At 39.0% G+C, this 64,201-nt stretch overlaps 7 protein-coding genes across 7 annotated transcripts; 1 reads left to right on the top strand and 6 right to left on the bottom strand.

Moving 5' to 3' along the window:
- Window positions 1-6,747: 6,747 nt before the first annotated feature.
- cnga1a (cyclic nucleotide gated channel subunit alpha 1a) lies at window positions 6,748-11,302 on the bottom strand. The gene is made up of 10 exons (XM_031754050.2): window positions 11,187-11,302; window positions 10,291-10,392; window positions 10,135-10,197; window positions 9,988-10,041; window positions 9,735-9,890; window positions 9,539-9,643; window positions 9,091-9,197; window positions 7,944-8,554; window positions 6,958-7,842; window positions 6,748-6,891 (listed from the first exon to the last, which is right to left on the bottom strand). Exons 2-10 carry the CDS (start codon window positions 10,368-10,370, stop codon window positions 6,808-6,810), a joined length of 2,145 nt encoding a protein of 714 aa, XP_031609910.2. The 5' UTR covers window positions 10,371-10,392; window positions 11,187-11,302; the 3' UTR covers window positions 6,748-6,807.
- An 833-nt stretch (window positions 11,303-12,135) lies between these two features.
- enam (enamelin) lies at window positions 12,136-14,619 on the bottom strand. Its single transcript, XM_039613860.1, has 8 exons — window positions 14,595-14,619; window positions 14,324-14,400; window positions 14,194-14,217; window positions 13,958-14,020; window positions 13,801-13,842; window positions 13,642-13,662; window positions 13,455-13,538; window positions 12,136-12,880 (listed from the first exon to the last, which is right to left on the bottom strand). Exons 2-8 carry the CDS (start codon window positions 14,375-14,377, stop codon window positions 12,470-12,472), a joined length of 699 nt encoding a protein of 232 aa, XP_039469794.1. The 5' UTR covers window positions 14,378-14,400; window positions 14,595-14,619; the 3' UTR covers window positions 12,136-12,469.
- Window positions 14,620-20,591: 5,972 nt separating this feature from the next.
- scpp5 (secretory calcium-binding phosphoprotein 5) lies at window positions 20,592-22,682 on the bottom strand. Its single transcript, XM_039614067.1, has 11 exons — window positions 22,601-22,682; window positions 22,425-22,485; window positions 22,284-22,337; window positions 22,083-22,148; window positions 21,901-21,951; window positions 21,728-21,796; window positions 21,574-21,603; window positions 21,417-21,464; window positions 21,269-21,319; window positions 21,063-21,146; window positions 20,592-20,948 (listed from the first exon to the last, which is right to left on the bottom strand). Exons 2-11 carry the CDS (start codon window positions 22,476-22,478, stop codon window positions 20,931-20,933), a joined length of 525 nt encoding a protein of 174 aa, XP_039470001.1. The 5' UTR covers window positions 22,479-22,485; window positions 22,601-22,682; the 3' UTR covers window positions 20,592-20,930.
- Window positions 22,683-23,248: 566 nt separating this feature from the next.
- On the bottom strand, window positions 23,249-25,594 carry scpp7 (secretory calcium-binding phosphoprotein 7). The gene is made up of 9 exons (XM_031754060.2): window positions 25,515-25,594; window positions 25,326-25,390; window positions 24,997-25,041; window positions 24,733-24,780; window positions 24,601-24,642; window positions 24,289-24,348; window positions 24,041-24,205; window positions 23,662-23,741; window positions 23,249-23,529 (listed from the first exon to the last, which is right to left on the bottom strand). The coding sequence occupies exons 2-8, from the start codon at window positions 25,377-25,379 to the stop codon at window positions 23,706-23,708; spliced, it is 450 nt and encodes a 149-aa protein (XP_031609920.1). The 5' UTR covers window positions 25,380-25,390; window positions 25,515-25,594; the 3' UTR covers window positions 23,249-23,529; window positions 23,662-23,705.
- Window positions 25,595-30,284: 4,690 nt separating this feature from the next.
- Window positions 30,285-42,352, bottom strand: LOC120440503. Its single transcript, XM_039613151.1, has 7 exons — window positions 42,285-42,352; window positions 31,509-31,781; window positions 31,357-31,413; window positions 30,988-31,161; window positions 30,868-30,903; window positions 30,721-30,759; window positions 30,285-30,592 (listed from the first exon to the last, which is right to left on the bottom strand). Exons 2-7 carry the CDS (start codon window positions 31,566-31,568, stop codon window positions 30,296-30,298), a joined length of 663 nt encoding a protein of 220 aa, XP_039469085.1. The 5' UTR covers window positions 31,569-31,781; window positions 42,285-42,352; the 3' UTR covers window positions 30,285-30,295.
- On the bottom strand, window positions 37,282-39,909 carry LOC120440502 (protein ANTAGONIST OF LIKE HETEROCHROMATIN PROTEIN 1). The gene is made up of 4 exons (XM_039613150.1): window positions 39,590-39,909; window positions 39,095-39,260; window positions 38,649-38,764; window positions 37,282-38,377 (listed from the first exon to the last, which is right to left on the bottom strand). The coding sequence occupies exons 1-4, from the start codon at window positions 39,740-39,742 to the stop codon at window positions 37,571-37,573; spliced, it is 1,242 nt and encodes a 413-aa protein (XP_039469084.1). The 5' UTR covers window positions 39,743-39,909; the 3' UTR covers window positions 37,282-37,570.
- A 5,565-nt stretch (window positions 42,353-47,917) lies between the features above and the next one.
- LOC120440750 lies at window positions 47,918-59,972 on the top strand. Its single transcript, XM_039613957.1, has 8 exons — window positions 47,918-48,202; window positions 48,451-48,558; window positions 48,651-48,731; window positions 57,579-57,673; window positions 58,047-58,173; window positions 59,116-59,233; window positions 59,480-59,556; window positions 59,654-59,972. Exons 1-8 carry the CDS (start codon window positions 48,056-48,058, stop codon window positions 59,762-59,764), a joined length of 864 nt encoding a protein of 287 aa, XP_039469891.1. The 5' UTR covers window positions 47,918-48,055; the 3' UTR covers window positions 59,765-59,972.
- The last annotated feature ends 4,229 nt before the right edge of the window (window positions 59,973-64,201 follow it).

The following is a 64,201-nucleotide window of genomic DNA, read 5'->3' as shown; positions in this document are numbered from 1 at the left end:
AGCTTTGGATATCATCCAGTATGACATACTATTAGAAATAAAGCGGTCAGCTGTCATGGACAGCGCCACATTCATTCCCCCTTCTGTGTGTTGCGGATTGGACAACAGTTGGGCTGATATCATGTTGCCTGAGCATGGCATAAGATCTAAAGTAAAAAGTTTGTTTCCCCAAACAAATGGCTTGAATGCCCAAATATAATGAGACAATATAGTGATGCATGTTCAGAGTCAAAGTCCTTAAAACAGACCAAGATCACACTGGATTCCAAGTCTGTAATCACTAGGAGAAGCTGTTGTGTTTAATAACAATACACCTCTTTTGCCTTCTGATAATTTTTTACATCCGTACAGGAGATATTTTGTTGCTTTTGTTGCATTTATTGTGATAAGTATAAACCCGTGCTCATCATGGTCAAAGCTTAAACTTATAGGTGGAAACTTGATTTTTGTTTTGGATCGAGTACTACAACATAAGGCTTGTGGGCCAGAATCAGCCTGGCAAAGACTCCAATCCGGCAAGCTGGACAGCTTTGGGAAATATAATGGAGAGCATAAATTTCTGGACCTTTAACTGCATTTTTGTACATTTTACAACATTTCTTCCTGATAAATACCTCCCTACAGACATTGATACTACACTAAAGTAGTTAAGTAATAGATAAAAATTTAAATGATAGAAACATTCCTGTACTTGATGTAAAATGAGTTTAAAATCCCTGGTGTAGATCAAACAAACACAAACCCGGTTCAAATCAGCTAAGTTCACTTTCAAAGCTTCTTTTTTTTCTTACAACCGTGTAATTGAGCCCACCATTACTGATTACTGTTGTTACAGTTTTGTGGCTTTGGAAACCATTTCTCAACCAGACAAACTCCATAGCTGATGCAGGGTTGATGAGAGAAGTAACAACACAGTCATATTTAGAGAAAATAAAATTCTCATTAAAATGACAGGAGGTTAAAATCTGCTAAATAGTGCTGCCTAAGAGTTTAATTCTGATCATTTATAATAACTCACAGACCGCTTCTGCATTTTTGTGCCTTTACATAAATTACCATCTGCCAGGGAAGCAACAAATGGGCTGGTCAGAAAGGGTTTTTGAGGTCAAAGTCCTCCCTGTGACATCTCCTTGGACAGAGGACCTCAGTTCACTTCCACCATCTGGAAAAGCTTCCACTCTGCCAGCTTTCTGATTACATCTTTAGAGTACTAGTAAAACAGAGAATGACAAAACAAAGAGTTGGAAACTATATCTACTCTCTGCCACCCTGTTCTTCTGTAACTCCAAACTCCCATGGGTTGGGTATGCTAGAACATCAGGCTGAGGTCTACAGGTAAATTAATTTTGTCTAAGTCATTATCAGGCTCCAGCTTTACCTTCGTAGGAGAAAGAGTCAGGCAGTCCCATAAAAAGTGGCTGAAATGGATGTAGCCATCGTGACATAATTGATTTGGTTTGGATTCTGCTTTTTTAAAGCTTTTAGTTGTTGTTGTATTTTTGTGGGGGGTTTGGGGGGTTTTTTGCTTATTTTTTTTGTTTTTTTAGTGAAGTTACTGGCTAATTGGTGCTGATTAGTAGACTAATAAATTTTATTTACTAGAATTTTTATCACTTTCTCCTTCTCTTCGCAAGGCCAGTCAAGATTCATGCCGCATTCTTTAATCTCACTGCACATCTCTTGTTCTCCTTTGCAGACACCTTTATGCAACCCTCCTCCTCCCCATCTCCACCTCTCATCACTCAGGCTCCATTCAAGCCACCATCTTCATCTCCACCAGTGTCTAAGCTCTGGGGGGTGCTGCTCTAATCCCTTTCACAGCTGGAGTACCGTTCTGCCGAGACCGGCAATCAGAGTCTAACCGCCAACACCTAGCAGGCCTAGCCAATGCAGATCCAGTTGCTTGTGTCAGGACTAGTGATTAAAAAAATGACTAATTAATCACGCGATTTTCTGTAATTAATCGCGATTAATCGCAATTACTTGATCAATAACCTGGTTGCAGCTACATTTTTTCAACTTTATATTTAAGCTTGTAACTGACATTTCTGGAATATAATGGAGTAAATGCAGAATAAACACAAAGAATGTGTGCTTCAATTCAAAGAGAATTTGAATAGTTTTCTTCAATCTTTTAAGACAGGTTCTTAAATTGTATTCCTGTGAAATACAATTTTTTTAAAAACCTATATACTAATAGGTAAGTATACACTAATATATCATATAAATTAGTGCTGTCAAACAATTAAAACATTTAATCAGATTCATCACAGGGTTACAGTGGATTAATTTTGATTAATCACAAATAAATATCATTTATTTTTATTCTATATTAATCGCATTTCATTTTGCATGAGCAAACAGACTCAAGAAAAAAGGGAAAATATACACACTACCTGATCAACTGCCCATTTGCGCATGTGCGAACATAACTCTACTTGCACAAACTGCCCAAAATGCATTGACAGAAACATTTCAGGGATTCTGAGTCATTCTGCACTCCAGATGTGTTAATTGCGTTAAAAATTTTAATCGCGCTGACCATGATGCCGGATTAATTTGCGTTAACGCATTAATTTTGACAGTCACTAGGACACTTGTTAGTCAAAGCAACTGTGTGCCTAACTTGGTTATCCAGTTGGATGAGTTATAAAAATATTCTTCCCACCATTCCCACTGCTGAGAGCTTCTAGACACTCACACCATTAGAGACCAGGTTTGGCCTAAACTAAACATTTGTCCTTACAGAACAATGTTTGGTATTTTGTAATGACCAAGATGAAGGCCACAAGCCGAAACACGTTGTTCTGCTAATGAAGTTGTTTCCTAGTTTTTCAAGTGTTGCTGCAGTCCTCACCTGACCAGATCCTTACAGAACAACACCAAAAAAACTGTCCCATAACCTAATATTTTTGCTGTGTTTTGTAGAAAAGCAAAAAATATTTAACTGGTTACCTGTTAAATTATCTGTTGTTCCTATATGCAAGAAAACCCATCTGCTCAACAGTAACTCAAATCCCCCAGCCTCTCACCTTGCCATCCAGCACTTAGCATTTCTCAGCCTAGCCAATAATGTTCATTAGCTCTTCCAGTTAAAAACAAAGACTTTCCTGTTATCTGCTTTTGAGTTCAACCTAAACCTTTAAAATTTTAATTTAGATCAGGACGGTAAATATTAATAAATCATGTTACCACTATCTTCATCAGTAGTTTTCTATCCAATTATGCTCATCTTCCCTCATTTTTAAACACATGGATAAAATAAACACACTGTGCCATTTCTTCTTCTGACTGTCATTTAATTGGTGGAAGAAAAGAATAATCAATAAAAAAAGAATAAAGTTGAAACACATTAATTGGGTTTTGGTGCTTTTGACACATTATAGAATCCAAAAGTGAATCTGGATAACAATAAAGATAGGCTTGACTTCATAAACCTTTGAATGCATATCTGTTTATTCTGTCTTATTGAGAGACGATATTTAGAAAATGGACTTTTAATTAAACACTAAATTGCTACCATCTGAAGTACAGTGCAATGAACCTGCTGTCGTCTCTTCATTAATCAGGACCAAGACGTTCTGCTCTCAGAATGTACCTTGTTAATTATAGAAGCGCCAACAAATTACAGTCCTCTGTCTTACTCATTCATCCTTGTGAGTTATCACAAGCTTTTCTTCTCGGTTTGGCTTTATCACTGATTTACACATGAGAGCTCACAAACTCTTTGCTGGTGCCATACGTTCATCAGCGCTGAGAGAACAGCACAAAGGATGATCAATAGTCACATGCCTGGCTGCTTTCACACTCTATTTGGGGACCGGAGTGTGTGGCATTTATTTTTGTTCTCTCAGATGTCTTACTTTGATCTAAAACGGTTCATTTATTTTCACAGGTGAAGTGCAATAGCAATAAAGTGCTGATGAGTGAAAAAGAATTAGGTGCTGTTGATGTGAAACACGAGATTTCTCAATGTTGTTTTTTGAAAAAAATCAGGGTTCACAAATGTCCCTTTACTCCTGGAGACAGCTATGTGATTTCATGCAAAGTACCTTCATTGTATGACTGAATGTAAAAATTTTTGTTACATTTTAGATTTTCATTTCCAGCTCTTCCTGTTTCACTTGAGGAGAAAAACAGACTACTAGGAATATCAATTTAGTGACACCACAGGCTCCACTTTTTGCAGTAATCTTCACTGCAAAATTAATATTTGAACACAATGACATGGAAAATAAGCTCAATTATTTACATAGTGTATGACTGACAAGCAAGTTTTCTTTAATTGTTAAATAATAACTGGCAGTTATCATAAGAATTATAAAGAACACTGTTGAAACAACAGTATGTGAAACCAAAAAGGAGGCGACTCTCACCCTTCTTGACTTCAATTTGACTCCATTATTTTAGACTTTATGTTCACTTGCTTCATGTGCTGTTTGGTTAGATTTAAGAACCAACACTACTTGGTTAAGGCTATCCCACATACTTAAATTAACCACCGGTCCAATTCATCCATACAAGAATTTCCACGTACCTATTCATAAAATACCTGAGGGTCTTTTATAATGAGCAGCTTATTGTTTACTTATATGAATGGCTGATACAGTAATCACTGTTTGCTATTGTTTTACTCGCTATGTGTTTACATCACTCTGCATTCAATCATTAGTAAATTAATATTATATATATATGACTTTCTTCTACCTGTATCTTGTCTTAACCCAGTATAATGGCCAAATATGTAATGTAACGTGCCAGTCCAGTGTGTGTATGTATCGCTTTGCCTCTCCAAAGTGTGAAATGGACCTGCATGCAGAAGTTCCAGTAAGCTACAGTACCAAAAGAGGGAGATATTTTATGTCGAAGAGACATTACTAACACATTTACATGTAAATACAAACAGACCACCTATCTTAATCATTTGTAAGAGGATCCTGCAATGTACTTCATACCTTCCTTGGTCACTACTAACTTCTTGGCTTTGAATATATTATCTCCTCCTGCTGGCAGTGCAGCTTCTGCATGTATGTTCATTTCAAGCTTTGGAAAGGCAAAGTGTGACATGTACACATTGAACTGGCCTGTCTGATATACTCTTTGCCATGATATTGGGTTGTTTGTCCTGTTTCCCTCCCCACAAGAAACAATGCATGTTGGCCATTATTAAACCATGATTCCTCTCTCTGCAAATAACAGTTTTAATTATCATTCCTAGTGCTATTAGCAAAGTCATATACCATTTCAGGTCACTGAATGATAGTTTTAAATTAGCCTCAAATCATTTATATGAAAGAGAGGTGGAGGCAACAACTGTAGCCACAGCTGCCCTGGGGCAGACTGACAGAAGCGAGGCTGCCATATCGCGCCATCGGCCCTTCTGGCCAACACCAGTAGGTGGTAGGTGAAGTGTCTTGCCCAAGGACACAACGACCGAGACTGTCCGAGCCGGGGCTCGAACCGGCAACCTTCCGATTACAAGGCGGACTCCAAACTCTTGAGCCACAATCGCCCTACTATGATTCATGTCGTCACTACTTGGAATTGTTAGACAGCTTGCCTATGAGTGGTGTCAGAGAATGTAGCCTATGGGTTTTATATTGTTAAATGGTAAATATAAGACAAGGTGTTTCATGTCAAGACAATAATTTACTAAATGTAACAAATTATTTTTGCCTGGAAGTAATTAAGTAAGTAATTAAGTGTACTTCATTACAGAAAAATGTTATGTGTAATATGTTTTTTTGAGTAATGACCCCAACATCGATCACAGCAAAGAGGGGAAATACCTCCAACATGCACAAACATTTGACCACACAGCACACAAATAATTTGGATCAATGTAATACCTTTGATATGCTGGTTTGTGATGGTGGTGACTCTCAATGCAGAGTCAATGGGAACCCAATGAGAATCAATAAGGAATTGAATCAATGATGCAATTGGAATCGTTAAATTCTTATCAGTTCCCATCCCCAAGCAAACAGATACACTCATCAGCCATTCTCTTGGGAAGAGCTGCTGAACAACTTGTTAAAGCAAATATTTCATCACCCATCAATGTGGCAAAAACACAAAACATTTAGGCATGTTGATATGGTCAAGATGACCAAAGATGAAGCTCAAACAGAGCTTTAGGATGGGGAAAAATAAAAGAAAATACCCAGTGAGCCGCAGTTCTCTGGGCAAATATATGTTGCCCCTGCTGCTTCAGGTTGATAGGAAGACAACAGTGACTAAAATAACCACTCATTAGAGTGAAGGTATGCAGATGAGCATCTGCTGTTTTAGCCCAAACCAGATGGGCTAAAACAGCAGAAGACCACACAAAGGTGCAACTCATGTCTGCTAAGAACAGGAACTGATGTTACAATTTACACAGCTCAACAAATTTGGACAATAGAAGATTGTAAAAATGTTTCCTGATCTAATATGTTTCAATATCTTCTTCAACATTTAGATGGTAGAGTCAAAATTTGACACTTTGTGCCCCTTAGCACCAAACAAGTGTCTTTTAGTGCTACAGCCTACCCGAATATTGTTGCTTATAGTGTGTTTGTCTGCCCAATGTTGAGAATATAAAAATAGGAAAAGATTTTGTATAATACGTTAATTTTATTACACATATAGAATAGCAACACCTTTTAAGGACAACTTAGAGTAGGTATTTCAGTCCATGTGTAGTGTTTCATATGTTGTCTTTTATATTATTACCGAATCATTAAAGTACAAAGTCCACTTCATTATGATAAGCATTCTATTGTAGCTACATAAAAAAAGAGCTTGGTACATTACATAAATTATTGTTTATTTTTTCTGTTCTTCCTTCTCTTCTTTGGTGTCTTCATCCTTTCTTTCTTCATCTCCTCCTTCATCTGTTTTTTCCTCTTCCTGCTTTTCTTCATCTTCTTTTGTCATCTCAATTTTTTCCCCTTCTTCCTTTTTCTCTTCTTCTACTTTTTCCTCTTCTTCCTTTTTCTCTTCTTCTACTTTTTCCTCTTCTTCCTTTTTCTCTTCTTCTACTTTTTCCTCTTCCTTTTTCTCCCCATCCCCCTCTTTCTCTTCCTTCTTATCTTCTCCTTCTTCCTCATCTTCTTCTACCTCCTCTCCAGTGAAGCGCTCAAGATCTATAATACGATGTTTTAGAGTTTTGTCTGCATTTTCGTAATTTCGTAAGATCTTCTTCAGCTTGACCTGCATCAGCTCCATGGTACCATACAATTTGTTTACCTTTTCCTCCAGCTCTTTTTGCTCAGGTTTGATGTTAGCTGGATCCAAGTCTATAAGACCATCTTTCATCAGGATCTGCCGACCCTTATCCTCAAGCATGCCTTTGGCATCTGGATACTCTGACAGTGATTCCATCAGGTCATCCTTGGAAAGGCAGAAGAGCTCTGAGTATCCAATGCTGCGAATGTTGGCAGTCCGCCTGTTACCCGCTTTGCTACCTTTAATATTAAGAATACTAATCTCACCAAAATAGCTGCCACTTCCGAGTACAACAAATTGTGTCACACCATCATCGGCAACGACTGCCAGTTTTCCATCTTTGATAATATACATCTCACGACCAATGTCGCCTTTCTTACAGATGTAATCTCCAGGGCTGAACACCTGTGGCCGGAGTTTGAGCACCAGCTCAATCAGAAGGCCTGCCTCACAGTCTGCAAAAATCCGAACTTTCTTTAGTGTCTCCATGTGGACTTGGATGGCTATTTCTGCTTTTAGCTTGTCTGGTAGATACCTCAGCACCTCTCTTTCATCCTGTGCCTTGCCATTATTCCACAGATAGTCAAACCACGTGATGACTCGCAACTCTAGGTCCTTACTAACCTTTCGAACCTGCAAATGAAAAGAAAACAAGAGGATTAAAATAATATTTAGAGACTAGATTATTTTACTACGTCTTTTGATCTAGACTTTTTTGATCAATGTTCATTTACCTGCATGTACTGCTTAATGTTGTCAATGCGGGCCTGGAACTGGGCTTGGGCTGCATTCATGTTGGAGATCATGGTGGCAATGTTTCCAACAATGGTGGCAAAGATTAGGACTCCAACTAAAAAGTCCACAACATGGAAGAGAAATTCTGAGTCCAAAGCTGGTGGTGGGGTTTCTCCAATAGTTGTCAGAGTCAGTGTGGACCAGTACAGGCTAAAAGCATACTTCCTCATGGGCTGTCCAAACTCAGGCTCCTCGGGATCATCCAGAGCAGGGTAAACCCAGTCATCGGCACCAAATCCAATAGATTTGGAAAAAGAGAAATACCAGCAGGCATTCCAGTGGATGATAATAAGGATGTACATGATAAGGTTTGCAATACGGAAGATGTTGGGGTAGTTGGTTTTAGTCTCTGTTTTGGTAAAGAACTCCATCATGCGCCCAATCCTCAGAAGCTTGTTTATGCGGATCTCTGGGTAGCTGATGCCAAGGACGAAGTAGAAGATGTCAGTGGGCAGCATGGAGAGAACATCGAGGCGAAACTGAAAGCTGCTGATGTATCGATCCAAAAGCAGCTTCTTATCTTTCACTAGTAGGCCTTGTTCAAGGTAACCTGCAGTTGAAAGACATAGTGTTTACCATTCACAGGGACATTATGTTTTTAAATACTATATGGAATTAAATGTTCCCTTCTACTGCTACAATCAACCTTTAATTGCACACAGGATCACAGTGCAAACTGTAATTATTAGCAGCTTTAAGATTTGTAGTTGGTGGTGTAAATAATGCTCTTGATATCTTATAGTAAAGCAGTTTCAACTAGTCTTTTTTTTTCTGTTGATCAGAGTCCAAAAATTATATCCAGAAAGGGAATTCATGTTAGAAAGGGATCTTTTCTAACGTGAATTCAGCTGAAGGCTTCAGCAGTACAAATTTCCCTTTTGAGTCTTGCTGGATGATAGTTGATTGCTGTGCTGCAGTAGAGAGAGAGAACTACACCATCACTTACATATAACATGACCAAGAGAAACGATGACATCACTGGCCACTCATTTTATCTGTGTAAGTCTAATTAGTGCTTTAAGGAAAACTGTTAACTATATCACATTTTGAAAAGATTTCTGCAGAATGGTAAGGTTAGTCTTTCACCTGTTCTGGTCCTGAAGTACATATCAGCCAGGTAGATGAGGTCTGAGGTGTAGTCCAGAATAACCCAGTAAATTATGTAGTCATGCTGCAACTCCTCAAAGCAAGCCCTGTTTGCAAGAGAAGATGACCACCAGCAGTGAGGATGGTTTGTAAATTAACAATGTTGAATATCTCAACACTATGTCCTGTTGTGCTACTCTTGCACCCCATTAACCCAGTAATCTGTACTAACAGAAAAAAAAAGACAATACAATGTTAAAAAACATAACTTCTCCCTTTAAAAAAATAAATAAATAAATAAAACTATTTCTGTGCAAACTGGAAAGCAAACTGCAGCCAAAAATAGTTTTAATGAAGTAGGATATAAAAGAAAACAAATGAAATCATGTAAATATTTGACCTTTAGGGAAATTTAGTGATGGAAGAATAACTGATTTATCAAGGTCACCTGGCTATGATCATGGTCCAGTTATACATCACTGGTAGCGTAATGACAAACAGCCAGTTGTAATACAAATTTCCAGCAGGATTAATAACAAATATTTCTCCTGGCCTGTGGAGGAAAGAATGAAAGTGTAAAATGAATACTCAAAATCATACAACACATAAATTTATTTTGAAGTTTCTGTAAATTATGTACTTACTTATCTTTGTCTTTGCTCTTGTCTTTCTCTTTTTCTTTTTCTTTTTCTTTCTCTTTCTCTTTCTCTTTCTCTTTTTCTTTCTCCTTTTCTTTTTCTTTCTCCTTTTCTTTTTCTTTTTCTTTTTCTTCCTCCTCCTTCTTCTCCTTCTCCTTTTTTCTGTAACGTGCAATAATAAATTAGAGAATACTGAGCACCAGTTATCCTCAATAACATAGTAACATTTCCTAAAAGGTGAGGAGATAAAAATCAATACTCTTTCTTCTCCTTCTTTTCCTTCTTCTCCTTTTTCCTTTTTTTCTTTTTCTCTCTGAAAAAAAGGATTAATGCAACATGTTTAACGTGATTACAGGAATCTAAAAAAGCCTCTTTTACTTTTTTCATGACCCCAAATTGTACTTACTCTTCATTGTTGTTGTTATTGTTCGTGTTGCCTATATGAAGAGACGTTGATTGAGGCGAACTTCTGAAACAAACACAGCACATTTTATTAACTGACAAATCTTTGCTTTTTTTCTCATTATTATTCTTTGTGTAGTTACATTTAAGTTTTGCTCACAGGTCATCGTCACTGTCACTGGCAAAGTGAGGTGGAACATAAGGTGGTGAGGTGAGCAAGGCCTGGGTGGTAGTGGCCATTGCAGCAGAACTGTAGAATACTCTGCAACAATAAAACATTTTTCAGGATGACAACTTCGGACTAGACTAGAATTTAAGTACTGTTGCGTTCCAAATTGGCCTTTTAGCAGTGCATAAACTTACACATATTTTAAACTGAAACTGGAAGTATTTTGGCAGTTGTTTGATCACCTAGCTTTAAAAGAAAAAAACTGAAAAATATATCTGCTTTTTGATTTATCATAGGAATTTTTTGCGGGTTTATACTTTTGGTGAAACAAAACAAGATATCGCAATGATCTTGAGGAACTTGTTTTACAATTTCACCTTGTGATAGCACAGAGATAATTACTAGTGGCATCCCTGTGCATATTTTAAGAGTTTTGATTTGATTTTTTTTTTATTAGAAACAAGAGCAACCCATGGAAGCAGAAATGTGTTCTGCTGTCAAAACGTGTTTACTGAGACAACATATAAATGATTAATGCCCGAAAGAATAAATAACTAAATAAATACAATTCTTACATATGTAAAAAAAAAATTCAATTTAATTCAGTTTTATTTATATAGCACCAAATCACAACAACAGTTACCTCGAGATCTAAATACATAAATAAATACATATATATATAAATGAATAAATCAATCCATTAAAAAAAAAAAGATTTTACTGTCTTCATCTGCATCATGTGTCATTTATATCCAATGTTACTATTGCATTTGTAGTGTCAGTCTCAGCTGGTAAGCACATTGTTTTACAGGTCTAAATTAATTATTTAGCCATACAAATAGATGATGCTACAAAAAGAACTTACAATATCGTGTGACTAAACTTACCTTTTCTGATCCTTAATGTAATTTAAAGTCCATTTCCCTTTACTTCTGTACTTTCCTGGATCTTAGACACTCACAGTATCCACAGATTTATTGTATCATCAATCACTGAACGCTATTTAATAATGTATAACAACATGTAGCTAGGCAACTAACACCTGCAGGTACTGAGTCTATCTAACTGTGTCATAGAGTCTCAGTGACCCTGATGAGGATTTGGGGATTAGACTTGTCTGAGGAGAGTGGAGGCAAAGTCATTCATCCTCCCTGCTTGTCCACTCCAGCGGGAGATGAGATACATTTAAGTGAAGTTTCGACAAGCCTCAGTTAACCTCCTACTCAGGATCCACAACACTGAAAACCATTATGTGTTGACACTGTTTTTAAAATTCAGCAACAGACTATAATTTTCCTGATCATTTGCGGAACAGAGGATTTAGTCTGCTTGCACACACACACACGCTTACACGCACTCACACACACACACACACACACACACACACACACACACACACACACACACACACACACACACACACACACACACACACACACACTCCTCCTGCTCAGTCAGCACTCTCTTCCATATCCTGCTTTGATCCTATTAGATCATGTCCGGTAGAACAGATTCCAGATCAGCCTTAAAAGAATAATAATGACTCATGTGAAATCAAAGCAGAACCTCTATCCGGGAATAACGTGTACAGGAGTATACTGTAGAAATCCTGTGGTTCAGTGGCTCTCCCTGTTGGCTGATGTGGTGTTTGCAGTTTTATGACAGCAAATTTCACAGTTTGCATTTGAGCTGAAGCATCTTTGCTGGAGTTTAATGTCCTTTAATTTGTTTTGGTTTAGTGTTGAAATAAGTATAAATGGAGATGACATTGTGTGATTTTGATGTGTTCATGTCACTGATGAAACTTAGGGGAACATTGACTAGAAGGAAACACTGTTGCGGTTGTTGTTATTTTTTGGCACTTTAATGGTTTAATGCTGTGGACAGTACGGCAAAACAATAAAACATAAGATAATCCTCAACCATTTATACAATGTGTTGATGAGTAAGAATAAACTTTCAAGTACAGAACTACAGAAAAAGAGAAAAACCACAAAAAAAAACTTTTTAGATTAGGTCTGAAAACACATTTTGGTTATTCTCTTTACAAAGTGTTCAGTTTTTTCCCAATTAATTTTTTTAGTCTCTTTTAACACATCACCTGTAGCTATTTTCAGCTTTTGTTCCATTTGCTAACAGAGGAGTATCATTGCTTGTGATGAGAGGCAGATTACAGTGCAGTGGGATCTGCTGGCCCTCCTGTCATGTTAGCCTCAGCAGCCAGTGGGGCTGCACCGACATCAGTGGCACCGGCGTCAACCTCAGCTGGGACATCAGCAGCAGCAAGTATATTGGCGGTGGCAGGGGCAGCTGGATCAACGGCCACCTCAGGGGCTGCTGGGGCACTGTCAACAGGAACTACATCAACAGGAGGTACGTCCACAGCAGCAGCATCATCAACTGGAGCAACATCTATGGGGACGTCAACTACAGCTGGCTCAACGACCGCTCCAGGGTTTGCTGAAGGCTCCGCTTCAACCATGGCTGGGTCAGCCTCAGCTGCTTCCACCTCCTCGGCCTCCTCTACCTCATCAGAGTTCAGCGGGGCGGGTCCTGCAGCTTTGGTGGCGGGGTTACCATCCTGTGCCAAAGAAATGGAAAAAAAATCATGTCATATATATGTTGACAACAAATGATGAATTATTGAAGTTAGCTGCTTCATGTTCAGGGCTTATGCTTGTGACGCTGTCATATTTAAAGTTATCGTTTGAACTAATGCTCCAGCAAAATGTGTAACAGTCTGTGTTTCTTTTGCTTGTTGCACTCGTCAGAGTGTCGTCTGTCCTAAATGTGTCCTTTTCTTGTTCTAGCTGTCTGTTTTAACAGTGTTTGCACGTAGCGTCTACCGCTGTTGTCAATTTAGCCTAAATTTATTTATTCAGGTATCTGAGGAAAATTGAGAAAAGCCTCAATTTATTCTACAAGGGGAATGTGTTTGTTCTACATACATTACAAGTTTTACCCAGTTTGTTTTAGCTCTACACTTAGGCTATTCTTAAACCAATCCATTGTGGACAAAGAAGTCGTTGTTGTGAATAAACAAGATACGAGCAAATATTAGCAAATATTTCTCTAAACAGGGAAGAAAATGTACACATGAATCTCTCACTAACAACGAATATACAGTTCAGCATGAAACTATGATGCCTGAGCACCTCTGTCTCCTCCTCTGAAGCGTCTCCAACAGGGACGTGAGCTGGAGGACGGACGTCAGCAGGCTGGGCTGGTGCAGCATCCACCTATATTAAATGTATATAGCCTATATTATTATTTGTAATAATAATATATATAACAGGAAATAAATGCGTATGTGCAATGTCACAGTGCTGTGTGTATGCTCACAGTGGCCCCAGCTGAGACAGCCTAAAAGAACATAATTTTATGTCAGTTTGCAAATAAGTAACACACAAACTTCAGCAATCATTGCAAATACTCTTATTTTTAGTTTTCACAAAAATCCACCACTAAGCTCCTGTAAGAGGCTAACAAGAGTAAACTTACAGGAGAATTAGCAGAGGGAACGAAGGGATTTTGGACTATTCCCTGGAAAGAAACAACAATAATAGGAATTAAAACAGATTTATAAACATAAATGAGCATTCATGGAAGGCCTATCTGAAGTTATTTTTTACTTCAAACATCAATGAACCCCCATTACCTGCTGCTGGTACAGCCTGTACATCTCCATCCACCTCAGGGCCTCATTAGCATGTGCTGCAATCTGCAAATAAATACCAGACGTCTTCAGACATGCGGTGCAATTAAGCCAATTATGCCCTGTCTATCAGACAACTATCATAATGCCCAACTGATGGCATGACAAAAACATAGCATTACATGTCATAGCAGACAGATCCAAAACTCAAAACAGAAAACTTAAAAAGGCCATTTTACCTCACTGCTTTCGCTCGCTGGAGCCTGCAATTTCAGAAAGGGAAGTGAGCAAATAACAGTTAGATGTGGATAACTGTGTTTTAAAATGGTATCAGATGGCAGATTTAAAAATACACAATATTAGACTTACAGGAGCAGCGAGAGTAGAGACCAAGAGGCACATGAAGAAAACAAGCTGCTTCATTTTGACAGTTTCAGTAGAAAAACCTGTATAATATAACATACAACCCAGACTTTTATCTTAATTCTTCTTAATTTTCTTTGCTGAATAAGGGGGGGGGGGACCTTAAAAAAATCAAGAGAGAAATAGATTAAAAAAAATTATATTAAAAAATATTTGTGAAGACAACAAGGTTGCCCAAAAAAATGAGAAATTGTTTCTGTTTGTAAAGCGACCTTACCTTGTTGTCCTGGAGACAAACTGTGACAAAGTACCTCAGTAGAAAGAAGTCTACTTCTTGTCCCTCATGGATGCAATTTATATGCTGCTATATCCTGTAGCAGCCAATCACATCCAGTAAAACAGGCACAACTATGTGTTTGAAGAATTCTCCTTACATGTCAAAAGTGAAAAAGCGGTATCTAGGGTTGAGGCCCCTGTTGTTGTTAATTACATGCTATACAAGTATGGTTAGCACACATGCCCACCTTTACTGCCCTAAAACCAAACTTTGAAAAAAAAAAAAACAGAGAGAGACGCCATGAAGCAGACATAAGCATGTAATGATATGACAGAGAGTCCCTTCTTAGTTTGACTTGAAAACAGTTTAAAGGAAAATCAAGAACTTAAATATCTGCAATATCTTATTACGAAAAATAATGTAAGTACTGATGATAGCTACAGAAACATGAAATACAGTGTTGATCCACCTCGCTTGAACAGAGGTTATAAGAACATCTACTCGAGTATTGCACTTTTTCAGCTCTTTCTTTTAGCTTAGCATTTTAAAGGGTGGGGTATTTTAAAAAAAAAAACGTTTTTTTGACTGACTTACTACAGACATTATGTTTCATTATGCATAGAGAAGATAATGTGTAGAAATGTATATAAAGGCTAGTTAGCCTTTATATGCATTTTTCTCATAATCTGTTTTAGTCTAAGAGAGAATTCTGACCCCATGCAAAATACCCTATGCAATGGGATATTTTACACTGTATGTATTACAACAATTGTGTGACTTAAGTTAAACAACTACATATTTTTTCTCAATTGAACACCACATTTCACACAAGTATTCCAAAGATTATTTTTCATCTACTGAAACTTACAGTGGGTGTAAGTGCCAGTGGGAAGCACCACTTCTATAGTGTCTGAGTTTTAACTAAATGTGTTTGCTTTAATTGGCGTGGCTGTTCACCACAGTGATTTTGAACATTATAGCTCACTTATGATTATTTTTTTCAGGTTCCAGATCAGATAATGAAGGATTTAGTCTGTAATTTGCTGAACTCTATACTATTCTGACCTCAAATCTGCTGAGCTAATCAACTTTGTCAAAAGATAACAATCTCTTCATTAGTCATTTAAAAGTTAACAGTTGATATCGTGCCATGTAGTTAGATTATTCCTCTTTTCTCCTTTGAAGAAAAACTGCAGTTATAAAAATGTGGTTACAAAGTGATCATCCGTTCCAACAGGAACACTGAACTTTTAACTCTCAAACTATGCTTGGTTTCAGGAGGCTACATTGTTGCTTTGACAAACAAGCTTTAATTCTTTCTGTTTCTTACAGAACAGTAAGTAATTAAGTAAGTAAGTAAAATTTATTTATATAGCATTTTAAAAGAGAAAGTTATTTCAAAGTGCTTCACATGGGAATAAAAGCATATCAACCGAAACAATAAAACAGTATAAAATGGTATCAGAACAAGAACAAAAGCAACAGAACAAAATAAAGCTTTATTTTTTTTTTTTAGGTTTTTACTTACTTTTAGTGACAATCTAAAAGCGTGACTTGCATCAAAGGTCTACAAAGCCTCCATATAGCAGTAAACCTCATATCTGGGTGTGACTCACTTAAGGTAAACCGTCATAAAGTAGTACATTAGAACCTCGTTCAATTTTGTTTTTCTGTGGAGTTCTATTATAAGTGAATTGCAGCACAATATTGAGGTCATGAGATTAACAACAACAAAACAAGTAAAAAAAAGTGTGAGGTGCAGTGATAGAATAGGAAATGGGAAGCCCAACGAGTCACTTTATTCGCTGACAAAGTACTAGGGCTGTTTTACCTGTGAAAACATTATGGAATAAAAAAGAAAAAGAAAAAGTCCAGAGTTTATCTTTAGAATTGCCACACTGGAGTAAAGTGTTCTAAACATTTTTCAATGACCAGCATGAAACAGATCCTTGCTTTATAAAAGTCTATAGAAATGCAACCCTTCAGCTCCTTTCAGAGAGCATTTTCCTGACAAGTGATTCAACCCTAGTTTCAAGTCTTAAGGTATACAAGCAGCAATGGTTGCTTTGCTTGCCACCGCAACCTCATCTCACAGTCACTTGAATTTATAGCCGTAGTTAAGCCCTTGAAGCTGCTGCAGTATTCTCCTGAATGATAGGTGTCGCCACTCAGACAATATCTTAAACATAAGTGCTGATAAAGGAGGAGAAGTTAAAACAGGAAGCCAAGACTTTGCCTTTTGCAAAGTTTTTTCCACAAAATCCACAAAACACAAAACAAAAGTTTTCAAAGTGTTCCAACATCTCCGTCTGTATATCTGTGTGTATTCTGAGCTTCTGTACACAATTGTACATTTGAGTTTTCCACCTATCTGTTGCAGCTCCAGCACAACGTGCCAGGTTACAAAAATCAAAGGTGCACGGCCGGCCACAAAGATTGTGTCGTGCAACACATGTTGTGATGTCAAAATGGGTGTGTGACACTTGTGACACAAGCAACATGGCGAGCATAATGGGGGCCATTAGATTCCAGTCACATTGGCCTAGAGACCAGTTGGTGACCCCCTGGCAACTACTAGTGTCCAGGGGAAAATGTGTATTCCCTAATTAGTTGGTGAGTAGTTTGTTAGTGGTTGCTGAAGGTTACTGGCATTTTTTTTTTTTTTTGGAAGCTAGCATATTGCCATGCTTCCCACTAGTTTGCAGGAAAGATGCCAACTTGTATGCAAACACTTGCCAACTACTTCCTTAGCAGTAGTCAAACTATGAAAAGTATGGCACAAACCAGAAGACCACTGCCATTCAAACTAAAAGTTTCACTATTTGAAACATACTGGTTGCAGGGCACAACTTCTGCTTTGAAGGTGAACATTTCTAAAATAATTACAAGAAAGCGTTATATCTGGTTTCAAAACATCAACATGACAAAAGTGAACAAACTCAGCCTTAGGTTTTATAACCTGACTTCACTGTCCAGCAGTTTAGGCTATGGCCATCTTTTAAACAAAATGTTAAAACAAGATTACCTCTCAAGAAGAGTCCTCATTTTTTTCTTTTTTTCATTAAATCACAGTATTGACCTTTATTTCTGAGCTCATGAAAAGCTAAATTCAATTTTATTTCTACAGCGCCAAATCACAACAACAGTCGCCTCAAGGTGTTTTATATTGTAAGATAGACCCTACAATAACACATACAGAAAAAATCCCAACAATCATATGAATGAAATTACATTACTTAGTTGGGGTGGTCTGCTGTAGTCTTGTTCTGGTCTTCTCCTGAGGGCTTGAGAGCTGCGGTTGCTGTTTTGGTGTGCCTGTGCATCTACCTCGGTTGGTGGTGGTGAAAGACTAGGGAGGGTGCTGCCTGACAGTCTCTGGATGCGGGTCTGGGGTGCTTGTGGTGGCAAGGGCCTCTACGCTGGACCAGGTGCTGGCCTGGTGCCCCGGTGCCCCAGGGGGGCATCTGGGGGGGCATCACTGCAGCTTCCCAGTCTCATTATCAAACAACAAAGACACAGGCATTCTCACATTCCCTCACTCACTCATACACACACTCTCTCTCTCTCTCTCTCTCTCTCTCTCTCTCTCTCTCTCTCTCACACACACACACACACACTATAGGAAGATTGGTGATTCATGTATCTGTATTTTTTGTGTTTTTCCAGTTAATTTATGTTTGTTATGTTTTATTTTGTTTTGTTTTTAGTCTATTACAGGCACCAAAGTTGGCAATACATACAATACAATACCACACACACACACACACACACACACACACACACACAACACACACACACATAAACACACCACTGCAGCACCCTTTTTTGTTTCTTGCCTGTTTTGCCTTAGACATCCTCATACTATTCCTCATATAATGTAATATCTGAAGTAACACAAGAAGAAATACATAAATAAACAGATAATAATAACAGATAACATGAGGAGCCTATAGAAATTCTATGTAGCTGTTCTAGTAAAAGTAAAATGTGTTCGGCACCATCATGCATTCAGATGGCAATTCAGCTGGCAGATAGAACAGCATTAAAAAAAAAAACCCAGTATTTTCAGAGGTCCAGTTGCAGGACAACAACAACAACAAACATGATGATCTTATAGAATATGGTGTATTGTTTTAGATTAAACTATGCACCAGTATATAAAGAATTTAAAATGAGCTAAACCTTAAACATCTGCAGTGGTAAAACACAACATGCACATTAAAGCAGCAGTAATGTGAATCCATTCACATCATATATAACTGTGAAACACTAAAAAGGGGACTTTTTGGCTTGAATTACAGTTCCAGGAAAGAATCTTTTGAAGTAATAGCGTGAGAGGCCAATGTCTGCATTTCTGATGTGCCTCTGAAGAGGTAAGTGTTCAGTCATGTTGGGACAGGCTTTTGTCCCCAGGTGAGCCAAGATCAGGGAGATCTTTCTCTTTCCTGTAAGGTTTTTTACTTCCCTAAGACAATTACGTTTCACAGTGGGGAAATTTTGCCACCAACAGTGAAAATTCATGTCTGCTGTGTGATAAACTATAGTAGTGTTTTACATAAAGCACTTAGATGGTGTTTATAATGTATGTGCTATGTTATAGAATTAAACAAGGATTTTTATACAAGCTGTGATCAAAAACCTCTGGGAATTGTGTTATAAAAGATCAAAAGTCTGACTCATTTTAACCACGGCTGATCTCATTTTCAATAATCTTCACAGGCATGTGCAGAAGGACTAGGTGTTATACTTAAATTGCTCCCTGGAAGTCCTGCTCTGACTGTTTGCACTCTGTGCTCTGCAGTTTAAGTGAGGAACTTAAAGGTAAGCAAAGAGCAAACATTATCTTCTGTTTCAAAGTGTCCCATGTGAAGATTCAAGTTTTCAGTCAAAGTGACCACAGTTTCCAAGCTCAAAGCCATTGCCAGAGGTGAGAAGCAAGACTGGGAGGCGCACGCTGTGTTTTTTAACATTCATGCGGTTCTAAACATTTTTGGCTTCCTCTAACTTTGCCTACACTTTTGTCCACACGTACAAGAAAATATAATGTGACTGAAGATCTAAAAATTATACCACCAATGCTGAAATCAGGTAAGGTTCTAGATTTTTGTTGGTTAATTTTGAACAAATTTTAATTTTATTTATTCATTTTTATATAAATTATACATATATTAGTTTGCATATTTATATTTGTTTATAAAGATAATTTATTAGTAAATATTCTTTTTATGCTGATAATGCTAGAGTATTTTCTGGTAAAATAGCTCATGTTATGCCAAGTAATATTAGGTCTTAAACATACCGAACTCAGCAAACTGAAACCAAGCAATAATATTTATAGATGAATTTGGTTTTTTCTATTCAGGAATACATCTAAACGTTAAAATAAACATATTTTTATGTCTTTAATGATTTATAATCATGCTTTTCTTATCACTTGTGGCATTTTTCTTCATTTTTCATACATTCTGAGATTAGTTTTCAACACCAATTTCAATGGAAGAGTTCAGTTCAAATAATCAATTTCATGTTTAATGTTTATGTTAGAAGTTTCTAGCAACACAGTTATGGAAATAGCATTGCTGCTGATAGCCAAACCTTTGGTATTTATTTAAGTGTACTGAAGAGATATGACTGTAAGGAAAAAAATAATTCCAAGTTTTATAGAAGTCTTTGAGAAAGGAACCAAGTTTTGCTGTATGGAGGCTGTTGTATGTGACAAGTGAGATATTTATTTTCTCACCTGACAGAAGACCTGAGGCACTAGGTCTTTATAGGACAAGGTATGAAATATACTTTTGAATGGCACCGCAGTTAAAGTCAAACTGATACTTGATAACCCACGTAGCTTGGTAATACTGTCATGTTAAATCACAAGATCCTCCTAAAGGACAAATAAAATTATTTTTACTACATGTATATTTCAATCAAAAAAACTAAACAAAGCAGATCTACAAGTGTTTAAATAATGAGTGAGAGTATCAAAGTTTGCTTCAAAAAGTAGACTTTATTTATTCAAAGAAAATGACATTTAAGGAAAAGTTAGCATGAAGTAATTAAAGTATGATGAAAATTCAGCATCACATTACATCTGCAGTTCTACAACAGGTTATTGTTAATGTGGGGAAATGACAAGGGGAATAAAAGAGTGCTTCAGGAATATGTCTTATTTTATGCAGATTATCCTATTACTCTTTAGTTTAATAATGTTGTGATTTCTTAATAAAGAAGTGTTATTTATGATAACATTTGTGGGTTTATTTTTAACTTATGTTAGCACTTTCGGAAACAACATCACTGATAATTTCTTCCAATGCTGATTTCCGAATGTTCACATGTTTACACCTTTGCTGGCATCTGCAAAGACAAATGAGCAGTTTCATATGAGCATTGTTAAAATCATACACATTTCAAACAGTGTTCCCTTGTTTTTAAAGATGCTTTATAAGGATTGATCTGTTGATTGGTTACCTGGCTTGTCTGTATGGGCTGATCCTGCAGGTGCAATTTTGGGGGGTCCTGGGATGGAAGAGCATTAGCGTCAAATTGGGGAATCTGGAAAAAAAGAAAAGAAAAAAAAAACACCTACTTTACCAAAACATGGAGATACAAAGTCAATACAATTAGCTTCTTCAAAACATAATGAGATTATATTATTTGCTACTGTATTTTCTCACGTTCATATTTTGCTGGGGAATGTTTTGTGGTGGATAATCAAATGGGAGAACCTGTGGGGAAACAATTATAATGGTGAATAAATAAACATGTTTTTTAACATAAACAACAAAAATACACATGGGGTAAAGAGAATAAATGAAATCTTACTTCTGGCACTATGGGGCCTTTTGTCATTGGGGGGATGTTTGGGATTATCTGTAATAAAATTATGTATTGTATTTAGTCCCATGATATATAAAAATATACAAACATAAGTTGATATTTTCAAATCTAAAATTAATATCTAAAAGTTCAAAATTCTTACCCTTTGCTGAGCAAAGTCATATGCATAGAACTGGAATTGTAAAAACACAAGACACAAAAAAGTTCAAGAAAGCAGTTAAAACACTTCTATGAGCAGAAAGTTTTCCTGGGCCAAAAGTTTCCATAATCTGCAACAGGAAAGAGAAATTACTTACTACTTCAACACTCTGTCTGCCTGGTGGCTGAGGAATGGAGTACTTGATGAGACCAAAAGATGAAAAGGGCTGCAGAGAGAAAGAAGGCAAAAGTAAAATCAGTAGCAATGAAAAGAAGTTAGGTGACTTTTTTTGTAGGTGGAAAAACTTCTCTCAAATTGGTGTATGCATACCTGTGCTGGGTTTGAAACACCTGCACCTCCTGGAAATCTGTGGGGATAAATCTTGGAGAAAAAAACATAAATGTTGTACTGTAATCATGATTCATAGCCACCGTTAGAGCCAAATGTAATAAATAATGGTGCTGATCTGAAAACGTGTATAAACTTGAGTAATAAATAAGAGTCTGACATACCAGTTCCACACTGTAACCACCAGGTAGTCCAGTGTGTGGAAAACCAGCCGTGAAGGGATTGTTCATCTGAATGCATGGAAATTTTTAAGACTTCAGTATACAGCAATATTTTGTGTAGGTGTTAGAAGTATTTTAAACCTGTGTATAGAATATACACAGAACATATAGAGAAGATGAACAGTATGCAGTATGCATAATTACCTGTAAAGTTGGCATCTGTTGCCTGGATCCAGTGTAATGAGGCAAGTACTGAAACTAAAGGCATAAACAGAAGTTAAACTTTAAGTATTGGACAGATTTCAGCTTGATGAAATTAATGGTTGGGTTTTACTTAACACTCACGGGTGCAGCACAGGCTGTGCTAGCCAAACAGAGGCACAGGATAGCCAGCTTCATGTTTATCCTACAGACATAAAATACATCATTGCAAGTTGTAAAACTCCCACCAGTCACACTGGATGGTTGCTTCCTTCTGGAAATGCATGTAGGAGCTAATGTTAAAATTTTGCTCAACTCACCGTCTGAAATTTAAAAATTCACCAGAAAAGGAGAAAATGATGAATGCTGATGTTGGAGATGATGCCAGCAGGTTGGACTGTGACTTCTGCAGAGTTACTTGGATATTTATACACTGCTTTCTCACCTAAGAGCCAGTCACGGGAGATAGGAGTGGTGTTGCCCAATGACTAGGTAGAGTTTAGGTGTCTAGTCTTCAGCTTTACTAAATGACCAGTGGTCATATCCACTTTCTGTGTAATAGCAGAGTCGTCTGTTTGATTATACCGTCTAGAGTAGAGCACACCTTCACTTTGCTTACTCCTCATTCTGCCATTTGTCTCACTACAATTGCATACGGTGGCACAAATATCTGAAACTAAAAATTTATATTAATACAGCTTTGGTAAATATAATACTATATGCTTTTTTGGTTTGTTTGTTTGCTTGTTTTACTCTAAAAATAAATGTGTACTGAAACAGCACATGGTAGTGAAATCAGAGAACATCCTGTATTATTTATAATAAATATAATTGCCTGCTGTAGCTATTTGTGGATAGTCAAAAAAGCGAGTCAATAATAATCTGCAAAATGCCGCATATAATTCATGGGCTGAGTATCTGATATTCATTATTTGAAATGTATCTGAAGCAAAGAACCAGAAACAATAGATGAATAAGCTTTTTCATTTATTATGAAGCACAGAAATGAAACATTTGATGTTGCATGTAGAGAGGAAACAATATGCTGCTACCTTTATTTAGACATTTACTTTTGGTCATATTTAACTGCACACCATCATTTTTTCATAAGAGGCGTGTTATGCTTTTTGACTTTATTCTTCTTTTTCCAAACAAAGCACCATTTTGAAAAATGCATAGCACCACAGAAAATAGCATTGGCTGGTCATTTTTCACCACAGTAAGCAAATAGTCTTACACCTCTGGTCACCTAAAGTGGGGACAAAAGCAAATGAAAATTTGATAGACTCAATCACCTAGAAAAATAACATGTGATCCTTGCATATTTATTTATATGAACTACTTTGCTAAAACCTCCATATATGAATATGTGAATTGATACCTGAGTGTGCCCAAGAGTGTGTTTTTCCTGCTGACTAAGCAGTTTTACTCATCTTCGTCATCTTCATCATCCTTGCCACGCTGAAATGACAGAGGACTTGGGTGAGCCAATCAGGACTGATGATAGTCTCCTACATGTGCATTTATGAGTCACTGTTTTTTCCACAACTCAGCAGAAATAGTTGGGAGGTTTGTCTGACGTGATACTTTTTATTGGAATGAACCGGCTGCCCTCATAACAAATTTCGGTCCAACTCTACTTTATTGCCTGTCAAAGTCTATTAAAGCTATTACTGCACTAAACTGCATATTGCCAGCATCTAATCATGACAGAGGCTTATTCTTTGTTTAATACATTTAAATGCAATAATCTTTCTTACTGGGGGAGGTGCAACGACGACAGGATTCAGAGGTTCCACAGGAATGGCAGGATCAGCAAGAGCAACAGGGGCAGCTGGGGCAGCTGGAGCAGCTGGGGCAGCTGGAGCAGCTGCAGCTGGGTCAGCTGCAGCTGGATTAGGCAGGTTGAAACCGAAGGGGTAGAACTACAGAAAGTAAAAGAAGTTGTGAATTCAATAAAATATCTGAAAAACTTTTGCCAGAGAAAATATGTTCTGCAGACACCTACCACCTCCTTGGTACCTATGCCATTCGGATTTGGAATCTCCTGCTTGATGAAGCCGTGGACCTTTCAATGAAAACAGACTTAGAAACTCATAATTGCACTGGAATCTGTAATACTTCTGATTTGATGTTGTTCTTCTTTGATTACATGTAGGCTCTAAAAACGTCAAAGTCTATAGAATTAACTCTTTTTATAGATAGCATTTAGGTTTTTATTCCATTCCCATTCTTTGGATCAAAGTCTGCAAACTACACTCTCAATAGGTAAATACCTATCGATATATCCATATATATATATATGAACTGTGCTACTCACAGGTCCTCCAAGAGGTTGTCTTTGGGCATCAACAGGGAGCAACTGGAAGCATTAAAACAACAAAGTAAAGAAATAATTGCCAGATGCACAGAAAAGTTCTGAAAAGGTGCAAAACAATGAGTGAACTCTTACAACTTCCAGATTGTCAAGTGGGACTCCAGCAGGGATAACCTGGGCTGCCTGAAATACAGTATTAATCATATACACTTAACAGGGAGACAATCTTATGAGAAAAGTCAGCCGTGTCGGAGAAAAGCAGTTCAGCTATGAAGACATCAGCGGTGAACAAATGATAACAGACCATCATGCAGAGTTTGAAAATCTGGCTTTTACTGTTGTTAATGTGTGTGGGTATTATGATATCCACCAGCTGATCTAAGCTGCTTCTTATTGTACCTGAGGTGGAGCGTAATGGATGTCGAACTCCTCGAATATCTGCAGCTGTAAAGAAGAGAAAAAAAATCAGTGTAATGCAGGTCAGTGTAACATATTCAGACAGTTATTGAATGTTGTTTTACTGATTAATGCTAAAGACAAAAACAGACACCATAAACAAGATAACAATAACTGAAAAACTCCATCTGCTAAAAAAAAGGTGCGTATTAAAGCTGTTGATGATATTTCTCTAAAATACTGAAGATGAATGTTGTATGTTAATTGTTACATGTGAAAGAAAAAGAAAGGGAAAACAGATATTTTTGCAGAAATGTAAGTATTTTTCTTACAGGAGCAGAGATGGCCATCCCAAGGATGCAGGCAGCAAGCACGATAAATTTCATTTTGAAACTTGCTGTGACAGAAAGAGAATTTTGAGTTATTACATTTGGTAGTTTTTAGTGCACGTCTTTTAAAAAAGCATTCAAATTTAAAACGTCTTTTGCAGTTTCATATGATATTAGCAGGATCTACATTACCTTTCTTCCCTGGCTGCACGTGAGCACTGGAGGATTGTTGAAGAGAGGTGTGATTAGAGGAGAGTGAGATCGCCTATTTATTTGCTGAGAGAAACAAAGGGCGAGATAACTTTTGACAGGTATTGATGGTAAGCCAAGCGTTTTTCTTTGTATGATTACAAACCTGGCAGCTGCATCTCTGGGAAATCTCTTAATACATTTTTTGGCTTGAAATGCACATCTATCACATTCCTCGGCAATGTGTCTTATCAGGTGCCCCCTTGCAACATCTCAAACTCAAAAAAGGGCAACAGGGTTATTCGGGAGTAGGACCTTACTTACTCCTGTGTGTTTTTCCTAAAAGAAAATATGATGCTTTCTACCTGATGATGTTTAGAGGATAAATGTTTTACCAACAGCAGTATTTCGAGGGCTGTTAAAACCTACAAATGATCATGTATACTTCTAAAACTGAATGTCTTTTTCAATGTATTGGGTAGAACTTTAAATTTACAACAATTTTAGGGTACAGACATTCACTGCACATTGTATCTGAGCCTGCGTGGATACGTCAGAGGTGCGATGACAATATATAATCTGGGATAAATATGCTTCAGGATGATAATTAGATAAATACTGTGCACACTCTCTTACATTATGGTTTTACTGGGAAGAAAACACATTAAGTAAGTAGCATTCAAGGCTTAAATCTTCAGTTTAATACAGGTAGGGTTACTTCAGGTTCATATTGAGAAGTATCTAAATCATATGAAACACAACAAATATTTAAACACCAGCGGACAGTGTGCATACAGTATGTTTGATTCATAATTAATATGTTGGTAGGAATGACTGCATAGAAATAATATGAACATGGCACTGCTCAGAAATCGAGGTACTTCAGAAAAGGCCAAAGACTTTTTAACACTAGAATTACTGAGCCTTTTTTCCCTGGTGCAAGTCCCTACTACTAGATTTACTAGCCTGCGCAAATTTGCGTAAATTCCCCCCGACCTTAACACCTCTTGGCACCCCGCTGAGATTTTCACAGGTCTTCAGCTCCATTGTTCTCCTGCTTTTGTTGTGCAAACACATCCTCCCCCAACCCCTAACCATGAGAGATTCAGGTCTTTCCTTCCCTGCAAGGCTGCTTTCCTTCCTTACCTGCAGCATACTATACACTATGGCAGTTTCTATGTGCAATATTTCTCACATGCAATATTAGTTCTTGTAAATCCTTGTCACTACATTGGATGCCTGTCCATAAACATATATACACAGAGTTGTACATATATTTATATAGCCACATCTTATATAATATGCATAAAGTCTAGTTATACACACAGACACATCTATATCATATATATCTATATCTATATATCTATCTATATCTATATATATATCTATATATATATACACACACAATATTTTTGAATACTCTTGTCCATATATATGTTTCCAGATTGTTTGTATAGTGCACTTTCTATACCGTGCTCTGTCCACTTTTTTCCACTTGTGGGACAAATAAATGCAGATTTGCTGTGTGTGTGTGTGTGTGTGTGTGTGTGTGTGTGTGTGTGTGTGCAACATTGGCATTTGTTTACTCAGATCCAAGGCAGGCCAAACCTCTGTGTTACAACCTACATACAAAAGACAGACATTCACAATATATGGGTACACAAGTCTGTTTTATTTCAAAGTGTTTCAAACTTTACAGCGTTTGCAGACCCAGTGTCCATCATCCCTGCATTTGGCACAGGTGAATTTCTGACATGTTGCACAGGTAAACCTGCTGCGATTCCTGTTGCAGCTCTCTTGCACCTGGCACTGCGTTGTCTGCGTTGTAATATTTCCATGTGCTGCATGAATCGGCAACGAAGTTGCTGAGCTAGAAGACTCAGAAACAATCTTCTTTTGCCTGTCCACCCTGTACATGCCTTGTACAAAATGTAGGCATTCACCGCCGCCACGTCCAGCATATTGTATAAAACCGCTACTGACCACCTGCGTGTTGCTGATCTTAGGGAATACATCCGTGCCATTTGGTCCAACACGTCTACACCACACTGTAAAAGCAGAGCGAGAGAGTCATGAGTATATTTTTTTCTATAGGCCTTTATAGCACACATCAGAAAACATTGTAGCACTGGTGTAAAATTGTACACACATTCACATACCTTCATGTGGTTATAGTCTGTTATCGTGTTGGGTTTCCTCTTTCTGCCGTCACCGATCGTCACGTCTTGGTGCATGGAACTTAGAACACACACAGTCTTGTTTTTTTTAGGTGCATAAATTGTCAAGAAGACACTGCCACTTCTAAGCACTGAAGTGGAGAATACCTCTCGCTTTGCAGTATCTTTTGCAAGTTGAGGAAGTTCACGCCAGACTTTATTCACCGTGCCCAGTAACGTTGTTTTGCGCTGCAGCAGTCTGTGCGACAGTGAAGTAAAGAAACTGTCCGTTGTGACATTTCTCCCATCATCCAAAAACGGCTCCATCAGTTTCATGACCACGTTCTCTGCCAGCCTCTCTCCCAGCCTCTCTCCCTTCTGACGACTGGGGTCCTTTCCCAAGTAAGGAGATGCACTGCAGACATATTTGGTGTCCAAATCCGTGGCCATCCAGAACTTGATCCCAAATTTGTCTGGCTTGGTTGCAATATACTGTGTGAATGGACAACGAACCTTGGTAGGGAACAGCTGTTCCCTACCAAGCATTTCTTGCAGCTGGCAACAACGGTCGTGCATTCAGTATAGTTGTGACTTCCGCAAGAAATGTGGTCAAAATCTCATGAGTAAGTTGAAGCATTTCTACCAGGCATTTCTGAAAGTTGTAACACAGAGGTTTGGCCTGCCTTGGATCTGAGCAACTCTGAGTGAGCAAATGCAAATGTGCCAGGCCTCAAGGATAATGGGTGGTTTGCACAACAAAAGCTGTAGGAGAAACGAGCTGACGACCTGTGAAAATCTCAGCAGGGGTGCTTAACACCTCGGGACTTGCACCAGAAAATAAAAAAGCCAGTAATTCTAGGGGGTATTGGGTTTAGGGAAGTTACGCAAATTTGCGCAGGATAGTAAATCTAGTGTTAAGCACTATAAGAACAAGCAGCTATGAATACGGTGACAGATGAACAATAATCACCTGATTTTTTAATTTCAATGATCACAAAAAAAATTTACCTAACAAGCATCAGGTGGTGCACAGTTCATGTTAGCAGCCAGCTAGTAAATGTAGCACAGCACATAGCAGCTAAAGAGATAGTTAATTTCTTCAATATAGACTTAAGAAAAAATACTGGTGACTGCCAGTGCTACCCCTAAACCTCCCTGTAGATGCACCTATGGTATAAATTTGAAAAGCCTTCATGATTTTCAGAAAAGTTCACCTGTGACCTTGACCTTGAGGTCACTGAGATTCAAACTCACCCAGGACTTTTAGCAGATGCATCTATGGCATCAGTTTGAAAATCCTTGGTGACTTTCTTTTTGAGTTATTTTTAGAAAACCTGACCTCTCACCAATGTTCCCTCTAAGCTGCGCACGTGCGCAATTGCGCACTGCTGGCACGGTCTCTGCGCACAGAAAATCTGTGTTGCGCACAAAAAAAATTAACCTGAAATGAAATTAAAATTAATACTTTAATAATTCTGTTTTGCAGTGGACAGAAATTATTTTTTGGAGTGGCACAAATGATTTGTGTGTCATCAGATTTGATGCAGAACAGCTGATTGTTCTGTAAATAGTTTGAAATGTTTATTTAAAAATACCTTGGCTGCATTAAAAAAAATAAATAGCTGCAAAAAACTTTGTTGTTTGCCAAACTGAGTTACTTTTTTGAAGAAGTAACTATATAATTAATTGCCCAGCATTGGTCATTATATACTATATTTTGCAGACAGAGAGTTACAAGACTCTCTCCCAGACCACAGACTCATAACACAAGTCAGAGCTTTTTTTTTAAAAAGAAAGAAAGTTGTGTTTTCAAAATTGGAGTTCAAGTTATTTTTACTTCCAATAGTTTTAACATACTACACAGGTCAATGACTAGATTTTTTTTACATTTTCATTGTAAGTGGGCTAAAGCAGTTAATTAAAAGTAGTCTAACATAAATGTAAATGCTGTAATTTGATTATTTTAATAAACCATGTAACTTGGATGGATTAGATGCCGGCGCGACCACAGTGCACACGTCTGATGTCGCTCACAGTGGTCCAAGGGATCGCTCAGGGAGTTTGTGTGTTCGCTCAGACACGTGAAAAATTAGAGGGAACATTGCCTCTCACCCTGACCTTGAGTCACCTACCCAATAACGACAATATCCCATCAGCCTTTTCCGGGTGATCAGTAAACAGAGACAAAAGAGTGAATACAGGATTTAAACATGACTCCAAGTAAAACCTACTGTAACTCGATGACTGTTGTGTGTAGTAATTCACTCATTTCAACCTAAAAGCTGTGAATATTTCAATTTTTTGTTCACAGGTTGTTTGCGGCACTCTTGCAGGAAAAAAATATTATGCCAAGTTTGTGCTGAAAATGTATTTAATTGAAGGTTATGAAAGACAGTAACATGGAAAGACAAAACAGTTCAGGCCCAGCCTTATTTGTTTTATTATTATTTATTTCACATTTGTTTTTATTTATTATTTTTTTTAAGTAAAATAACAATAAATGAAATTAAATAGCAAGGGTTAGTAATATCCTTGAGAATCTCCACTGAATAGTTGTTAGTACCCATCAATAATGCATTTTGTTTTCTCTTAGTATGTTGTGGGTTATCTCCACTGGTGACAACAGTCTCAGACAAGGGTTTCCTGCATGGGCTGAAGCTGGGGTTCAGCAGGTGTTTGGGCAGTGGCAGCATCCGGCCCAGCTAAACCTGCAGAGAACCCGCTAGCATTCGGCTGTGATCCAGAGCACGGCAGTGCCTTTATCGGTTGAGCTCCAGCAGCTGAGGTCCCCACAGCTGGCTGAACGCCTTGTTGTTCTGGGTGTGTGAGTCCTGCGGCCTGGCTCTCGGGCTGAACAGCTCCCGCAGGCTGGTTTGTAAGCACATTAGGCATGTACACACCCAATTGGCCCATTGTAGCAGCCATCTGAAACAGTAAACAGAGATAAGATACTGTAAAGAGGCAAGGGAGGGGCAGTGTTAGTGGGATCACTGAGTTCACTAAACAGACTGTTTGAACAAGCTGGAAGAAGATAAAAATCTTGGCTGTGTTACCTGAAGTTCCTCAGAGCTAAGACTGCCAAGAGGAGAGCTCTGGTAAGGAATGACAACATATGTCAAGTGAAATGTTCTCAGAAAGAAAATTGTGAAATTGCAAATAGCATTAATCATCTAAGTCTGCAGAGGGTGTTATATATTTACCATTGGTTGCTGTAGCATGTATAGAATCTGGGGATTCTGTGGATGAGAATTAGGTTAGATAATTGTAACTCTTTTTTTCTTTTTTCTGCTTTATTCTGCATTATGTATATGCAGAGACACCTGTTGTTGCAGCTGCTGCTGTGGCTGCTGTATTCCCTGAGTTGCATCTATTGAAGGATCAACTGCAACTCCTGCAGCGTTTTCTGCAGGTAACACTGGACTGTTGGGAAGCTGATTTGCTGGAATTTGTGGGAGAGCTGATTCCAGAATCATTGGGTAACCATATGGGCTGAACTGATGGAGAGAAGATAAAATAAAACAAAACAAAACATATCAACAATTTCTGCACTGAAACCAAAAGTTACAACTCCAATATTAACTCCTTACTCCAAAAGCCAAAATTCCAATGTCTTTATTTTCATAATACTGTGTCTTATGAAAGGGTTTTAGGGTGTTTCCTGTTTCCAGCAAGCCTGTCTCTTAGCTTACCAGCTGATTCCCATAGGGTGAGGAAAACAGAGGTAAGTATCCATAAGGTGGGAAAATCTGAAAAAAGCAGCAATACACATTTTTAAAGGGAGAAAATAATTTAAAATAAGAGTTAATATTCTGTTTTCTTAGCTCCCCCCGCCTCCTCCTACTAGAGGCTGCTGTGGCAGTGTCAGCTGGTGGGGTCCATAGAAGCGTGGCTGCATGGGCATGCCCTCTTGTGGATACCAGGGGTACTGTTGCAGTGAAGGAATGGGCTGGGGATCAGGCTGCTGTAGACCTCCTGCCTGTGGCTGAACACTGGGTGAAACAGAGGCTGGCGTAGGAGATTCGGGTTTCTGGTTTGCGGCTACAACGTGCTGAGCACCTTGAGTTGCTGTTTCTCCTCCTTGTAACAGCAGGGGACGACGGACATTTGAATTGACCTGAAAAAGAAAGAAGATGGTAAAATTATCACAGAGTTCATAGAATGTCAAATGTTAATTAAAAAATGACAACCAGTATTAAATGAATAAACATAAAATTATATAATTATCTCAAGTATTGTATTTTAAACCATATTCTATGAGTCTACTTACTGGTACTGCAGAGACCACTATGGTAAAGCATGACAGCAGAGTTATGATAATCATTTCCAAAAAGAGAACAAAATCAATATAGTTTTTAATCAGTTCCACTGGATCAATGGGTGCTTTAAGGACTATCTCCGTGGAGCACTCAGGAGTAAATTCATTGAAACTGTATGGAGGGGTGCTTCAACTTATGCACTGCTCACAAACTGGATCAACCAATCACATGGCAGACTGAAGAAAGATAAATTCAACCTAATCATCTGCTGAATGAAGCAGGGAGGTGGAAACCAAAGAAAATCTAATAAGTGTCCTAAACGGCATGTTTTTCTTCAATTATGATGGTGTAATGTCTCTTGAAATAATTAAACAAATGCATGAGAGTTGAGGCCTTGTGGTTTTCCTGCTACTACGAGCACCTACGGGTGTGGCTGATGTGGCTGATGTGTCAGTGTCTCGCTGTTGTAATTGCAGTATGGTCAAACCAAGAATGTGTGATGTGCAAAAAAGCAATCTTAAAAAGCAGACATGAAAAATAACTGAGGCTGCAACAGACATAAAAATGAACACTTGATAAGTTAATGTAAGACATAAAAAAAATGACAAACTACACATTAATGACATATGTTGGTTCAAATATTAAAATTAATTTGAAGATGAGCTCAAATGCTTAACTTTGCACTAAATGTATTTGAAATGTGAGAGAAAATTGTAGAGCAAGTAATTATAATATGTATAAATTCTATCCAGCTTGACTTTTAGTTGTTGTTTAATTTTTTTTTTCCTTTGTAGATCACCTTGAATCAACCTTCTTTAATCAAACACTCAATAACAAATAACAAAATAAAGGAAACACAGGTAATAAGTATGACCACACATTTTTTTTAACATTTGATAAAGTAATATCTTTCCATCATTTTAAACTGACACAACGTTTTGTTTGCAACATCATATGCTAAAACGGCAAACATAAAAATTACTGACAAGTGGCAATTTGGGTACAGGATCCAAATAATAATAAATGATAATATATTGTTATTAGTAATAACAGTATCTGTATAACTATGTCGATAGATACTACTATTATTAATAACATATAATAATAATAATAGATAGATAGATAGATAGATAGATAGATAGATAGATAGATAGATAGATAGATAGATAGATAGATAGATAGATAGATAGATAGATAGATAGATAGATAGATAGATAGATTAAAAAGTGCAGTATGCCACAACAAGGATCTCTTTTCAAATTGCAATTTATTTTGAAAAAAAAATCACCAAAGGATCAAATACAACAATTATGAAAAATACATATAATTCAGTGCATACTTTAAAAGTTGGTTGCCAGCTGGTTTACAAAATTAACCAAGTTTGCAAATTAGGCAGACATCCACAAAACAGGAGATAATGCACATTCATGCACACCTCACACCAAAGAGAAAGTAAGAGACCATGCTAGCTGTGTTAAAAGGGTGTATGCTAATGACAATCTTAATTACTTTTTTTGTCAAATCAGCAGAGCAAGCAGTGCTGTGCAATCAGTGAAAATACTGCTGAAGAGGGTGTGTGAAGAAGAAATAAAGCAGTACTATGTGTTTAACTCATGAAGCACAGAGTCATGCATTAACAGCTCAGCAATCATCCCTCACTTAAGCTGTGTTGATCTAGGGTTGGTGTTGTGTGTACCCGCTTACTGGATATTACGCATGCATGTCGTCAGCATCCCTCCCACTAATGTCTGGAAGCCTAGTCTCTAACAAAACTCATCATTACCTTGCTGACTGAATGCCTCTCTAAATGTTACATGTTTCAAATCACAGTGCAACATATAACCTCACTGGTTATATAAGTTTTTTTTTTTTTTTAATTAAACAAAACATTCAAATAAGTAGGATCAACAAAACATATATAACATTGTAAAGAGAGGTTGAAGGATGCTGCAATACTGAAATGTGAAAATATGCAAACACAATATGCAATATCTTTGAATGGCAATAAAATTTGGTTCATTTCTGGCTTCAAGGTTACAAAATCTAAAAAACAGACATAATTCTCACAGCATCCATTTCCCTATTATTATGCAGCTTTGTGCTGCTTATGTTGGAAAGTTAAAACCAAAGTAGTATCAGCTACTTTTTTTTTTTTTTTTTCAGATCAATGCTATTCACCGACTGTCTCCCCTCAGGGCTGTAGTAGTAGACATGATTGTGGTCCTGGAAGTCTGTGTTGTGGTTGATGTTGATGGCTGAATAGGTGGTTGCGCACATAGAATCGGAAACACAGTACAGATATTGAATGAAGGTCTAATCCACAGGTGTTGGCCACTCTGCAAAAGCATTGAAAAAATTTATATTACTGTGTTCTTTGCAAACAATTATGGCATTATTTATGTCTTACCTCACTACTGTCAGACCCACTGCTGCGTGAATGATGCCGCCTCTACAAAAACATAAAAAATGTATTTGTTTTAAATATTAACAGAAAGGGTTTTGATAGGGGATAAGAATTGACAACAAATATCAAATAAAACTATTTAGGCATTTTTGTACTTACAGCAACAGAGCAATTGACCAAGTATAAAATCATGAGAAGAAAGACTTTCATCTTGCAGTTCAGAGTGTAATTCATTTCCCTTGATAGTTAGAGCTCCCACACTAGAGTATGACAGTAAACAGCACAATAATGAATAAAATCAAGCTCCGGCACTCTATCTCCAAGACAGTCCTTGGCTTTTAAATAGACTCTGTGCCCACACTGATCTCCCACGCTAAATGTTACTTCACCTCAGATGTGGTCAGTTCTCATGGCCGCCTCCAGAGGCGAAACCAAACTAGGTGTGAACACAATTTCATTAGCAGACTAGACTGTGTTTTCGCAAGGCCCGCATCCTGTTTATCATGCTGAGAAGCTTAGAGATTTTAATCCCATACACATACAGACACACACATACTGTAAGATTAAAATTTATATTCATATTTCCAATCTAAGTAAAATTCAGAGCATCACCATGTTAAAACATGTTCTAGTTATATGGAAGCAAATATGTATATAACACGAATAAGCAGTTGCTGTCGAACGCAGGGATGATTGTTAAGTAGTAAGCCATTATATACTTGCAAAACTGTTGCCTAGAGCTGTATTTCCACCTGCAAAACAATACTTGCTCAATCTTTTCCAAATACTATAATCATCTTGTTGACATGTGGTGGACCTCGATTTCCTCTACTGTCATTAATGTTAGGTTGATTTTGATAATAGTTGTCATTCTTGTACTTAAATTTGTAAACCTTGCTCTGAATTGCATGTTCAGATATTCTCCTCCCCCACATGTTGGATGCTATAATGTTTAACTGCAGGCACATTCCATCTAAAGGTTCTGGTTTCCTTATCTGGTAAAGGATGTTCCCTCCTCTCCATTTAGGGGTTCGCCTATGCTTGTATATGGTGAACCATTAAAGTTAAGCCATATACGGGTGTGGGGAGATGACCTGTGGATAACTAGGAAATGTGGTTAAACAGTTGTAAGCATATATTGTGTGGCAGGAAGTCACATATACAGAGACACACACACACACACACACTTGCTCGCACATGCATGCACACACACAGTGCCTTATGCCGGGCTCACACTGTGCGATTTTTGGCCCATTTCGAGCCGATTTTTGAGTCGTGCGACCGTTTTGGTGATCGGCCCGAGTTTGTCCTTCATCGTGCGTCGTGCATCGTGTAGTGTACGTGGGGTAACGAGAAGCGATTTACACCTCACGACCAGCTCCCGATCATCAATCGCTTGGTCGGGAGGATTTCAAACATGTTTGAAATCCTCACGACCGTCGTGAGGGTGTCACCGCAGTTTCTCACACTGCGCACGCGCAAACGCATAAACAGCGGCGAAAAAGACTGAGTAGGATGGCAGCGCAGCGTATTGTATGGACACAAGCGATGGAGGCACAACTGGTTGAACTTTGGCAAGCTCACCCGAGCCTTTTTGATGTGGCTTCAAAAAATTACCATGACCGCAACAAACGTGACAGGGGTTGGATGGAGATTGCTGCCCAATTGCAGCTTCCTGGTAATTTTATGTCATTAGCAATTAGCAAAGTTGATAGTGGTAGTGGTGTTTGTGACTGAGTGAAAGAGAGGGAGAGAAAGAGACAGATGTAAAACCCTATAAATCGACTTTCAGAAATATTTATTTTTATAATTAATTTCCAAGTAAACACTCTCAAACTGCAGTTTTAACTTTAGTATGAGAAGAGTTTTGAATCTGAAGTATTTAAATAAGAAGTACATGTTAATGTAAATTTTTCAGTGAATGAGGTGAAAACCCGGGTTGCATCACTTCGGACGCAGTATGGCAAACTGCTCAAACCGAAACCTAGTGGCAGTGGCCAGAAACCACCAACTCCCAAACAGACCTGGATCTTAAAACATTTGGATTTCTTGAGGGCACATGTTGTCCATAGACAGACTGAGTCCACTCTGAGAGTAAGTTCATAACCAAGTAGTTTAAAAGCATACACAGATTTGTGATGAATGATGTCAAAGGTAATTCTCAGTTGAAATGTTTTCAGTAAAATAAATGCCACAAAGTATACAGTGTAAAATTAGTGTCTGATGTAACTAATACTTTTTAGATCTTTATCACTTTCCCTTTGTCTGCTTTTGGTATGGTTTCCTACAGCTTGGAACAGAGTCAGAGGACATAGGCGCAACAGAGGAGGGAGATGAGGATCAGTCCACTATGGGAATTGAAGCAGATGTCTTTATGTCTTCAAACACCACTAGCCCAGTTTCAGTGAGCCAGGAAGAGGAAAACACCTCAAACAGTCCACCAATCTCAGAGTCCAAAGGTCGGCTTAAAAGACATAGAGTGCAAAAATATGCACCAAAATCAGCAGAGCACAGCATTGAGATGACCAAACTTTCCCTGCTTCAGCAGGTCCAGCAAACGCTATCAGCATCTAATGCAGATTCTGAGGAGCTGTTTGGCCAACAAGTAGCCTCAGAGTTAAGAAACATTAAGGACAGAGCTCTACAGCTGCGGCTCAAGAGAAACATTATGAACATGATTTATGACACACAGGAGGCTGAGCAGGGAGGCCACCATTCTCAATTTGCAGGTTCGCAGGTTAGGCCCCCTTGTTATCCCACCCAACCTCATCAGGTCCAGCCGCCCCCAGAATGCCAGGCCCCATCAACCCAGCCAATGTCCTTTCTGAAAATGCTCAACTCTGAGTAACAAACAGTTATATCTAAGAATATTTTTGAGTTTACTAGTTCAACTTTACTAGTTCCTGCTGTAAACATAGTCCATTCAAATTACAGCTTCATTCAAATGTTTTAAATGTTCCAACAGTTAATTCAAATTGTACATTAGAATTTTCTTTGTGACACTATTACTATGTGTCTTTCCTACCTCAATTTTGTGGAGTGTTGCAGAACTATTTGCACAGTTTGAGGGAAGATATTTTTGTATTCATGTAATAAAGCAAAACATTTTTGCAATTTCCCAGAGGTAGATTTATTGTTTTCAGTATTTACAAAGGGATTGTTTTTTTTTATTTTAGTAAATCTTGGAAAGTAAACAAGGCAATTTAAACAAAAAAAACAAACCAAGAAAACCCTTCTGTCTTCCTACACCATGTCTTCCTGCCATGAAACACTCCCTGCAGGTGAGACAAAGTACTCGCAAAGGACATCTCGTTGTTTCTTTGCTTCTACTGAGGGGTTCCGTGCAAGGCCCATTGAAACTGACTGAAGCTCTCCCTCCATTCTCCATGCACCTTCGACCAGCTGGTTGTTGGCATCCTCAGAATCCACATAGCCAGGTGGTACATAGGCGTCAGATCTGTGGTCCCGGAGATAGTTGTGCAGACAAAGGCACGCAAAGATAATGGTGACAACCTTGTCTGGGTCCAGGCAAATTGTTGTTCTGAACACTCTGAAGCGATTCGCCAAAATTCCGAAAGCGTTCTCCACAACGCGACGTGCTCTGGACAGACGGTAGTTGTATATTCTCTGATCGGTGTTAAGGTTTCGAAATGGATATGGTTTCATGAGATCTGGTCGGAGGGGATAAGCATCATCTCCAATTAGCATGTGTGGCATCAAAGCATCAGTGCCTGGCAGGATATCAGCAGGGGGAAAGTTTAGTGTGCCTGTGTCCATTGCTTCTTTCAGGTCTGAATGGGCAAACACTCCTGCATCAGAGACCCTACCTTGTGTCCCTGCGCTTGCATACACAAACTTGTAATTGGCATCAACAACAGCCATAAGAATGATGGAAAACCTGGACTTGTAGTTAAAATACATGCTGCCAGTCTTGGGAGGGGGTTGGATGAAAATGTGTTTACCATCTATAGCTCCCAGGCAGTGTGGAAATTGCCACTTGTTTGCAAAGTCTCTGGCAATGGCCTTCCACTCAGACTCAGTTGATGGTGTCTGTGAAAGACAAGTAGAAAGTGATGCAGCAAAAGAATCTCTGGTGAATTAATGATTTCCTTTCTTAACCATACATTCAAATCACTGTCAGACTAGGAGTTCACTTTACTCTTTTAGATACGCATGTAACAAAGACTGAACAAATACATTTGTGACTCAGAATTGTTTTTGGTGAAAACTTGCTGTATTAACTGATGGGACGTTTTTGACAATGTGCAAGTCAATCTTTCAATAGCATGAGCATGAGTAATGTATTTTCTGTCAAAATTACCTTCAAGTAGTCTTCATGCAGTGCACAGGTAAGAGCTGTGCATGTTTCCATGACAATCGTGCTCAGTGTGGTGCTTCCAATCCTATACTGGAAACTTAATGAGTTGAAGGTTTCACCTGTCAAATAGAACAAAGTAGTGTCAGGTGGATAGTGGACACGGATGGAGCTTCGTAGAGTGACAGATTTTAGGTGACAGATGTAGAATATTATGCAGTAGTAGCAGCTTATGTAGTATGAAAGTATTCCTAGTGTGTAGGTGGATGGATGGACTTGCAGTTACAGGGCCAGTGTAACTGGTGAAGAAGAGCAAAAATATGTATGTACTTGCATGGGTGAACTGATTTCTTCACGTGATATAGATAGATGACCTTACTTCATGCACAGCATTCTATAGTTTAAGGGAGTTTATAGGGAGCAATACAGAATTTTCATGTCCACACACTTGCCTGTTGCCAAAAATCGTAGGGTAACTGAAAGCCTTTCCCTGGGGCTGATGGCCTTCCTGAGGTGTGTATCCTTCTTGATGATAGCAGGACTAATCCTCTCCAGTAGATAGTTAAAGTCCTCCACAGACATTCTGAGAAGGTCCCGAAAACCCCTCATATCATCTACCTGTTTACACAGAACAAAGTCAAAGTCAAGAACACACCAATAACGACATAATAGTGGTTGAATGTTATTGATAATTAAAAAGTTGGACTGATATTTAACCTATGTTGTATAAAGCAGAAAGATGTCCCAAAAATCACTTTGGTAGATGTTCAAGTCATTCACTAGAATGCTACTCAAGTAAAATGTAAAAGTACTGTAGTTAATGGCCAGTAATCCAATTAAATAAAAATACTAACAGGCTGAAATTAAAGGTTGCCTACTGAAAGTAGAGGCGTCAGATGTCTTGAAACATTTATCCATCATCATGCAGATAAGCTGTTGCTGCTTACCTCCAGTTCTCGTTGTAGAATTGACAGACCGTACTGCCCACGTTTGCCCAGCCATTTCCTTGTCCATACACGCAGTCGCTTTTTCTTTTTAGATCGTTCTGCACACAAAATGGCACACACTGCTAAGGCAGCGCGTTTCTCTTTGGTGAGCATTTTCGAATTTCGCGGATTAGTCTCCTCAGTTCCGGATTCTTCTTCTTCATATTGTTTATTGGCGGTTGACTTCCGGGTTCTTCTTCCGGAAACAGCAACACGACGTGTTGTGCATGTACGCACAGTGTGAGCACTCAGGTCGCATCAGAGCATCGGGTCGTATAGTGTGAGACCCTGCATCGTGACCTATGAACTTCTAACCCCTGCGAGTCAATCGTACAGTTTGAGCAGGAGCTGAATCGCGCGACTGAAAAAATCGCACAGTGTGAGCCCGGCATTAGCTTTTATGGCACACTACATGGGTTTTACATTGTGTAACCAGTTTAAACCAGTTTGACCGTGTTTGTGTAACCCTCTAAAAGAGCCTGCAAGGGGAGTCAGTTTGAAGTCAGCTGAACATCTTGCTGGACTTCCCTTGCTAGCAAGTGAGAACCGTACAGAGTGTCTTGCTTTTGTTCACAGTGACGAACCTCTGCACCAGCGAGGTCTGACATTAGACCTAACAATTACATTTTAAACCTTGCAAATGTCTGTGAGAGACTTTATTTTTGACAGTGATGTTAAAATATATGAGTGTTTCCTGGAGTTGGAAAACTAACTTAAAAGATCACTTAGGATGTGTTGCTCCATGTGTTACAGTAAACTGTCATTGATGCAAAACAAAACAAGGTGCTAGCACTATCATCCTGCTATGTTTTCTTTTTTCTTTCTATTTTTTTTTCTTCTTGCAAAAAAGCATTAGAGTCAGACCATTTATCCACATCCCATTTATAATGCTGAAAGACTTAGATTTACTTATCTTTTCAAATAAAGTGGTTTTCATTTCAAAGACCTACTTGTTACGAACACTGCAAATAGTAAGTTGATCTTCTTGTTTTTTAAATGTTTCTGATGGAAGAAAATATTACCAATATGTTGTGTGTCACATAACTAAAGGATGGACTTTCTCCTCCAATAAACTGCCATAGACCTTCTTTGGGAGACTGAGGAGTGTGATCCTCCCCTTGAAGCACACCCTAAAGTTCCCTTTCTTGAAGGGGGGAAACTTCACCCCAGTCTGCCAATCCAGAGGACTTACTTCAAGGTGTGTCAAACTAGAAAGCCTCACAACATCCAGACCCTTGAGAAATTCATGAAAAAGCTCATCCACCAACCAAGGTGTTTGACCTTCTAGAACAGGGGAGCCCAATCCTAGTCCTCGAGAGCTACTGTCCTGCAGCTTTTAGATTCATCCTTGTTCCAACACACCTGAATCAAATGAATGTCTTGTTATCAGGCCTTTGCCAAACTTGATGGCATGCTGAAGAGGTCATCAAACCATTTGATTCAGCTGTGTTGGAGTAGGGATGCATCTAAAAGCTGCAGGACAGTAGCTCTCGAGGACTAGGATTGGGCACCCCTGTTCTAGAATCAACAGACTGAAAGCAGAGGTGGTTTCTATTGAAATAATTAACAACTTCACAGTAAAGTGAGGCTTTCTCTCTACTGATATGAGTCAGTGTAGCTTACTCAGCCATCTCTTTGTTTCACTCACTCCTTCTCTTTTGGTAGAATCATCCAATAAGACTATATTTATTCAACTGCACTTTAGATCTCAATGTTTAAGTGAACAGATAGCCTATCATGGTTTTCATAATCCACAGTAAAAATAATAGTGAGGCATTAGGTATTTTTTTTTTATACTTCTTTTATATGCTTGCTTATAATAAAAAGACGCTATTGTATTAAAAATATAAATTTAGTAATTGCAATATCCAGCCCAATTTACTGCTGCTACCGGTCAAACATTTTAGAACACCACAATTTTTCCAGTTATTTATTGCAATTCAAGTCATTCAAGTCAATGGATAGCTTGAAATGGTATAAAGGTAAGTGGTGAACTGTTAGAAGTTAAAAAAAGTTAAAGTTACCCCAAACTTAACAATAATGTACATTTCAGAATTATACAAAAAGGCCTTTTTCAGGGAACACAAAATGGGTTAACAATTTAAAGCTGTTCTGAGGCAATGGAGGTTGATCAAGCCTTGAAAGCCGTTGCTACTAATTCCTACAGGTGTTCCAACTTTTCTGGATTACTTACAACCCCCTCCGTCTGCATAAAAGCAATGTTGGAACACACTAATGTACCATTCCCTTATGAGCATCAGTTGAATCATATAAGACAAAATGCTGCCAACATCTGTTTCAGTCCGTTATTACACTCTTAAATCTTACTACTTATTCTTGCGTCTTTTGGGATCTTACAAAGCTTCAAACGACGTGTCGACTATTAAATTAGTCATCAACGTAAGACTAATCGTGGCAACCCTAGTGACATCAACAGGACTTTAAATTTAGGAAATGCTAGGCGGGTGTTTCCCCACACCTGACCCACATGAAGACTGAAAAGAAAGAACAAAGTAAGTATGAACAAATGACTTAATCTCTAATAATAAAATATAAAGAATAGTGATGTGTCGGTTGCGAACATAACAGCTCTTAGAGCCGACTCTTTTAAGTGAACGACGCGAGCCGTGGGGGTTTTTTTTTTTCTTTCTCTCACCCTCTCTCTCGCACTTTTTTTCCGCTTCGCTCCGCACGCAAGCCTGTGTTTTGCGCTGGGAAGAGGGGGGAGGGTGGTAGTTACACTGGCAGTAGCACAGGAACAGAGCTGGAGGGAGACTGGTGTCAAGCCAGCCTCCAATTCCAGCATTGCAGTCAAGCCAGCCTCCAGTTTGTTTTCTGTTCCCCGTCTATTCAAAGTATTATGACAATGGATGTGGAAACCGGATTTCAAAATAAAAGCCAACATCGAGTGAATTATCAGATATTTTAAGAACATAATAACGTATAATTTAGGCTTGTTCACTATTAGCGCCCTGTCAATATCAAGGCCATCTTATTTTGGATTTCAAAGTAAAAGCACTGTGAATTTTCATTTTTGAACTACTCTTTCAATGACTTCAGAATGCTCTTAAAAGCAGAAGTCATATTTCCAAAGAGTAGTTGCATTTTGTATCAACACTATCCAACCACAGCAATTTGAAATTGCCCATAAAATGCTCTAAAATGGAAAATTGCTGTTTCCACAGGGTAATTCCACTTTAGATCAACAGTGTACAATCCCACAGTGATACCATATCAATATCAAGTCATTCTGATGTTGCCTTCCAAAATAAAGGCCTTTTCAAATTGCCCATATACGACCAACTCTTTTAACAATTTCAAAATGCTCCAAAATGGAAAATTGCTGTTTCCACAGGGTAATTCCACTTTAGATCAACAGTATACAACCCCACAGTGATACCATATCGATATCAAGTCATTTTGATGTTGCCTTCCAAAATAAAGGCCTTTTCAAATTGACCATATATGACCAACTCTTTTAACAATTTCAAAATGCTCTAAAATGGAAAATTGCTGTTTCCACAGGGTAATTCCACTTTAGATCAACAGTGTACAACCCCACAGTGATACCATATCAATATCAAGTCATTCTGATTTTGCTTTCAAAAATAAAAGCCTTTTCAAATTGACCATATACGACCAACTCTTTTAACAATTTCAAAATGCTCTAAAATGGAAAATTGCTGTTTCCACAGGATAATTCCTCTTTAGATCAACAGTGTACAACCCCACAGTGATACCATACCAATATCAAGTCATTCTGATGTTGTCTTCCAAAATAAAGGCCTTTTCAAATTGTCCATAATTGACCTACCTTTAACGATTTCAAAATGCTCTAAAATGCAAAATTCCTGTTTCCACAGGATAATTCCTCTTTAGATCAACAGTGTACAACCCCACAGTGATACCATATCAGTATCAACTCAGTCTGATTTTGCCTTCCAAAATAAAAGCATTTTCAAACTGCCCATATCTGACTTACTCCTGGAACAGTTTCAAAATGCTATAAAAAGAATAATTTCGGTTTTCACATGGTAATTCTACCTTAGAATTATTCTGAAATGTTTTTTTATTCTTTCTGTTACTCACATGTATGTTTTGATGTGCATTGGTGTTAGTTTGAATGACATCTCCAAGGCCCTTGAATTCATAATTGTCTTTTTTGTTTTTTCTTTTTACTTTGTTTGTCAAGTATTCACCATATTTAAAACCCACAAAAAAAGACAATAGTTAACTTTAAAATTAGTACAGAGGTGGAGAATAAACTCAGCCATGTTGTCTTTTGTCTTATGCAGTCAGAGAGATTATTGAATGTTTGGGTGGATATATTTTCCTCTGTGGTGGATTACGATGTGCGCCCACCACCCCAGGCTCCATGGGGCTTGGTGGTGGTGCTAATGTAGGCCCCCGTCCAGATGGGCATTTGTGGCTTCCAGGGGTGCCTACTTGGGTCAGCGGGGGACCTGGCCACACGAGAGAGTACTTTGCCTTCACGTCCCTCCCCTCCTCATCCACACTCCATCACACCGCCACACATGCAGGGCTTTGGCGTACAGTTGTTTCACTAAGGTGGGTGTGAGACATTCCTGCTGTGTCCCCTTCCGACCACCTGTACCTCAATTTTATTCCACAATCTATACATCAACATCACTTGTGCTGGGCATGCAGAATGGCGTCCAAGGGATGGTCTGTGTATTCAACCTCTCCTAAGTTGCCGGTGCCCACGTCTCAATTTTAAATACATGTAGATGATAAGGTTTCTCGGCAGGGGCCGTGCTGACACCAATATTTATTACCTACTGTTACTTATACTTATCTAGGTTGTGGCTGTGATACTTGCTGTTGTGTACTGTGTTATATTTTTGCTTGTTTTCTTTTCTGTTGTTTTTCCTTCCAGTAGGTAATCCAATGGAATTTACTGTCTTGTGTCACCGTCCCTCATCCCCTCTGTTTTTTCCCCTCTTTTGAACGTCTCTTGTCTAAGTCTTAATATTTCCTGTCAACCAATTATGTGTATTCCTTTGATAATAACTGCAAATTTAAATTTTACAATAAAATGACTGAATAAATAAAGATATTTTAAAATTTCAATCAAGTGGAGCAATATTGCAAAGCCATAATGGTCCACTTGAAAAAAACAAAATCTGTTGGAGAGCCTATACCGCTTATGTGTAGCACGTAAAATTACATTTATTTCACCATATTATTACTGGGTTTTTTTTTCAATAACAGGCTTCACTATGAGCAAAAACAAAAAAAGATTTGCGCACAGGACTCAGGCAAAGTTGCAGCATACGGCAGAAATTAATTAACACGTGTTCTATAACAGGCACATGCAATTGCTTTTTAACATCAAGTGCTGCACATTTTCTTCAGGGGCATTGTATTTCACAAAAACATGTTCAAATAGTACTTCAATAGAAACAAAGTTGATAGTTTTGTAATTAGTGGCACCGATTTAAAATTCTTCTCAATTCATTGAGAATATTATACATATTCTTTATAAAATGTTATGATTTCATATTCATCAATGATATAAATACCACTGTAATGTTTTCTTTTTACACTTAGAGTCTCACCGCTTCTGCTTATTTGGGGTAATAAGCAGAAAAATAAAACTGAAAATGTTATATCTTCTGTTTTAGAACAAAAGAAAACGATTACAATCAATGAAATTATTGAAACTGTGGAACACCTGAAAAACATGGCATGCAACTGGAGGACCATGCACTTCATAAAGACGGCCCCTGGGGTCAAGTTTGCCTGGCACTTGGTATTCAGAATAATAAAAATAACCGCTACAGAATTTGTGATGCATTTTGTCAGGTTAGTTCTTTTCACTTAATTTTTTAAATATATTGTATTAAATTATTTAGTTAAAATCAAATTTATTAAAATGTATGCCTGAACAGACAGAACTTGTCTATAGGGGATTCAGATAATGGACAAAAGCCAACAGAGCAGGTTCCATAAATAAAATTCTATTAGTTTGATATCAAATATGTTGGTATACCACATTTTAGTCAATGTCTTACTGTTGAAATTATCCCTAAACTTAATATTGTTACGGGTAATGTCATTTATGACAGGAAGAACTATCAGCTGCCGCTTCTCTGTCACGGACATCTCTCCTCGCAGGAGGATGGACAGCTGTCTCCTGAGCAGGTCAGTCTGTCTGTACTATCATAATTTCTCTTTAACACTTCCATGTAATTACACTAAAATTACACCCCTCAACTCATGTAATAGCAACCAGAAGAACTATCAGCTGCCGCTTCTCTGTCACCGGACATCTCCTCGCAGGAGGATGGACAGCTGTCTCCTGAGCAGGTCAGTCATTAAAAATGATTTCAAATAAGTTATTTGATAAGATTGGTGCTAGTATCATTGTTTAAATGACCACTTTATATTACATAAAAAATATTTTTAAAAACACAATATACAATTAATATCAAATGTTGTAACATAGAATGAAATTTATATTTCATGACACTTCTCAACATGAATTTTTGCTATATATTCTGACATTAGAAACACTGGCATTTAATATACTTAAAATACACGAGTATTTCAAGTATATTTACTGATATTATAGTAGTTATGTAACATGGACAAAACCTTTTCTCACAAAATAAATTTTTCCTCTTTTTTAGCCTAACAGCAACTCATCTGATGATGGATTCATAAGAATCAGGGTCCCACTTGAACAGACTTTTTTTTTCTTGAAAAGGAAAGAATGGACTAATATAAAAAATAAGAGATCCCAAAGAGGATACAAGGGACTACAGTGGACAAATCTGATTTCAGACGGAATACGGACAGTGGTTTTTTTATGGTCTTCCAGGAGCATTGAGATTTTCCAGAGCCGCTGTCGGGAGGACATAGTTTATTTGGATGCTACAGGAAGTATCATGAAAAAAAGAACGGGTTCGCCTCCTTTCTATGTTTACGAACTTGTAGTGAGGAATCCACGAAAAACGTGCTCTCCCCTACCAGTGGCTACATATTTAACATGTGACCATACCACTGCCTCAGTCACATATATTTTGGAAGCATTTCTGACTGATGTTGCAAGGGCCTTTGGGCGCAAAGCCATGCGTTCACCTTTAATGCTTATGTGTGATGGATCTATGGTCCTAATGCAAGCTATCTGTTTAGCTTTTGCAAAAAAAAAATCTGTCTGACACAATAAATCACTATTATAACATCGCTTCGGGGAAAGGAAGCAAGGAAGACTTCGAGGTTCCAATTCTTCACAGATGCCTTAGTCATGTTATGAAGAATGCCAAGGAGATCTGTAAAAAGTAGTAAGTGTAGTCCTTTTAATACAGTATTCACTTCTTTGTTTGTTTTTTATTGTGACATGTGACATGGCATTTCATTTTTCAATTTGGGAAAACATTATTACTGTTTTGGAAACACTTAAAGATAATTTTTTCTTAAACTGCAGTGCACCAAAGAACTACCATCTTGCAATGCACACTGTTGGAGTCTTCACTACTGCAACTTCCTTAAAAGTCCTCTCTGACATGGTTCAAAGTGCTGCAGTTGTTTTTGGGAGTCCTTGTAGTGGTGAGAATGTCGAAAAACATTTTCACAACCTGCAGTTATGAATGCAGAAAGCCAATGTTGATGTTGATGGCAATGCCAGAAACTCAAAAGCTGATGAGGACCTGAAGGTAAACTGAAGTCAATTTTTATTAAAAATAAAGGCTAACATTTTGCCTCTTATACATCTTTTAAATACTTTGGAATAGCATAATAATCACAAGTCACAAGTAATTTTAAATGTTTTATACAACATAATGTTAGGTTTTTAGATTATACATATGAAAGATGAGTGCACACAATGTTCAAATCACATAATTATTCTGTTTTGTCTGTTGGCTAGGGAGTCAAGGGAAACAACCTCTTTGGGAGACATTTTAAGGAGCTCATTTCCAACACATCATTGGAGATGGATGGTGAGGCAAACCCTTACTACAGCAAAGGGCTCATGGAGCACATCAGCAAATATCTTCTTCCTTTTTCTGGATTATGGTCTGCAATAATGTTAGGTAAGCCATTTCAAAGTAGACAAGTAATTAGTTTATAAAATGAAATTACACACATCAATATTATTCTAATCTTCCAAATACAAAGGTGACCTTGGAAGACATGGCACTGGGAAAATGTATGAGCAGTACCACAACAAATACAATGCCTTAAGAAAGATCAAGAGACAAGTAAGACACATGATTTTTTGTATATATACATATTTGTGTGGAGTGATTAAGAAACGGCGGTTCCAGTGGCGTCATCTGTATTGCAGATCATACAACATTGCACACAACAACAATGTGTATCTTTAAAAAAAATAATCACATTTAATGATTTCTTAATTTGATTTTTCAGAATATTACTGAGAATAATAAAACGCAGGGGATAATGGAGAAGAGCCAGTGGGATCTGAAACATATCTGTCTACGTTCGGGAAGGCTCACCAGGCTGGATGACTTTGTTGTCCAGTATCAAATCAGTCACACAGCGCTGCTGAAGGAATACGAAGACTCAAAAAGAATGCTTCAAAGAAAGGTTTGCAAAATGACTGGCTGATGTCCATCAATGCTTTGCCGTTTCAAAATGGAACATTAAAAAGAAGTCTTCTTGATGTGGTGGGATATTGAGGTGCCCCACATTGTGATTTTATAGCTTGGTGGCACCGGTGTGTCTTACTGGCCATTTTTGTGTGTTTTGCTTTATTGTGAATTAAGGAAAATATTGTCACAGCATTTCGCTTGTAATTCCTAAACAATGCTCAATGACTCCCATATTTTGTTCAGAAATTTAGAGTGGACAAAGAAAAATGGAAGGAACGTCGCCAAAAAAAGAAGGGGAGATATGTAACAGTACTCCGCAAGCCATTTCCTTTCAGGAGATCTACAAAGATGGTATAAAATGTTGCACAAATTTATCGTTCATATATAAAGACAAATATTTTGCATAACATTTTTTGTATTTCTTGTACACAATATTTATATAGGTTGCTTCCTCTATGGCCCCGAGTTCCCCTGTGCAGACTGGTAGAGTTGAGGATGTTACCTTGGAAACTCCAGAATTTCAGGTAGGATTGACAACTGCTAACATAAAGGATTCATCAAAGTAATAGTAATGCCTTCTTTTTCCATATAAGATCCTTTCCATGACACAGTAATTAGTCATGGACACGTGTATGAAGGGCAAATCTTATTTATTTACATGTTGATATTCATGTTCAATTCATTCGATGTGAACATCCAGGATTTTGGTTGACTAGTTGTAACCTTAACTTAAGTGGGAGGCACCAAATTTCAAAATGAATGCAGTGATTACATGGTAAATTTTTGGAATAACAAAATAAATAAATATGTTTTCCTCAGTAGAAACTGAATGGGAACAAGCATTCAGGAACATAGTTAGAGTATGGGAAAAGTAATGCTCAAGGGTGGCTGTAGCTCAGGTGGTAGAGCAGGTCAGCTACTGATTTGAAGGTTGGTGGTTCGATTGCTCTTTTCAGTATTCAGCTTAAACTCTGCAACTCTGTGCAGACTCCTAAATGGGGAAGTTACACAGGAAGCCTGCAGTTCTATTTTCTGTTTTCCTGTATGTGCTCTCTGAATAAAGACTGTTTCTTTTTATTGCACAGTGCGAGTCTCCCTGAGTCTCGACCGTGTACACGTAAACCTGTCTGAGCGTTTTATTCCGACCTGAGTTGCAATACAGGAAAACTCCTGACATTTCTTGGTCCTTCGAGCCGGATGGGACACAGCACTTTTGTGTGACCCCACAGGAAAGCCTCATCGAGCCCTGACGTCGTGAGAAGCCCGCGCTGAAGTCTGTCGACAGCTCCTCTCTAGGTAGAGGATATAAAGTCCAGAGACGTAACGTTCGGGTTCTGGCCGGCGTTCTTATAAGTGGTCCACGGCGGTGGGGGTCGATGAGGTAGACCTGAGAGACCGGCAGCAACCAGGTGAATATTAACACTCTGAGACACCTCGCGTAAAACGTTTTAAAATAAAATAGAGCTCGTCTGGGACTGGTAGCTCCCCCGTAGTGGGTAAAGTAGGCTCGCCCAGAGGGGCTGGTAGCGTTTTAAAATAAAGATAGAGCTCGTCAGGGACTGGTAGCTCCCCCGTAGTGGGTAAAGGTAGCGCGCGTGAGTAGACACACGGTGTCCGTGTTTTGTTTTTCTATTGTTTTATTTTTGTTGGTGGAATAAGTTGATTTTACAGCACAATAAGGAGGCTGAACTATTCCACTGTTTTGTTTGCTGTTGGCTACCCAAGTACTGGTGAAAAGAGAGAAACAGGTCGTGTTGACACCGCTTTCAAGAATAGCTTGAAAGTAGAAGGCCGTGTCAACTACCTCTCTCGATTCTCGTGCCAGAGAAGGTGCCGCAGTTGTGTAGTTGTAAAGTGTTAAAAGAATTAAAAGGATTAAAATGGGTAATGAAGCTTCAAAACTCACTGCTGACGAGCAGTGGTTAGAAAAGAAATGTCCAGGTGCCGGACAAATTAGTGCATATAGATGGAGAAATCCAAAGAAAGCTAAATGTCCCACGTGGGAGGGAAAATGCATTAACTAAATTATAAGAAACCCTCCAAGCAGAAATAAATACTGAAAAGGAAGCTAAAAAGAAAACAAAGCGTACACAAGAGTTGTAATATTTTAAAGCATGGAAAGTGGAATGAAGTGGAATAAACAAAAGGTTAAATTAAAGTTAACTGAAATTAAAGCAGAGCTTATCTGCGATAAGCATGATAATAGGAGATAATAGGAAGGTTAACAACCTGTAAACTGGTATTAACAATGAAACATAGTTGGCATGATGACCGTGCCTAGAATGAATAGAATGCATGAAACCAGATAATTCACAAAAAGATATATCAAATAAAAGGAGAGATGCATAAGGTATATTAAGGCTGTGTCATTGTTCAGCCAAGGAAAAGCAAATGTCTCCAGCTTGGGAAGGTGTGAAGCTGCAGATTCGCACAGACCCGTGATGGATACATAATAAAATATAAACTAATATACTATTGTATATTAGTAGTGAAGTAGTGTATATACTATTGCTGTTATAAAAAAGGGAAAACAATACAATGATAACATTAATAATGACATACTATTAATAGGAAGAGGCACCTCAGTCAGTTATGATGTGAGGTGGATGATTGTTAAAAGTAGTCTAAATCAAGCTTAAGGTTTGCTCAAACTCAGTACAATGATATATGAGATGAAGAAAATAAGGAAATAACTACACTAATCAGGTGCATAGAGACACTTGACCTGCTTGTAAACCTGTCATCTTAGATGAGACTTCATTAGGATGAAGAGCAAACCTATACTAACAACTAATGAGAAGCTGAATTAAATATGTGGACACTACCAAGCTAATGAGGAGCGGTGACGCGCATGGAGATGCTGGTTTTGCTCACTACAATTGTAGTTAGAGTTTGAATTCATTACTGTGGATGTACAGTGAGTGACCTCTATATATCTTGAAAAGCATGTCTGAAATACTCGTATGAAAGCATATTTTGAGTGATTCTAACTGTGTAAATGCTGTGAGTAGTAGGTTTTGAGTGACTGGGTGTGATCTGTACAAAAATAATAAAACATAAGTAATAATAACACTACAAAGGTTCATAGTGGAGTGAGTGAACGAGTGGAAGTGTGTGTGATGATTCCTGATGTCTGAAAGAGCTCAATTTAAAAGTGTGTGTGAAATAAAGATCAAGATTTAGTAGAATTAAAGAGGGTTTATAGACTATGAATACAAAGAGAAACAAAAGAGTTCGATTAGTCTGCAGAAACAGGAAATTTGTGTGCCTGTGGTGTGTCAAGACAGCTCACAGAGAGAAACAGAACTCTATGAATAGACTCTATGAATAGAATGAATAGACAACACATGCTCAAATTGTTATATGTGAAATTATTTCTGGAAAGGGTCAGAAGAGATAATTTGAACCTAGAACTCAGTGATATGATGCGTGAATTAAACCTTATGGCAATAAACACTTGCAATGAAGAAAGCAGCTTACACTCAATTAATATGAACGCAAAGCCTTGATGCCATGGGCAATTTGTTTGTTTTGTAAGTTTGGATAACAAATTTGTGATCATACATGTGGATCACAGTGACATATAATGATTAGGCACATGATTTAACAATGACGAGTTTTAGAGCTGTGAGCTATGAGCTATAAGCAATGCAAAGTTTTTCTTAACTTAAAAGTTTGAAATATGTAAAATGTATGAATTCTTTGAGAAATAGGAATTGCCTAAAATGCCTTAAGTCAAAATGTAGTGTTGCATCTACACAGCAGATAGAGTTGTAGAAGCGAAACCGTTGACATCCTCACACACGCAGGCCAAGATATAAATATATACACTGACAGACAGTATGTTTTTTCAGCTGTGCAACACTTTGAGATCTTCTAAAGACACTATTAGAAGTAATTTTATTGCCAAAACAGTTAGCATTTTGTAAATGTGCTGCACACCAGAAAGGCTGCTCAGAGGTCATTAAAGGCAATAACTTTGCAGATCAAGCAGCAAAAGCAGCAGCACAACAAACTGTAGACACATTAATGTCTGACTCCTCAATGCAAATACCACTTGATGTGCTTATAAACGAACAAAAAGCCGCACCAACTAGAGAACAAAAGAGGTGGTTAAAAGGTGGAGCACAGCCAGAAAATGATTTGATGACCTGTAATAGCAAACCAATACTACCAAAGTCCCTACACATATCAGCAGCATTATTGTCAACAGGAGGGGGGGTAGGAGTGGTAGATAAGATTTCGGAAATTTGTCGGAACATGCATGATTTGCCAAAAACATAATGCACATAATGCACACCACCTCATCCTTTTCATACAATCCACATGGGATTTATTGAGCTAAATGAATGCCAAGGCTCAAAATGCGCTCTAGTGATCATAGACGTGATCTCAAAACGCCATCTCAGTAGCAAAATGTTTGTGCAACCATTTTATTTCAATCCCCACTCTGATAAGATCAGACAATGGGACACATTTTGTTAATGAAGTAATCAGTAAGGTCTCTGAAGCACTAGGAAATAAAACAGAGATTGAGAAAATGCATGGAAGAAACAGGGAGACCATGGCCTGAGTGTATAGGCCTGGTAAAAATGTGGATGAGACTGACACAAAGTTCTCAGAAACTCACAACTTGAAATTACTTGAAAATAAAGAGATTGTTCTAAACAACTCTCCAGTATCTTGCAGGTTGAAACCAGGTGATTGGATCCTGATCAAAGTACTCCAAAAGAAAAATCGGAGTTCACCAAGGTGGGAAGGTCCTTATCAAGTGCTACTCACCACACCTACTGCCTGCAAAATAGCAGAAAGACCGTCTTGGATCCATCAAAGCCACTGCAAAAAAGTGAGTGACAACCTAAACGTTTAGACGCCGGCACCCCTAACTCCTGTATGGTGATCTATTGGTGGAGGGAGGGCTGATCGGGTACACCCCGCCTTCTTCTTCTTGCCAGTAGTCTACTCATCAGAGGTCACAGGTGTGTCTGGTCATCATGAAGACACTCGTCCTCCTAGTGGCTAATGTTGCACTCCTGGTGAGTTTCTTAACACTCACCCGAAAGAAAGAAGATGAACAACGCATGGTATCGATATACACATGACAGCACACCCAGAAAAGACTGCTATGTTTGCTCCTATATGCCCCCAACGACTGTACGCCACCTTGTATGCGAAGGGAATGGACATAATTCAGGCAAAGTGTGCATAAGCTACGCCAGCCTTGGGTATCAATTCCAGGGAATCGTGGTCAACCATGAGGAACCTCTCCAGATAGGATGAAATGGCACATGTGACGAATGGTTCTGGGTTGACCTGAAAGTGAAGCACAGAAGTAAGGCTAAATCATTCCCAGTCTTTCTTGGAAACAATGGGAATTTGAGCCGCAGCCTATGCTACCGCCAAGAGAACGGATCCACGCTAATGGGAAACACCACCTCATCTCAAATGGCACCTTCTGGGTGCCAGGGATGGCCTGGAATATCCTTCCTGGGAATTGGACAGGTCAGTGCGCTCCCATTTTCATATCTGACCACACTTTCAAGATAACCATGGACGCCACGTCAACTTCAACGTCAACAACAAGGAAAGGACGAAGCACCCCAGACCTCAAGCAGCATGATTCCATATGGGGTTCCGATGTCCCAGAGGAATTTAAACTTTGGACTGAAAGACAAAAGGTTCTGAATGCTTCATGTAAATTCAACGACGAACGGGATCAAGAGATTGACGCTCTGCGCATTGCAGTAATGCAACACAGGGTAGCGTTGGACATGATTCTCGCCGAGAAAGGAGAAAGGTGTCCTCTTTAACAACACATGTTGCACATACATTCCAGATAATGTGCACTCACCGAACATGACTGATGCTCTGAAAATACTCAGACAACTTCGGGATGCACAACAACAAGACTATGCCACAAACACAGAAGACTGGCATACGTGGCTTTTAAGCGGCTCTTGGAAGTCCCTGCTGATTAAAGGACTTGTTTTTGTTGGTGTTATAATACTGTTAGTGGTTACTATGTACATATATAGAAGGAAAGATCAAACAACAGGAGGGAATGTTAAGAGATTTTTTAGGATTTTGGGATTTTTATTATGTTATGCTTAAAAGTACGTTTCATTATCTAAATGTGTTTGCTCTTTTCAGTATTCAGGTTAAACTCTGCAACTCTGTGCAGACTCCTAAATGGGGAAGTTACACAGGAAGCCTGCAGTACGGTGTACATTTTAGGACATCGTCAGGTCTCAGGAAAAAAGATGTCAGGTCTCAGACTCACATGAAAAAACGTCAGGTATCAGATTCACATGAAAAAACATCAGGTATCAGACTCACATGAAAAATTGTCAGGTCTCAGAGTCACATGAAAAATTGTCAGGTATCAGACTCACATGAAAAAACGTCAGGTATCAGACTCACATGAAAAATTGTCAGGTATCAGACTCACATGAAAAAACGTCAGGTATCAGACTCACATGAAAAATTGTCAGGTCTCAGACTCACATGAAAAAACGTCAGGTATCAGACTCACACGAAAAATTGTCAGGTCTCAGGAAAAAAGTTGTCAGGTCTCAGACTCACACGGAAAATTGTCAGGTATCAGACTCACACGAAAAAACGTCAGGTCTCAGTCTCAGATGGAGGCTGCCATCTTGCAAATTTGGAGTAGTGACACCCGCTGGTGACCGCAAACACGCCCCCCTACACTTTTTACGTAGCCCGGCTGCTCGAGTGTTTTTGCTGGTTTACCACGACTGACAACTCGTTTAATTAAGGTAAATACAACCATGTCACTGTTATAAAAAAGACACAGTTTATCGTCTTATAGTTCTAAAATCGCTCTGTTGTTAATTCGTTAGCTAGATTAGCCGGTAGCATACGCACTGTGTTGGAGGCTTGTTGCTAGCTAGTTAGCGATGCTACACACCTGCTACTCTAATAGTCTGTGTTATTGAAGCATTCAGCACTCCTTAGGTTTTGTTATCCATTTTTAGACAGCGATGAGATCATCTGCACACTCTACAGAGGCCCAGAGTTACTGTTAATATCAAAAATATAATGCTGTCCTTTGAGATTTTAACATAAGACTGTGAGTGTAATGGATCTAAGACTGTTTAAATCTTCAGAGCCCTCTACAGCCTGCTAACATGGAGACTTTAAAAACATCAGCAGAAGGTTTCAGTATTGTAATTTGTTCTTTTCATTTAATAATAGAGTCCATATTATATCAACAGCTACATTCACCCTGGAGAGAAACTAGTGAGGGAGACCATCAGGACCAAGCTGGGTTTCCTGGGTCCAGAGGTTTGAAGAAACTTCTTCCCTTTCTTTCATCACAGCTGTCCTGTGCCAGAAGTTCTGTTGACCCGCTGTAAGAGGCATCATTTAAGAAACACCAGGAAGACTGAAGCTCATCGCATTGATCAAGCAGGACTCATGATCTTCACCAGCAGCTCCCTCACAGGGAAATCTTCAGCACTCCTCCATAGGCCCGATCCAGGAGATGGATAAACCCAGCATTTCATGAACAGTGTGATGGAGACCTTTGCTTTGTGTAATGTTATAAATACTCGGATTCTCCCCAGAGGCTCCAGACTTTTATATAAAGATATTATATTCAGTCCTGTAGAAAGTTATATATTTAAAAATATGTGATCCTCTCTGGTCACTCTGTTATGAATAACTCTGAATCACTTTATAGTAAATAACACACTATCTGCAAAAACTGTGAAAGAATTCCAGATGACAAGTTTGCAGTTCAACATACAAGTGACGACCTTTGACCTTCATCAGGTTTTATTTAAGTGTGTTAGACAAAATCTCATATGCTCTTCATGCAGCTGAGTACATCAAGTGTTTAAAACGGAAGCTGTGCAGGTCTGAGATACAAACTAAGGTCCTGTCAATACTGATGTATAGTGACACAGTTACATGTTAATCCTTTTGTTTTTTTGTCTTTAACTTTATCAATAAAACTGCAGTTTTCACTACAGCACGTGTGGTACATTGTGGTAACCTTCGCACTGTTTTCATCAGTTCATTTTGCAGTTAACATGTGAACATGTTGGATGATCTGTCTGCTGTCACTGGATGGTGCTGAGGTCTGAATCTGAGGGCAGCTCCTGTAATCACAAAGACAACAGAACCATCACAAACTCAAATATACATTTTATCCCTCAAAATTGAAATAAATCTGATTCTTCTGTCCTCACACACTCAGGATCTGAAGTTCTTCTCTTAGATTTTTTTTTTCAGTATTACAGTACACTACAGTACTTTAATCCATAGTTCCTGATTAATGAGGAGTTACTGAAGTACAAGCTTTTAAAAAAAAATGTTACTGTCTTTACAGATGTGGCAAGAGCCTGAAAACATGCTGTTGTTTGCACATCTTTAATATTCAGCTCTGCACAGGAGCTGACGAACCCAGATTAGCTAAACGAACTGTGACATTTTAGCTAGCTAGGTCTGTGGACATAGCTAAGGACGGTAGTTACGGAGTAGCCTACAAACACGTTTAACTTACCGAAACAGTGCAGCGGGGCCTCGGGTCCTTCTGTCGGGTAGTCCAGTTTACTGAAGAACACTTCAGGCTGTCAGGTTAAAACACTCGGTTGTGTTTTCGAAGCGTAAACGCTGGCCCTCCTCTCAGAGCCTACGCTCTATCTGCTATTCCCGAACAGAGATACGCAAGTTTCTCCGTGACTGCAGCTGTCACTACAGTGATTGGTGGGACGTGACAACAGCGCCACCTGCAGGAAGATTTTCTCTCTGTCTGATAGCTTGTGTTGTGAGACCTGACAATTTTCCGTGTGAGTCTGATACCTGACGTTTTTTCGTGTGAGTCTGATACCTGACGTTTTTTCGTGTGATTCTGAGACCTGACAATTTTTCGTGTGAGTCTGATACCTGACAACTTTTTTCCTGAGACCTGACAATTTTTCGTGTGAGTCTGATACCTGACAATTTTTCGTGTGATTCTGAGACCTGACATTTTTTCATGTGATTCTGAGACCTGACATTTTTTCATGTGATTCTGAGACCTGACATTTTTTCGTGTGAGTCTGATACCTGACAACTTTTTTCCTGAGACCTGACAATTTTTCGTGTGAGACTGATACCTGACAACTTTTTTCCTGAGACCTGACGATGTCCTAAAATGTACACCGTACTGCAGTTCTATTTTCTGTTTTCCTGTATGTGCTCTCTGAATAAAGACTGTTTCTTTTTATTGCACAGTGCGAGTCTCCCTGAGTCTCGACCGTGTACACGTAAACCTGTCTGAGCGTTTTATTCCGACCTGAGTTGCAATACAGGAAAACTCCTGACAGATGATATATTAATGTTTTAATGATTTATCTTTGCTACAGTTCATCAATGCAGTGAATCACACTGTTTATCTCCTTGATCCTGCCCCAAGTTCATCAGAGGAGGAAGACTCTAAACTCGCTGCACGTAAATTCAGGTATTTAGGCTTTAACACATTTTGTTCTATGCAAATAGGCTTTACAAGTTAGTTTACTACAACTGCATTTTTGTAGAAGCTTTTTGTACCTGGCCCCACAATGCGTGTTTCTCTGTTGGCGTCCTCTTGGCCAGGTCTCATTTGCAAAATCATTCAGTACAGTTAAATAAAAATTATCAGGTGAACAAATTATTTAGACAATAATTCTGATGGCAAAAGAGCCAAACAGGACAGGCCAAAAATAAATAAATAAATAAAAATAAATAAATTCTGTATAATTCTGTAAAATATCTTTTTTTTTTAGATTACGAAATATGACATATGCCAAGTTGTATTCTGTTTTCTAAACATTCTGCTTTGTAATAATGTGCAGTGATTACTTAAAAATGAGGAGAACCCGCCACGCAAAAACAGAATGGGTGGACATTAAATGGAAGGGAGGTGTCTTGACCTATCCAGTGCAGAAGGATGGCTTCAGCTGTGGAGTATTAGTGGTGATGGTAAGTGATGATAATATACATTTGTATATAATTTCTTACTTGTTTGCCATGCCATCATGCCATGGTCAGAAGAATATCCACATCCATAACAGTAGCTGTAATAGATATGAATACATCTAATTCTAAATTTCACAGTACACTGCACAAATTAAGTATATGGTTAATACTTTGGTGCCCTAAGTCATGCAGATTTTGTGACATACTCTTTATAGGATGTGCAAATATTGAGGCTGCACAGTGATTGCAGATACAGTATACTTTAAAGAGAGCAAGTCACAGTCAGGAATTATTTCCTGTGTCATAATAATGCATTATCAGTAATCTCATTCTCTCACTGAGCACGCTCTGGTGAATGGCTAGCACATCATGATGCAGGTGGTATGTATTGTCCAGCATTGTGGTTAACTTGGAAAACATCCACATCTCTAACAGCACCTTAAGAGACTGTAGGGCCACCCTGTGGACTCACTTTATTGAGTCTCTGTGGCACTAGCATAACAAAGGTTGGGACTCTCCACAACATTTTTATAGAATATACTGAGTATTGCCCAACAGATGTTAAAAGAAGTCAGCTGCCCACACATTGGAAGCAGACTATAACTAATAACTAGTAACTGGAGATGTTCCCTATTACAGTTATTCATCAGCTTAAAAGAATATACATGGCTCTGGCCCTTACTGTAGAGTGGAGTGTTGTTTTAACCCTGTCCACTTTGTTCTCTATGTTTACAAGGTATATCACATATTTATTCATCCACGATGTCCATTTCAACAACCCTGTACTGAGGGTTAGAAGTTACCTGGTGTTCATTAAGACTTAAATCTATTTATTGCTCTTTGTTTTTCATACTGTTTATGCAAGATTATAAACATCAGAAATTTTATATTGAGTACAATTGTGTCTTTTTTTTCACAATTAAAATTTTGAGTATTTCTCTGTAGATGGCACGGGCAGTGATGAAAGTATTTCCAGATTTTCCCGTCATGAAATTTAAAACCTCAAAAGAAAAAATGGCAGAGGAAAGAAAATTGATGGCTCTGGAGATACTACAAGCATCAGGTTGGTTTGGGGGTGAATAATAGAGAAAATGTGTGTGTGTGTGTGTGTGTGTGTGTATATATGTATTTGAATGTATGTGTGTGCGTGTGTGTAGATTGAAATGTATTATTCTGTTAGTAGTATTATTAGAGTGCACAATGGCACTTTATGCTGTGGTCTAATCGATAGAAAGTACACAGTTTAACATATGCACGAATTGGCCTTCAAACGAATGTCTATCTAATGTGTTTTGATCCTGTATTTTAGTTTTTGACACTAACAGCAACTGTGCCATGTGTTCGCTGACCAAGCCACCTGGATCAGGACCTTCAATGATGAACTGGGTGAGTTGGAGGGCATTTGAATTTCTCAAAAATGTGTAAAAGTCTTTGAGTATGATTTTTTTTTTTTTTTTTGCTTTGTCTGTTTGATTTTAAATAGATACAATATGACACCTGTCAAAGATGGTACCATGAACAGTGCCTTGACATGACCAACAATGACTTTAAAAAAGCAAAGGAAGAAGCGTGGAATTGTCTGCTGTGCTGTTAAACCCCAGACTTATTGGATGCTTGTGTCAAAATATTTGAAGACGTACTCTGTTGTCTCCACCAAAGTGATAATTTGAGCAACATAATACGGCGAAACGTTTTCATACATATCTCATGCACATTTCCGTGATGTTGTAATTTACCTTTAAAGCACCTTTAATGTTATCATGACTGCACCTTTTGGACTTTACAATTTACTCTCCTTGTATTGAGCTTTTCCCTTTTTCTGGGATTTGTTTTCAAAGATAAACAGATTTACCTATGTTACTTTTATGAAAATGGTTCTATTTCATAACATTACAAATACAAAGAAAAGATTGTGGCATTAATATGTAAAGACAAGAAATCCACTTGAGTAAATTTTAATAAATAAAATCAGAATGACTTGATATTGAGCAATTTTCCATTTTAGAGCATTTTGAAATCACTGAAAGGTCAATTATGGTCAATTATGGACAATTTGAAAAGGCTTTTATTTTTGAAAGCAAAATCAGAATGACTTGATATTGATATGGTATCACTGTGGGGTTGTATACTGTTGATCTAAAGTGGAATTACCCTGTGGAAACAGCAATTTTCCATTTTAGAGCATTTTGAAATTGTTAAAAGAGTCGGTCAAATATGGGCAATTTCAAATTGCTGTGGTTGGATAGTGTTGATACAAAATGCAACTACTCTTTGGAAATATGACTTTTGCTTTTAAGAGCATTCTGAAGTCATTGAAAGAGTAGTTCAAAAATGAAAATTCACAGTGCTTTTACTTTGAAATCCAAAATAAGATGGCCTTGATATTGACAGTTCGCTAATAGTGAACAAGCCTAAATTATATGTTATTATGTTCTTAAAATATCTGATAATTCACTCGAAGTTGGCTTTTATTTTGAAATCCGGTTTCCACATCCATTGTCGTAATACTTTGAATAGACGGGGAACAGAAAACAAACTGGAGGCTGGCTTGACTGCAATGCTGGAATTGGAGGCTGGCTTGACACAAGTGGAGGGACAGACAGAGAAAGAGAGCCAGGGACAACAACATCACATTAGAAAGGTATAGTAATCATCCACAACTATTTTCAGTTGCGGATGATAAAGAATTCAGAAAGTTTATTCATGCAGGCCCATATGACAGAGAATATGCATCTTGTTTTTGTTTTCATATTTTAATTTATATTTAATTGTGTTGTGGTTTGCAGAGTTTTGTGTTGTTTCACTTTAAATTTGTTTAAAAGGAAAAAGCTGAAAATTTAAATAGTTAAAAGTTGAAATGTGAATAGTTGCGTTTTTGTATTATATGATTTATTTATTAAATTTTATGTGGAGTGAATAAATAAAAGTATATTTACGGTGGCCCCTAGAGACAAGGCACGTACAAACTCCAAAACACGTACAAACTCCAAAACACGTACGAACTCCAAAACACGTACAAACTCCAAAACATGTACAAACCCTTAAGCACGTACAAACTCCAAAACATGTAAAAACCCCAAAACACGTAAATACTCCATAGCACGTACAAACTCCAAAACACGTAAAAACTCAGAAGCACGTACAAACTCCAAAACACGTACAAAAGACAACAGAAGTGCTCCAGAATGCTAGGGGCAGTGTTGAGCTTTTGTTACCTAGTGGTTACACAAGCCAGGAAGTACCAACGACTGGATTTGGTGTGTGGTAGTGACAAGTAAATGAACATTTTTTTTTAAATCATTTGAATATATAAGAGTGCTTGTGTATAAATACACAAACAATACACATATGCTTTCAATTGTGTAATTTAAGTGATCTAGGTAGCTCTGTTTTGGAAGTTCAGTTAACGCTAGAAATGTGTTTTGGAGTTTGTACGTGCTTTTTGGAGTTTGTACGTGCTTTGTCTCTAGGGGCAACGGCATATATTTATATATAAACATATATAAATAAAACCACTTTTTTTTACATTAGTAATTCCTTTTGTGCATAATTTTATATTGCATAATTTTATATAATGCCAAGCTGCCGAGGAACTGATAAAAGAGATGGCAGCTAATGGTGTCATTGAACCCTCGGATAGTCCATGGGCCGTACCTGTGGTTATGGTGCGGAAGAAAACAGGGGGTTGGCGCCCTTGTGTGGACTACAGGCGTCTGAATGCGGTCACCCGCAAGGACTCTTACCCGATGACGCACTGGATTACATCGCTGGGTCCAGTTGGTTCAGCTCGCTAGACCTCCGCAGTGGGTACTGGCCGGTGGAGCTTGCTGCTGAGGCACGGCCCAAGACTGCATTCACCATAGGGCGAGGACTGTGGCAGTTTAGGGTGATGCCTTTTGGACTATGCAATGCACCAGCCACGTTTGAAAGGTTAATGGAAAGGGTCCTCAAAGACATTCCCCGTGCCCGCTGCGTGGTCTATTTGGATGACTTGCTGACTCATGCCAAGGACTTTGAACAGGCTGTTGCTAACCTGCGAGAGGTCCTGACTGCCATCCGCGGGGCCAGACTAAAGCTGAACCCGGCCAAGTGCAACCTTCTTGCTCACCAGGTGAAGTTCCTGGGACATGTGGTGAGCGAAAAGGGGGTGGCTACTGACCCCGAGAAGGTGGTTGCTGTGGGGGACTGGACTCCCCCATCGAACGTCGCCGAGCTACTAAGCTTCCTGGGGCTGGCCTCCTATTATAGGAGGTTTGTAAAGACTTGTGCCACCGTCGCTAGCCCCTTGCATCAGTTGACAAACAAGGGTCAGCGGTTTGGTTGGACTGAGGACTGTGCAGCGGCTTTCGAACAGCTGAAAACTGCCCTTGTGAGTGCCCCGGTCTTGGCGTATCCTGACCCCAGCCAGCCTTTCCTTTTGGACACTGACGCCAGCAACGTGGGGTCGGAGCTGTGCTCTCCCAGAGGGAGAGGCTGAGGAGCGAGTGGTGGCATACTACAGCTGCAGCCTCAGCCGGGCCGAGAGGAATTACTGTGTTACCCGGCGTGAACTGTTGGCTGTGGTCCTGGCGGTTCGTCATTTCCGACCTTACCTCCTGGGCACTAAGTTCCTGCTCAGGACCGACCACGCCAGCCTAACCTGGATGCTGAACTTTCGCCAGCCGGAGGGTCAGGTGGCCCGGTGGCTGGAAATACTACAAGAGTACGACTATGAGGCCCAGCACCGACCGGGGCGGCAGCACGCCAACGCTGACGCCCTGTCTAGGCGCCCCTGTTCTGCGGATGAGTGCCGGTACTGCAGGCGCCTGGAGGAGCTGGACCGGGGTCCGACATCGGCAGCAGCAGAACCCGAGGGTGAGGATGAAGGGCAGGAACCTTTCACCGTGGCGGAGCTGCAGCAGCACCAGGTGAGCGATCCAGCGCTGGGGATGGTGAGGGACTGGACGGAGGCAGGGACACGGCCAGACTGGTCCGCCGTGTCTTCCCAGGGGCCCGAGACGAAGTCGCTGTACTCCCAGTGGAACAACCTGGAGCTCCATGGCGGTGTAATCTACAGGCGGTGGCGAGCGCCAGACGGGGGAGGCGACATACTCCAGCTCCTGGTTCCCCGGGCCTTGCGGCCTGAGGTCCTTCGCTGGGTTCATGGGGCTGCAGGTACTGGCCATTTTGGGAATGGCAAGATGGTGCGGCGGCTGAGACGGCGGTTCTACTGGCCGGGGTGTCGTCAGGACGTGGAGATCCATGTCCACTGCTGTGACGACTGCACGGCGCAGAAAGGTCCCAGCCAGCGCTCCCATGCCCCATTGCAGCAGTACCTAGTTGGGGCGCCAATGGAGCAGATCGGAGTGGACATCCTAGGTCCGTTCCCTGTTACTGATGCCGGCAACCGGTATGTCCTGGTTGCGATGGATTATTTCTCAAAGTGGCCAGAGGCGTACGCGGTGCCGGATCAGAGTGCGGTGACGACGGCGCGGACTCTGGTGGATGAGATGTTTACGCGGTTTGGTGTACCGGAGGAGCTCCATAGCGACCAAGGGAGGAATTTTGAGAGCCAGGTGCTGGGAGAAGTGTGTCGGAGGCTGGGGGTGAGAAAAACGAGGACCACCCCCCTCCATCCTCAGAGCGATGGTCTGGTTGAGCGGTTCAACCGCACGCTGGCCATCCTGACCAGCCAACATCAGAGGGACTGGGACCAACACCTGCCCCTTGTTTTGTGGGCGTATCGAACAGCAGTGCAGGAGTCAAGTCAGTGTACTCCTGCAGTGTTAATGTTCGGAAGGGAGCTCCGAACCCCGGTGGACTTGGTGTTCGGGGCGCCCCCTGAGCCGGAGATTGCTGGTGGACCAGAGATGGACTATTACTGGCGGCTCAGGGAGCGGTTGCACACGGTGCATCAGCTGGCAAGACGGACATTGGAGGGAGCCGGGGCCCACCAGAAACGGGCGTACGATACCTGTGCGCACGGTCCTATGCTGGGGGCCGGAGATCGGGTCTGGGTGTTCTGCCCCCAGAGGAAGCGGGGGCTGACCCC

The sequence above is a fragment of the Oreochromis aureus genome, linkage group 6, assembly GCF_013358895.1.
Source record: "Oreochromis aureus strain Israel breed Guangdong linkage group 6, ZZ_aureus, whole genome shotgun sequence".
Taxonomy (NCBI): Eukaryota; Metazoa; Chordata; class Actinopteri; order Cichliformes; family Cichlidae; genus Oreochromis; species Oreochromis aureus.
This window is presented reverse-complemented; position numbering and strand designations above follow the sequence as displayed.

Excerpts from the sequence above, each read along its gene's own strand:
- LOC120440750 (XM_039613957.1), top strand. The coding sequence starts at position 48,056 with ATGGAGAAGAGCCAGTGGGATCTGAAACATATCTGTCTACGTTCGGGA. Across the intron at positions 48,559-48,650 it reads TCAGGAGATCTACAAAGATG|GTTGCTTCCTCTATGGCCCC; the intron begins GTATAAAATGTT and ends ATATTTATATAG. Across the intron at positions 59,557-59,653 it reads GACCTTCAATGATGAACTGG|ATACAATATGACACCTGTCA; the intron begins GTGAGTTGGAGG and ends GATTTTAAATAG.
- cnga1a (XM_031754050.2), bottom strand. The coding sequence starts at position 10,370 with ATGGCCACTACCACCCAGGCCTTGCTCACCTCACCACCTTATGTTCCA. Across the intron at positions 9,891-9,987 it reads GAAAAGAAGGAGAAGAAAGA|AAAAAAGGAGAAGGAGAAGA; the intron begins GTATTGATTTTT and ends TGCACGTTACAG. Across the intron at positions 9,198-9,538 it reads TGGACCATGATCATAGCCAG|GGCTTGCTTTGAGGAGTTGC; the intron begins GTGACCTTGATA and ends TCTTGCAAACAG.
- scpp7 (XM_031754060.2), bottom strand. The coding sequence starts at position 25,379 with ATGAAATTTATCGTGCTTGCTGCCTGCATCCTTGGGATGGCCATCTCT. Across the intron at positions 25,042-25,325 it reads GGATGGCCATCTCTGCTCCT|CTGCAGATATTCGAGGAGTT; the intron begins GTAAGAAAAATA and ends TCTTCTTTACAG. Across the intron at positions 23,742-24,040 it reads TCGTCGTTGCACCTCCCCCA|CGTGGCAAGGATGATGAAGA; the intron begins GTAAGAAAGATT and ends CTGTCATTTCAG.
- LOC120440502 (XM_039613150.1), bottom strand. The coding sequence starts at position 39,742 with ATGCTCACCAAAGAGAAACGCGCTGCCTTAGCAGTGTGTGCCATTTTG. Across the intron at positions 39,261-39,589 it reads TTCTACAACGAGAACTGGAG|GTAGATGATATGAGGGGTTT; the intron begins GTAAGCAGCAAC and ends CTGTGTAAACAG. Across the intron at positions 38,378-38,648 it reads TGCATGAAGACTACTTGAAG|ACACCATCAACTGAGTCTGA; the intron begins GTAATTTTGACA and ends TGTCTTTCACAG.
- LOC120440503 (XM_039613151.1), bottom strand. The coding sequence starts at position 31,568 with ATGCCCATGCAGCCACGCTTCTATGGACCCCACCAGCTGACACTGCCA. Across the intron at positions 31,414-31,508 it reads CACTGCCACAGCAGCCTCTA|ATTTTCCCACCTTATGGATA; the intron begins GTAGGAGGAGGC and ends TGCTTTTTTCAG. Across the intron at positions 30,593-30,720 it reads TTAGCTCTGAGGAACTTCAG|ATGGCTGCTACAATGGGCCA; the intron begins GTAACACAGCCA and ends TTACTGTTTCAG.
- enam (XM_039613860.1), bottom strand. The coding sequence starts at position 14,377 with ATGAAGCAGCTTGTTTTCTTCATGTGCCTCTTGGTCTCTACTCTCGCT. Across the intron at positions 13,539-13,641 it reads CTGTCTCAGCTGGGGCCACT|GTGGATGCTGCACCAGCCCA; the intron begins GTGAGCATACAC and ends CATTTAATATAG. Across the intron at positions 12,881-13,454 it reads CTTCAGAGGAGGAGACAGAG|GATGGTAACCCCGCCACCAA; the intron begins GTGCTCAGGCAT and ends TCTTTGGCACAG.
- scpp5 (XM_039614067.1), bottom strand. The coding sequence starts at position 22,478 with ATGAAGCTGGCTATCCTGTGCCTCTGTTTGGCTAGCACAGCCTGTGCT. Across the intron at positions 21,797-21,900 it reads GTGTTTCAAACCCAGCACAG|CCCTTTTCATCTTTTGGTCT; the intron begins GTATGCATACAC and ends TTCTCTCTGCAG. Across the intron at positions 21,320-21,416 it reads AAGGCCCCATAGTGCCAGAA|GTTCTCCCATTTGATTATCC; the intron begins GTAAGATTTCAT and ends GTTTCCCCACAG.